The sequence below is a fragment of the Lygodium microphyllum genome, chromosome 18, assembly GCF_053477565.2.
Source record: "Lygodium microphyllum isolate KBCC chromosome 18, Lygodium_microphyllum_v1.1.10, whole genome shotgun sequence".
NCBI classification, from domain to species: domain Eukaryota; kingdom Viridiplantae; phylum Streptophyta; class Polypodiopsida; order Schizaeales; family Lygodiaceae; genus Lygodium; species Lygodium microphyllum.
In genome coordinates, this window is record NC_141152.1 from 7,582,594 (window position 1) to 7,654,682 (window position 72,089).

The following is a 72,089-nucleotide window of genomic DNA, read 5'->3' on the forward strand; positions in this document are numbered from 1 at the left end:
TAATTTGAGCATTGGATTCCACCAACTTGTCAATAGAAGCCTTTGTTTGAGTCGTTGAATCTACTAACTTCTCAATGGAAGACTTCGTTTGATCAGTAGACAAAACCATTTGCTCCATTCTTGATAGTAGAGCCTCATGAGACGTTCTCTATGCCTTTGTTCATGTACACACAAAGTATCATTGAGTATGCTGATTTCCCCTTGTTGTTGAGACTCTTTAGGACTCTCTTAAGGTACATTATCCAACATAGAATCTCTGATTTGCTAAGCATAATCATCTTGGACCTTATTTTTACCCTTATACCCTGCCATAATAGTGCAGTCCTGTAGTACCCCCCCTCAGAAAAATGGCTATAACTTTTACTAGGGAACTCCGATTTCAAAACTTTTTAGTTCAAATCGAAGCCAAGAATCCCCTCTTCGAGATGAGCTATAGCACGCTATAACAGATTTAGGACAGAAAATTCTGCAACTCAATCTCTAAGTCTGAACTGTCCAGGCCTGCACCCTGTTTTGACCTGTGACTGCCCTGTTTTGACCCTGTAAGGTAAAATAATAACCCCAAATGGTTACCAAACCGTATAGAAGGCTGAGTAGGACCTGTGGGTACCCTATAGTACTTGCACATGTACTTCAGTAATGAAGGGTGTACCTGTAATAAACTGTAAATGCTCTATAGTACCCTCTAAAATCCCTGTTTCATCTTGTTTTGATCCTAAAGATACTTGAGCCTTTGGAAACTCTTCAATCTTTAATTCTCCACCCGCTATACCTGTGTGAGGGATAAAACGACATGACAGGCTCCCTACACGGGCTCTAAATCACAGCGAGGTGGGCAAAGTCTCCCTCGGGTTGGTTGGTTGGTTGCACCCCTTCGGGATCTTTGATAGTGAGGGAGGGTCACCTCTCTTTTGTCCCACTATCTCCCCCGGCATCCACCTTTTTTCTCGGCGGGTATATCAACATGGCAATGGCATTCTATTCTAATCAACCAATATGAAATGCATTGCTGAAATATTCATTCAACCCCTTTCATGAGATACAATTGAATGAAATCTAAAAAATTTGGATAATGAATAGGTCTTACCAATGCAATTCAGTGACTCACTAATTGCTTTAGTACTTACCCTTTTACAATATTTCAGCTTGGGCAAAAAAATTGAACCAAACAAGTCAAGATTATGCATCAAACTTGGGAAATGATACCTATAATGAGGTTATGATTGAATCAATACTGAAATTCAATAGAATAGGCTGAAATTAATGAAAATTATACTAATCTCTGATCTAAAAAAATTCAACCAAACAAGTCAAGGTTATGCATCAAACTTGGGAAATGATACCTATAATGAGGTTATGATTGAATCAATACTGAAATTCAATAGAATAGGCTGAAATTAATGAAAATTATACTAATCTCTGATCTATTGATCAATTTAGAGAATTAATTGATCAATAATCTCTGATCAACAAGTGAAAAAGCATTAGCAAGTGGATTATTGAGAGATTTCAGAGATTAAGCAAGAGAAATACCTTGATTAAGCTTGAAAAAAATGATAGATATCTATTCCGATCCCATTGATGGAAGAATTCTTCAAAATCTACCATAAATCCACCATGAAGCTTGAAATATACACTAAATCAGTCCATATGAGCTCCAACATGCTCAAATCCGTGAAGAATCAATGCCCCAGGCTTGCTTGAATACTTAAATACCAAAGATTCAAGCCTCTTGAAGAAAAGCCCCAAAATAAACCTTCAATATGAGCTCCAATATCCTCCACGGGCTGAAATCTCTACAGTGTCTTCAATCTTGAAGTCTATCCGACTTGTACATGATACTAGAGAAGCCTTGGAGGTCGTAGAAGTCCAAAATTTGAAGAAATTTTAGCTTCCACGTTTGTGGCTATGGTTGCTCTGCTGTATTTTAGGGTTTTGAACAAAGGAGATGAATATTAGAGTTCTCCTCTTGCTGGAAGTTAATGAATAAATGCCGGATGAAGTGCTTCAAAGCATGCAACCAATAAGTAGGAGATGTAGAGCAGATCAAGAAGAGGATTAGAGTAGAGAATTCAGCACATTTTTCGGCGCAAATTTCGGGCTGTTAGCTGCTCCATCTGCTGCATCAATTACCTGACCAGGGTACTCAATCTGAAACACAAGAGATGAACGATCTTTGCCCCATGGTTTGATTGTGAAAATTGATCAGTAAAGAGGGAACTTCAAGGATTTCTTGGCAGAGCCACCATTGAAGCTTTAGCCAAAAGCTTGAAAGAGAGAGAAGAGAAGCTCCCTTTTGAAAAGTAACTAGAGTTTAACCCCAAACTAAGCCTGGTTAACTCTCCTTTACCCTAGTTATCTCTAGTTTTGCATAAAATTTTATGACGACCTGCTACTTTAGCCTCCTGCTGCCATATCCAACCTTGAAGATCTCCAGATGTAGTCTTTTACTAACTGTAGATGGTTTGCAACCCTCCACTAGTAACTGTCTTTACCAAGTACTTGTCTGAAATTGATTTTTGATGGAGAAAATAGGACTGAAAATAGAAGGAAAAATGGATCAAAGACCAATGCTCTAATACCACTTGTCAGAGAGAAAACTAGAGAGAGAGAAAGAGGAGAGAGAAGACTGTAGAAGAGAGAGAAAGACTGCATAAAGAGAGAGAAAGAGAGTGACGAGGAGAGAGAAAGACTAGAATTGGAGAGAGAGAGACAAGAAAGAGAAAGAAGCCATAGAAGCTATGAGCAAGATAGGAGAGAATGATAGTAATTGTATTAATGTGCCAAAAAGATATGAAAAATTACATGTCCTCTCCTTTTATACCAATGTCAGTGTGACATGGCATTACATCAATATTATTTTTATACTAAATCCTTATTCTTCCCAACTTCTTACAGTATCCCACATCATGCACATGCGGTTGCGGTTGGGGCAAGCTAAGGGGAATCAAAACCATGCCTATCGCTCCCATAGCATCCTTGAGCAAAGGCCAATAGACTATGCGCCATCATTCAACTTCTCAACCCATACCGGGCATTCCTATTGAAGCAACTATTGGAAGTCCGCCAACAATCTCCAAGCCACTACATGCACCATGCATCTATCAAAGAACAGTGGAGCTCTAGTCAAAAGATCATCCCGAACACTCAATTTGAGCATTATCTTATAGAAGCCTCATGGGCCAACAAAGATTTCATCTATAAAATCTTCCTACAAAATGGAGTTTAACCATTGGCAAACCCATAAGAGCACCGGAATCCTACTAGTAAAAAAAGGATGACCCCTCTTTCATTGAATGCTGAAGAAGAACACAGTACAATCTTCATATTCACGGTAGCATCCAAAACATCCTCTTTGCGCTAGTCAAGAAAGGATCCCCGGTTGTGTTGAACATATTCATCCAACAGCATATTGGCGAATTCCAAGAGATGTTCCTGGTCCGAGTCCTAGGAATCCTCAACAGCCAAGGTCACCTACGCATAAGAATGTTCACAATGCTTGGATAGTGGAGGGGCTTGAGAATCTTCCATAACATCATCAGGGGTATGCTCACTGCATTCCATCACTGCATCGAAGACATGTTTACTGCGTTTAATTCACCTGCTGGAATCCAGCAGCATGCTGAGCTATCTATCATTCACCTTAGAAAATGTCCAGAGACAGTGCACTTGTTCATTGATCCACCAGAAAGCAGAGCCCAATGTTGATAATGCCTCTCTCTCTCTCTCTCTCTCTCTCTCTCTCTCTCTCTCTCTCTCACAGAGATCCCAAAAACCTAGCAATTCTACATATTGCAATTGGACACTGCTGAGAGTTTGAATGGTAATTGACCTTGATTACATTATACAACTGCAATCTGATTTACCTGACATTGCCTACAATATGCAAGTGGGATGTTTGGGGTTTTACCTCTACCCACCATCTTCCTTCACTGCTGCTCTACCATATTTCTTTTTCTACCTTTTCTTTTTTCTCTTCAAAATTACCAAGAGTGGCCACCTGACTTCTGTACTTTTTCCCCCTTCTCTTTACTAACCTCTTTTTGTTCTCTATACGCTCTTGTAGTGAGGATCCTCTGCTTGCCTTTACATTATCAGCAAGCGAACAAGTAACACCAATGGTCTTTCCAATCGCCACGGTTTTAGAGGTTGGCATGCTCGCAGTTAGCTCAGGACTACCTTCCAAGCATGTATCTTTTTGCCAGTCAATATGTGAGCTCCTGCAAACCAAACTTCTGAGAAAGTATGTTAAAGATATCAAATAGGCATACAGGCACAGAACAGCATACCTTCGGTGTTTCTCTTCTTCACATGCAAGTACAGTTCCAGATTCTGTTTTGACTTCACCAAGGAGCTTTGAATTGTCACATGCTGTCCCCCAATAGGCAGCCACTGCAGTTCCTGACTCACTCTTGCGCTTGGCTGCTGGTTCTAGCTTTGCAACTTCTTGCTCCAGGCTACCTAACCTTATGCCAGCATTTCTTGTTCTGAGCATCAAAACCACTTTTTGCAAGAGACCCACTACAGATGACTTCACATCATCGTCAAGCGTCCGCTCAGCTGCTACAGCACAACATATCAGCAACATAACATCCTCCAATTCCACTTCATCATGAGAGTGGTTGGCCACAACACCATTTCGATCAGAGATCTGGAAATTGAAGCACAAAAAAGCCTAAGATGAGAAAAAAAAAGGTTATGATCTCCAAAGCTAGCAGCTATCATTAGTGAAATCCTCATTAACACTCACATTTGGTTGATTCTGAAGATATCTCTGTAGTTTCCTTTGTAATATAGCTGCTTGGTGGTCATCAGTCAGATTCTTCCCATGCGCAAGCCTTTCTAAATCCTCTGGTGACAAGAACCTGCAAGTACCAGTATGTCTATTTAGGCCTGCTCTCAATGGATTTCATAAGATACTCAGATTTTACATCAGCACATTATCAACATGCTTCACAACACTATTGTAGCCTGCTCCCCAAAAAACAACTTTCTGAGACTCATTCAGTTTGCAACTTCAATAAGGTACTATAAAAGTAAATTTTTCTTTGCTGAGCTTGAAAATCACAGAGAACTGCCCTGCACTGCCCTCCACACTGCACCTGCTCAAGCTCACACCCCCTCCCCCTCTACTCTGCAGACTGCCCTGCACCTGCCACATTGACCTGCTGCCTGCCCTACCCCAGACCTGTCTGCTGGTCCCCCCCCTCCCCCGGCGGGCGCCTTCCCCTTCCACTGAATAACAGCTGCTCTCTCTCCCTCCTCTATAGCAGCATTCACCGTCGGCAACCAGCAGCTCACTCAAGTGGGTGTTGGGTATGGAGCTTGACTAGTAGGCTATGGCAGATGGAATTCCATGGAGGAAAAAGAAAGAGAGAAAACTCTTAAAAGTACACACAAACTGAAAGAAACTGATATGATAGTTGTGATGAGTGTACAAGTGATAGGGCCTAAATGTATAGGCTAAGCTATATAGCTAACCCTTTGACCCTTATTTAATGCTGAGTGGTGTAAAAGGTGTGCACACCTAAACAGGCACTTTTACACACGATAATACATGTTCACACATGAGCATAAATAATACTAACAAGCCCCCCTTTGGTTCATTGGTGATTGAACCCATGACATGAAACATACGAAAAAGGAAAAGGGAAGGTCTTATCTTGAAGAGGCAATGTCTAACCTTGTACAATGATTCTAGAAAAGGAGATACATAAATGAGAGAGCTACGAGCTCCATGGAGAGAGAGAGAGAGAGAGAGAGAGAGAACTCTCTTCCTATTACAAAAAAAAGGAGAGAGAATCATTGCAAATACACAAACTGAAAAAAATATATTGATAATGATAGTTGTGATGAAAGTACAAGTGATAGGGCCTAAATATATACGCTAAGCTATATAGCTAACCCTTTGACTAGAAGTTAATGCTAAGTGGTGTAAAAGGTGTTCACATCTAAACATGCACTTTTTCATAGACAAGGATAAATAAATCTAACAAACCCCCTTCGCACCATGGGTGACTAAACCCGTGACACGAAACATATGAAAAAGGAAAAGGTTTTACCTCAAAGAGGCACTATCTAAACCCATACAATGATTCTAGAAAAGGAGATATATAAATGAGAGAGATGCAACATGAGGATAGTCATGACATATTCTACCGAGAAGCTCAGGAACCCAAGGTAAGGCATGGTGCAAAGGTATGTGTGCATGGCTCAAAGGCTGATCAAAAGCCAACATGGCTCATGGGCACTGGGCCCATGACCGAAGGCCGAATACATGGGTATAGTTTTTGGGATCGACTCAAAGGTCATGTGTAAAGAAAGAACTTCTAATACAATCATAAAAGGAAAGTACAAACCTTTTTGGATAGAAATCCAGACATAGTATCCCACACAATAAATAGATATGTTTGGAAAGGCCTTAACACATGCACTAGCAAGTCAGTGTCTAATTCAAAACATATTATTTATTTATGTATTTGCTTATTTATTTATGATTTAATTCAAAACACAATGATAGGGTCCAGTGCCAAGAAACAATGACTAAATAGATACATGAAGGGCCTTGTCAAAAGTGATAGGTGGCTCGTCAAGGTCACTATCAAATAAGGTATTACCAGTGGCATATTGGGCGTGTTGCTTGTTTTTCTTCTTGTAGCATCAGTCAACAATGTGACCGATATGCTTGCAACATCAACACTTGGGCGATTGTTTCTCATTGAATTGTGATTCTTTCATCAAGCTATCAAAAAGTACAACCTTTTTATCGTCGTCATCCAAACAACTATTGAGACTCGTTAATTGTTGGTAAAGAAGACTTAATGATTGAGATGTTATATAAGATTCTTGAAAGGATTATAGGAGATAGTAAATAATTGCATCTTCAAAAATAATTTAAAATTATTAATATCTACTCCAAAAAATGTGACTTGAAGGCTGTCCCATATCACTTTTGTCGTTTTTGTGAGATCAAGGTGATAAAGAAGGTTGTTAAAGAGGCCAAGCCCCATGATGGTGAGTGCGCTCTCATTCTTCTTGAGCCATTTCTGATGAAGTTATGAGTTGACCCGAAAGTGCTCTAGCTCATTAGTGGATACAACTCTCCATGCACCTTCTCATATAAGTATGAACCAGATCTTTGTTTTTCAAATGAAGAACCCGACACCTGAAAATTTTTCATTTGTGATGCCATATGTTGATATCCCGATGGTAGATGCCATGGAGAGGACTCAATTGAAAAAGTCCCAAATTTGGTGATAAAATTTTGAGAAATTTTAAGGGGAAAAGAAATTGGGAATAAGGTTTGGGTAAATTCAAGGGATTTGTAGTGAGATTTGATGACTAGTGTAAAAAGCCCAATTTTTATTGACAAAATTTATAAAATTTTGACCAAATTTTTGAAATCCCCAATTTCATGTGAATATCTCTTAAGAAGCATAGGTTTGAACTCAAATTAATCAAGGTTTAATGTTCAAAACCTTATCTGAAAAAGCACAACTTCAAGACTAGCTTCATTCCACCTTGCACATTGGCACCTCAAAGAGAGTGGAGACAATGCTGATGAAACAAGGCATCTTTATGCTTTGACTCTCCTCAACAGATACAATGCAAGAGCTTATCGAGAATTTCCTAGTCATATCCTACAAGGGAGTCAAATACATGGTTTTATGGTACAATGGCTTTAAGGTTGTGGTCTCCATGCTTCATAACAATTTTCCTCAATATCCCATTACCCTTTTCTTCCTCAGTCTTGCGATTGAAGGCCGCTAGCTAATGGATAATTTTGGGAACCTATTTGGCACTATCCTTCCTTCCTCATTTGTTGATGCAGCGATGTACACGAGTACCCAAGGTACAAGTGGTAAGAATAGACACCAAGAAAATCCCTAAGTTCTTGGAGATTGAGGCAAGAAGATATGAGTTCAGACAACACATCACAATGAGAGGCCGACCAAGGCAATGGCCTTTGTTGCAAATATTTTGGGCACTGAGTCTCTAAGTGTACTCGCTTCGAGGTTATGGCCACACAACAAGTGACTACACAAGCAAAGGATGATGGTTTCACTAGAGTCCATCAATGTCACGATAGGAGTCAATCAATGCTACCAATAGCTTGTACAACCTTAGTAGCCACAACCCCAACTACCTCAACTGAGGGCGGGTGGTTGTGCTAATACCCCGATTGCCTTAGTCGAGGGCGGGTTATCATGCTAGTACCCCCCCACAAACAAGGCCCCTTGTAAAGCAACAACCCCCTCACCACAAGAGCAATTTCCTTCCACTAATAGCTTCACTAGAATCCAACAATATTAGGGCAAGAGGCAACCAAGGCTACCAACAGCCTAAACCACCACAAACCCAACCACCTAAACAGAGGATGGGTGGTCGTTCTTGTACCTCCCGCGAGCAAGGCCCCCTTCCCCCCCAAGTAGCAACCCACCCACCACAAGAGCAACTTTCTATTGCTCCACTCCAACCCCAACCCCCACTCCTATAGCTTGACTCATCACACCACCATCCACCCCCCACCCCTACCCTGACAAGTCTAACCTATGCTCTAGCTGTTCACGGCTGTTTTAACTTGTTTGTTGCTATCTTGACAACCCCGACAGATTTGACATCTTGTATTGTTGTTGCTATCTTGACAGCCTTGTTTCATCAGTGGGCAACTCCCATTTGCCCTGTGCACCACAAACAAGCCTATTGCCTCTACCTAACAGCCTGCCCAACAATCCTGCCCCCTAGCCTGCCTAACGCCCTACTCAACACACTCCACTAACCAGCCCCGACAGCTATGCCACGCCTATCTGCTTCCATTCATGTCGCCGACAACTGCATGCCAGCTGCGCCACATCACAACTGCCCTGACATCCTACCACTGATTTGTTGCGCACATGGTCTCATTTCTGCCCCGACATTATTTTAGATTAAAATAGTCAACTCCCAAGCCTTAATGAACATCAAGCCACTTAAAATTGCTCTTGTTCGCACACAATGCCCCTAATAAGCACATAATTTGGGGACTTTACAGCAAACACAAGTTTCCCCCAAATTTCTTCAAGAATTTCACGGCTTTCACCTAAAATTTTCAAATCTCTAAAATATTTTGGGGATTTTGCACTCAATGCTTGATTTTGCGCCAAAATTTGGGGCTTTTTACATTCAAGCTCAAATTTCACCAAATTTTACCAATTAAATTTGGGCTTTTATGAAAATTTCCCAAATTCCTCAACACCATTGAGACCAATTACACCTTCTACATGGACATTTGCACACATCAGAGCCTTTCAACTACAAATTCTTCATCAATGCCACCAAGCTTTCAAAAAATTGTGAGTTTTTGGTCTTTGTTTTGCTTTCTTTTTGTGTTACACCTGCATTTGTACTTTGGACAGCAGTTGGTTACAAAAAACCAAGAATTTCAATAAGCAATGGCAGGGCAAAATGATTTTCTCAACATGTTTGGGGACTTGGATCGCAGTAATTATCCCATGTGGGCATACATGATGAAGCATGTACTTGTTGCCAAGCAACTTTGGGGTTATGTATGTGGTTTAGAAGTTAGGCTTGCAGGCTCGGCTACACAGAATGTCACAGGTTCTTCTAGCTCATTCACTATCACCAATGGATCTTCCGCTTCGGCTCCTCCTGCACCTCCCACAACAAATCAGTTGAGATGGGATGGGCATGATGGTCAAGCTCATGCTTTGATTGCACTTTTGTACAAGAGACAAGTCATCCCGCACATTCAATTGTGCACAACGGCCAAGGAGATAGCAACTATGCAATCACAGATAAACTCTGTTGATAAAAATGACACATGAGAGTTATATGACTTGCTTGCTGGAAAGCATGCTATAGGTACTAAGTGGATTTACAAATTAAAACACAATTTTAATTGTAGCACTGATCGCTATAAGGCAAATCTTGTTGCCAAAGGGTATGCCCAACAGCATGGGATTGACTATGATGAAATGTTTGCATCTACTTCACATATGATCACCATTCAAGTGTCATTGCATTGGCTGCTCATTATTGATTGGCATGCACATCAATTGGATGTGAAAAATACTTTTTTGAATGGTAATCTTCATGAGAAGATATATGTCACTCCACCTCCTGGCTTTATTAGAAGGGTCAAAAAGCAAAGTTGTTGTTTGCATAAGGCCCTCTATGGTTTAAAGTAGGCACCTAGGGCATGGTATAAGAAGATACATGCATACTTGATTGCTCTTGGCTTTAGTAATTCACACACTAAAAGCACACTTCATGTCCGCAAAGATAGGGATAGCCTATTGATTCACATTCTTTATGTGGATGACATGTTGTTAACTAGACCTCATGAGACACATATTTCAGCCTTAAAAGCTGAATTGTAGCATGCATTTTATGTGACAGATGTTGGCCACTTGCACTACTATTTTAGCATACAATTTACTACAGTTAAGGGAAGCATTACAATAGTCCAAGTACATTGGGCAACGTCTTGAGCGTTTTTAAATGCAAGACTACAAGCCATCTCTACTCCCATTGAGACAAGCCACAGGTTTACACTTGAGGATGTAGTAGAATCATTTGATGCTTCTCTTTATTAGCAAGCTATTGGTTGTCTATTGTATTTGTGTAACACACCGTCGGACATAGTTTGGGGTCTCTCAATCAACACACTTTATGCACAGCCCTAGTATTACACATCGGTGAGCAGTTAAACGTGTCTTTTGTTATCTCAAAGGCTCTCAAACATTGAGCCTTTTTTATCCTAAAGGCACTACTCTTTGCTTGCATGCATTTACAAACTGTGAGTGGGCTGGTTGTTTTGACACGAGGGTATCCACTAGTGATAATTGTTTCATGCTTGGCAATTCATGCATTGCTTGGTTGAGCAAGAAGTACTCAACAATAGCCACATCCAGATGTGAAATTGAATACAAGGTAGCATTTACAGCTACATTGAAATGTGTATAGCTCAGATACCTTTTGGTCAATCTTAGTGTGGGATAGCAATCACCCATTCCTATCTTAATAGTCAAAGTGCCATGGCAGTTGCGAGAAATCCAATTTTTCATGCTCATACTGAGCACATTGAGGTGCATTATCATTATCTCACAGAGAGGCTCCATGCAAAGAAGATTGACTTGGTTTGTCCCTACACACAACAACTTAGCAGATGTGTTTACGAAAGCTCTCTCTAGAGAGAAGTTTGAAGCCTTCTGCAAGGCTCTAAGCTTGATATCATTTGGGAATTGATCTACCTCTTCCCTATTTGTGTTCACATCATTCACTCAAGGGGGGTTTGTTACACATTGTGTTTCTTCTAAGTTCTAGTGTAACCGCTCCCTTATCCACAACACTTTTTTGCCTTCCAGCCAGAGAAGGGTTTTTTCCATGTGTGAACACCTATCAGTGGGTATGCTACTTAGAACCTAGGGATTATACTTTCATATCCATTCTCACATAGTGGATGTGACCTTGCACTCTCTTCTCTCTTGTTGTTCACTAGTTCACTATGAGTGTGTGTGAGTATACGTGTGTTGCTAAACCCTAACTTGACATTGACAAGCTACAACATCCATCATCTTGGAGAGATTTTAGCATATCTTTCATCTCCAACAACTCCTAAGGAATACATTTCACTCCCTCTATTGTTGTTCTTCATCTTCCAATGTCTACTCTAGCATTCCACTGTTCCAAGGATTGTGTTGCACTCCCTCCGTAGAGCAACCCTTTTCCTTGTCATCAACACCTCTGCCTCAAGGACTACATTTTGCTCCCTTCACAATGCAGATTCCTTCTAGATGTTCCCACCTAATCAGCTAGGACAATGCAATTATCTCCAAGCTCCACTCAATTGTATCAACATGATTCATTCTCACAGTGTTTACCGTACACTTTGTGTTTCTCCCCACAAACCCTACCATCTTTTGACATGGTATCAGAGCATACATTCTATCTTTCGACATGGTATCAAAACAAAGATAATCAAAGCTAAAGATCCTCTTTGTTATAGAAGGCGAAGAAAGGTTGCCGGATTGGCAACCCTTTTAGATTCCAGATTATTTCTACTACATGATCTAGGAGATTCCATTATCTTCTTCTCTCTCCCACCCTCCCTTAACAAGTTTGTCACACCGATGCTATGGCTTCTCCAAAGACATAGCACGGATGACAAGGTGCTACTATTGTGGCAAGGCCAATCACTCTCACAACAACTATCATCATCAACCTTTGCTCCCTACCACACCAAAGTACGTGCATCTACCTCCTAGCACTCTTTGTGCCACCTCACCGTTCTGGGTGACAAAGATCATTCTAAATCGACTATAAGAGTATGTGCATCTACCTCCTAGTACTCCTTGTACCACCTCACCATTATGGGCGACATAATTAGAGTTTTATCCTCAAGGCAATAAGACACATACAATGTGCACTAAGCCCTTGCAAGCAAAAGAAGGCCCTAAGACCTCACAACGTGATGAGCCCTTCTAGAGACCACCCTAGTGTGATAAGGAGGTTTCCTCCACCTACTTTCGAGTCCAGTGGCTTACACGACCCACAGCCCTATAGTTTACTCCATCGAGAGACAAAGGCTATTGGATATTGCCTTTTCAACAGCCTACTCCATTGAGAGACATAGGCTATTTGACTTCTTCAGCTCTACAATTTGCTCCATTGAGACAAAGGCCATTGCCCACCTGTGGCTCCATAGGAGCTGCCCATTTCTCCTCCGTTGTTTGGCTCCATAAACATTGACCCTAACAAGGGCATTGAGAAGATTATCTATGATACCCCTACCTCTTATCCCTCTCCTACTATGTTTCAAGCGGCCACCTTTGAGACCTGTTTGGCCTCCATTCCCTTGCAACCTTAAGATACCTTTCTTGGCACCACCGATAGTCTTTCCTCTATCATCTGACACTCTCGAGGTCGTGATCCACAAGTGTTTAGATTCCCTCTATATGTGTGAGGGGACTACAAAGAGGGACCCTATTTCTCCATCTTTAGAGAGGGATCTTTTTCCTCCAATTTTAGAGGGGGTCACTACTCATTGTGTGGACCTTCACACATCTTGGCGAAAAGCCTTTGCATTCTTCATCTTCCCTTGCATGGGATAGTCAACATTGAGCTACCATCTCACCTATTGATACCCAGAATCTAAAGATTCTACCTAGGTTGGGACCTTGGATGTTTCAGTCATGACTTGTTGGCTATGCCTTCACATTCTTACCAACATGGAGACATAAAGCTCGTGGCTTCTCTCTCAAAGTCAAAGTTTCCATCACCATCAACACACCATATCCATTGTTCTTTCTTGTAGGTGTCCTTTCAGGTGTAATACTTGGATTACAAGGTGAAGAATGTCTCTCACACTCCTCTTAGGGTACCTTTGTGTGCTTAAGAGGGGATATTGAGATAAAGTCATTAGGTGTATTATATTCCATTAATTCCTATTTTGGTTCATTTTTACAGCCCCCAAAAAGTTTTAATTGTCTCATTTATTAGCGTCTTAGCACCACCCAAGAGAGTCAACGTGCCACCCTAGATAGTTCAATGACTCGTATCTATGAATATAGTATGGGCGTTCATCCATCATCACTCCATACTTACTCTTTCATTCATTCTTCATTATTTCCCCATCAAATCTTCAACCTCAGATCTCTACCACAACTGTTGTCACCGGGACGTGAAATTTTGAGATGCTTTAATCTTGCTAGTAACATTTGATTAAGTTATTAATCAAATGTGCAAGATTGTTTAGCACATGTGATGCACATGGCAGTTATTTCATGGGAACGGGCCAAGGACCCCGAGGATGCAGTAGGTATGAAAGGCAAAAGTTGTGTTAAGTTATGCCAACTGGGTTTTGGTGGTTAGTTGGTGCCAGGTTGGACCTGAACAATTGTTTGGCCATTACGTGTCAATGGTGACACTAGGGACTAGCATTAATTAATTAATTAATGCTAGTCTAAGGGTCAACAGAGGTTGGGAACCACTCCAAGTTGCAAATGGCCTAGCCAATTTCATTACAGATGGGCATGTTTAATTTTGGGCAGGGTCAAAAGGGCTGAAATTAATTAATTCTGAAAAATTAATTTAATGGCTGAAAATGCATTAGAAAGGCTGCCACTTGGCAAACCTTTCCCATGCAACTAGGGAGAAGGCTGTTGGAGGGTGGTGGAAGCTGAATTGCAGCCATTCTGAGCTTGGTGGAGAGAGAAGAGGTGATCAGAATTTGCTCTGAGAGGCGACGACGACTGATGGCACGCCGGGACAGGAGAGGGGGCAACAGGTTTTCTCTTCTGCCTCAAGAGAGGCGGCCGTAGAAAAGGAGGGCTCGCTAGCCGAGCTGATGTTTTATCCCCCTTTTGAAGCTGTTGGTGCCATCAGATTTGTCATCACAACTACGAATCAAAAGATATATTTCAGCTGATTTTCTCTCTCTCTACAGCATTCTCTCATCTCCTCCAGTCTATGCTCAAGCATTCTCAGTAATTCTCAGCCATTGGTAGCAGAGTACAGCCAAATTTGGTGGACAACAGAGAGTTTACTGCTGTAAACCCTAAATTACAGCAATAATGAGGGTTTAGCAACCACCTTGGGACCCATGTCATCAATCAAAGGCATTGTATACTGAAATCAGCACCGGAAATTCGTAAAATTGTGAGGATTTCAGATGTCAACCCAACTATTGTGAATTTGGGGCAGCATTTGACCAGTTGGGGTTCCATTAGAGCAAGTCCTGGGTGAAAATCAAGGGGCAATTTGCCCAAATGCTTTGCTGATTATTGGAACAACAAGGGGCTTTTGAATCAGCCAAGGAGATCGTGAAATCTCGGCTTGTGATTTATCCATTAGCAATTGAAATTAAAGAAATACCGAAAGGGGCGCCAGTTTTGGAGCCAACAAGGTGTCCACTATCCAAGTTTATGAAGGTAAAGTGAGCATTTCAGTTTATGTTCATTTACTGATTGCTGTAATTAAGTGCTTAATCAGGTTAAACCACCCTATCCGAGAAGATAGGCTAGTTCCATGGTTCCATTGCCGGGATAATCACTCAATCTCTTGATTTGGTGAGGCCGAGGCACCTGATTGCAAGCCAAAGCTTTGTGCTAGTGCTGATTTTTGTGCTCAGCAATTACAGCAACGTGTCTTCATATAGTGAGATGGAATCAAGCAGTGATGATACCTCTCAGTATGGACATTCTCATGGGAATGAAGGAAATGCAATGCCTAATCTTGGATAAGGCTCTCATGATGGACAACAAGCTGAAAATGTTGCTATTGGGCAAGATGCAGGGCCTTCAAGCCGTCACCAGGTAGATGACCAGTAAAGTGAAGAGGAATTTGATGACCGGTTCAAGAATCGGATGAGGACAGCAGCAAATCTCTTTGCTGAATTGGCAAAGGATCCTCAATTCACCCCATTTTTTAATACTCCGAAGAAGGACAACAAGGGCAAGAAGAAGAAGTCAACTTCTACACCTTCGGGACAGCAAGGTGCACCGAAGGTAGTGCCAAATCCTTCACTTGAAGGTCCTAAAGAGGCCAATGAAGCTAAACAGTTGGTACCTATGGGGCAAGGAATGCAAATGCAAGGCCATTATGAAAGTGCCAATCCAATGGATTTTGGACAGCTGGGCATGCATGCTATGATGGGGCAGCCAGGATACTTTGGTGGTAGCACAATTTTTCATGCAATGGTTGGCCAAGGGCCGCATACGGAAATGCATGGCACAAATCCCTATGATATAAAGCAGCCAATGCATGGTGTGCAAGGCCCATTGTATTCGGGTATGGCTGGAAATGTGCAAAACCCTATATATGGTAGTATTGGCTTGATGCCTGGGGCACAAAGTGAAATGTTTAGCAATGCATCTGCACCCCCGAATGCTTATGGGGCTCAAGAAATGACTGTTGGTCATCCAAATGCTTCATTTGGGCTTGGTCATGATATAAATACAGCAAATGCACCCTTTTTGCAGCAGCCAGTGTATGAGAACTTGACTCCCAAAGGGGAAGCAAAAGACTATGATGAGGGTGGAAAAGCAATGAAGTTTGAGTCCTTCAGTGGTACACAAGATAGGCTGAAAGCTTTGATCTTCATTTAGCAGTTTGATACAGCCTATTCAGGGGGAAACTTCACCGAATCCTCTAAGATTCGAAAGGCAGCCACTTTCTTGAAGAGGAATGCATTGCAGTGGTGGTCCACCCTCTTGATGCAAGGTAGAGCACCGTCAACATGGGTACAATTCAAGCAAATGTTTGCATCAAATTGGTTAACTAGTACCTTTGAGGTGGACATCATGACAACTTGGAACAAGCTTGATACAAAGGAATGCAAGAATTTAGAGCAATACAATAAGAAGTTTTGGGATGCATTGCTGCCTGTCACTTCTTATCGTGCCGTACCCCTTCATGAGCAAGTGGAAAAATATGTATGTGGGCTGCCCAAAGGAATCAAGGATTTTTGCATAAAATCCACCGTGTCTAACATGTCTCAGCTCATAGAGACTGCTGCTACAACCGATGCTTTGCTACATGGAAAGGATTCGGGCTTCCAAGAGAGTGGGGAGAAGCCGAATAAAAAGTTGCTTAAGGATGAGAAAAGGGGCATATCTGAAAAACCAGCCTAAAAAGAGGCCAAAACAGCAAAGAAAGGGCTCAAAAACATTGGCACAACGTAGGGAATTGATGGCTGCAAATAAATGCTTTATTTGTGAACAGAAGGTTCATATTGCAAAGAACTGTCCCAATAGGCAGCAAGCTGCAAAATCAGAAAATCAGGGAGATCCTAAGGGTAAAAGGCCCAAAACATCAGTGGGATTGGTGCCCGATGTTGTTAATGATCAGCCCAATGATGATGCTACTGAGTTGTGCAAAGCATGGGGCAAAATTAGGGATCAGCATGTGCTGATCTTCTTTGATAATGGTCCATGAGCCAACTTCATCTCTACTGACATGGCAGCCCGACTAGGCATCAAAGAGGATGAGATGGAAGCCATGGAAGTTGGAATGGCATGTAAGGGTCATGCGGAACCTGTCACACCACTCATTGGAAAGCTTCGGTTGCACATACAGGGATATGTGGACAGTGAAGAGTTTTACATTGCTCCACTTGAGGGTTGTGATGTATTGCTTGGTATGCCATGGTGCCACCGTATGCATGCAGTGATTGATTCATATGCAAAAGAGATCACTATTCAACATAAGGGAAAGACACTCACACTTGATGTAAAGTTGAAAGGGGAATCTGTCCCTATTATATCTGCAGCTGCTATTTCTAAAGTAATGAAAAATCATCTTTCAGCGTATTTAGTTTTTGCTAAGGATAAGGATGATAGTGAGAATGTTGGAAATATGTCTAAATTAGAGAAGGATCGCATGTCATTTCTGAAAATGTATACTGATTGCTTCTCTCAGTCACTTCCAGGGCAGCCACCACCTGAAAGACTCGAAGATCATGACATAGACCTTATCCCTGGAAGTAGCCCTCCTAATAAACCACCCTATAGAGTTAGTGCAGCCCAACAGGAGGAGATTATGAGTCAGGTAAATGAGCTGTTAGAAAAAGGGTTGATTCAGCCCAGCTCATCTCCTTTCTCTTCTCCAGTGCTTTTGGTGCAGAAAAAGGATAGTTCATGGCGTATGTGCATTGACTATCGTGCTCTGAGCAAGATCGCGATAAAGAACCGCTTTCCGATCCCTCGGATCGATGTTGTTATAGATAGATTGCAAGGGGCAGCAATATTCAGCCGTATAGATTTGAAAAGTGGGTATCATCACATACGCATTAGACCGGAGGATGTGCCTAAGACAGCTCTCAGGACATCTTTTGGGTTATATGAATTTCTTGTCATGCCTTTTGGACTTACGAATGCTCCTACCACTTTTAATCGGATGATAGATCGCATCTTTCGGCCACATAAAGCATTTGTGGGTACTTTCTTTGATGACATGATTGTCTATTCAAAGAATGAGACGGAGTATAGAAAGCACTTGGACATTGTTTTCAATGAGCTACGTAAGCATAGACTAGTTATCAATGACAAGAAGAGTGAATTCTTTTTACATGAAATCCACTTCTTGGGACATATTGTATCGGCTGATGGTATTTGTATGGACCCTACTAAGGTTGAAGCAATACGTTCATGGCCAGCTTTGAAGAATATTCATGAGATCCGCAGCTTCTTGGGTTTATATTCTTACTATAGGAAGTATGTACGAGGGTTTGCTGAAATTGCATCTCCATTGCATGCTTTGCAAAAGAAAGATGTGCCATTTAGATGGACGGCAATGGAAATTTCAGCATTTGAAAAGTTGAAGGAAAAGATGACTTCAGATCCTATGCTTGTGTTGTCTGATCTAAGGAAGTCATTTGTGGTTCAGTGTGATGCATGTGGTAACAGCATTGGGGCTGTCCTTATGCAAGATGGCCGAGTTGTGGCTTATGAGAGCCAAATTCTCCACGGTACAGAGAGGAATTTACAAGTTTATGAGAAAGAGTTCTTGGCTGTAATTCATGCACTGTCTACGTGGAAACATTATTTGTTAGGGGCTGATTTTACAGTGCAAACAAGCCATCAGACTTTGAGGTACTTTCTGACACAAACAAAGTTGTCAGAGAAGCATATGAGATGGGCAAATTTTCTCTCTATGTTTCATTTTTAGATTGTACATATTGATGGTAAAAAGAATGTTGTGGCTGATGCACTATCACGTAAGCCACAAATTTCAGCCGTTACTATGGTTTATCACATCGAGTTGGATGCCATGAAAGAGCAATATGCTGCTTATTCGGACTTTGCTAATGTTTATGATCAGCTTTGCAATGGCCAAAGATATGAGCATTTTATGCTAAGAGATGGATTTCTGATGATGCATGGACGACTGTGTGTCACAAAGTAGTTGAGGCCTAGAGTGATCGTTGAAAGTCATGCTCCTCTGTATATAGGACACAGAGGTATTGATGCCACAATCAAGGCAGTGGAGCATTTCTTTTATTGGCCAGCTTTGAGGCATGATGTAGAGTAGTATGTTAGGGAATGTATCATATGTCAAAAGGTAAAGCATGATAGGCAAAAGATGCTAGGCTTGTTGCAACCCTTGCCTATTCCAGATAGGCCTTGGCAGAGCATTGCTATGGACTTTATCTTTGAGCTTCCTGGGACACCTACAGGGAATGATGGGATATAAACTATTATTTGCACGTTTAGCAAACAAGCCCATTTCATTCCGGTGAGGAAGAAGATAAAGGCTAATCATATTGCATGATTATTTATGCAACACATTTTCAAATATCATGGTATGCCTAAGTCGATCATTAGTGATCGAGACCCTCGGATGACCAGTCTATTCTGAAAGGGGTTGTTTGAGAATATGGGTACCACGCTGAAATTCTCATCATCCTTTCATCCGCAGACAGATGGTCAATCTGAGGAAGCAAATTCCACAGTGTTGGATCTTTTGAGGTGCTATGACTATGGGCCCTTTCAAGTGTTGAAAAAGATCAGCGATGTTGCATATCGACTGAAATTACCTCCACATTGGCAGATACACAATGCCTTTCATGTTAGTTTGTTGAGACCTTTTCATGGTGATGTGCCAGAAGATGTATCTGCTGAAATTCAGTCAGAGGTTGAGGAACTAGATGAGATCTTGGTACTCGAGCAGATTTTGGCACATAAGGAAAGGAAGGTCAAAGTTTCTAGAAGATATTTGGTGAAGTTTCAAAACTATTCACCAATGGATGCAAAATGGATGGAAGAGGATGACTTGGTAGTGTTGGGATGTGATAGCCAGAGTGCTGTGTATCTGGCTAAAAATGCCATGTATCATTCACGCACAAAGCATATTGATGTGCGATATCACTTTATCAGACAGATTCTGGAGGATGGTCTAATCACATTGACCAAGATCAAAACACAAGACAACCCTGCAGTTGTTCTCACCAAAAGTCTAGGCAAGGCTCAGCATGAGCATTGCATACGACTAGTGGGAGTTGGTTAAAGGTTCACTCCGGACCTTTAAGTGGGAGGTTGTTGGGATGTAAAGGTCCTTTATTCACCTCCGTGTATTTTACACGTGTATTATGTTGTACATGTGAATGCACCCTTACGGGCCCTAAGTATAAATACATTTTATTCTTTGTGTACCAACACATTGTTGGTACACCCAAATCAGCTCGTACTCTCTCTGACTCTCACTCTCACTCACCTGCTCATTTCCTCTGCTACAAATCTTCACGCTTCCGCTACCCGCGCACTCCAAATCAGCTCGTACTCTCTCTGACTCACACTCTCACTCACCTGCTCATTTCCTCTGCTGCAAATCTTCACGCTTCCACTACCCGCGCTCCAACAGGCAGACCATCCTCAGTTGTTGTAACTTTATCTCGATGCCTTTCAGTTAGAGCCGACTTTGGATCGAGCTTACTCAGGTTCAGCAGAGCGGGGATCCGAAGCATTGCCTGATGCTCAAGGGGGAGGTAGCACTTCCACTCCACCGGTTTTGGACAGCTCTCGTATGTAGTGGATCTCGGATGTATTCAGCATGCATCCAAGGTACTATGCTGACAGTATGTCTACCATGAGGTTACTACTCGGTGTATTAATCACTGTGAGATATATGTATATGAGTATGATTGTCACCGCGGCTCTGAGACTATACTTACGCATGAATTTTTGAACCAGTTTGGCATGAGTTTTTGCCTCAGTTTTGAGATCAATTTCTGATTAGTTTCAGCTCAGTTTTTGATCAGTTTGAGAACCATTTATGATCACTTTGGGATCAGTTTTGCATCAGTTTTTGCATCTGTTTCTGATTAGTTTTTTTACCATCAGCTTGTGATCAGTTTGGAGTCACATTTGCAGCCATTTGTGATCAGTTCACATATCAGTCCATGATCAGTTTATGATCAGGTCATGCTCAGTTTTTAATGGTTTACAGCTGATTCCATGGACAACCGCATGTAAACGAATGTCATTGACAATTTCAGCCATGGTTTATGCTGAGAATATGTTTTACTGTGGTTTTGAAGTCAGAACGGTTGAGAAACATGAGTTATGGATGCATCCAATGGTTTCTAGCGACAGTTTTGGACTTTTTCAGTTTTCTATTATGTTTTGCTAGCTCGAAATTTTCAAGAAGTTTTGCGCATATGCAACGGTTTGACAACAGTGGCCAATGTTGTGGTGACTGTCATGCCAAATTGAAATTCCAGTGCTATATACTTTTGCTTTGGCCCAATGCAGTGCAATCGAGGACCATTGCAAGGTTTTCAAGGAAAAGGCCTGTCACAGGGACATGAAATTTTGAGATGCTTTAATCTTGATAGTAACATTTGATTAAGTTATTAATCAAATGTGCAAGGTTGTTTAGCACATATGATGCACATGGCAGTTATTTCATGGGAACAAAGACCCCGAGGATGTAGTGGGTGTTAAAGGAAAAAGTTGTGTTAAGTTATGCCAACTGGGTTTTGGTGGTCAGTTGGTGCTAGGTTGGACCCTAGGACAATTGTTTGGCCATTAAGTGTCAATGGTGACACTAGGGACTAGCATTAATTAATTAATTAATGCTAGTCTAAGAGTCAACAGAGGTTGGGAACCACTCCAAGTTGCAAACGGCCTAGCCAATTTCATTACAAATGGGCATGTTTAATTTTGGGCAGGGTCAAAAGGGCTGAAATTAATTTTCAGAATTAATTAATTCTGAAAATTTAATTTAATGGCTGAAAATGCATAGGATGGTTGCCACTTGGCAAAACTTTCCCATGCAACTAGGGAGAAGGTTGTTGGAGGGTGGTGGAAGCTGAATTGCAGCCATTCTGAGCTTGGAGGGAGAGGAGGTGATCAAATTTGGCTCTGAGAGGCGGCGATGACTGATCACACGCCGCGACAGGACGGGGGCAGCAAGTTTTCTCTTCCGCCTCAAGAGAGGCGACGGTAGAAGAGTAGGGTTCGCCAACCGAGCTAATGTTTTACCCTCCTTTTGAAGCTGTTGGTGCCATTAGATTTGTCATCAAAGCTACGAATCAAAAGATGCATTTTAGCTGATTTTCTCTCTCTCTACAACATTCTCTCATCTCCTCCAATCTATGCTCAAGCATTTTTAGTAATTCTCAGCCATTGGTAGTAGAGTATAGCCAAATTTGGTGGACAACAGAGAGTTTACTGCTGTAAACCCTAAATTACAGCAGTAATTAGGGTTTAGCAGCCACCTTGGGACCCGTGTCATCAATCAAAGGCATTGTACACTGAAATCAACACCGGAAATTCGTAAAATTGTGAGGATTTCAAATACCAGCCCAACTATTGTAAATTTGGGGCAGCATTTGACCAGTTGGGGTTCCATTAGAGCAAGTCCTAGGTGAAAATCAAGGGGCAATTTGCCCGAATGCTTTGATGATTATTGGAACAGCAAGGGACTTTTGAACCAGCCAAGGAGATCGTGAAATCTCGGCTTGTAATTTATCCATTAGTAATTGAAATTAAAGAAATACCGAAAGGGGCGCCAATTTTGGGGCCAACAAGGTATCCACTGTCCAAGTTTATGAAGGTAAAGTGAGCATTTCAGTGTATGTTCATTTGCTGATTGTTGCTGTAATTAAGTACTTAATCAGGTTAAACCACCCTATCCGAGAAGATAGGCTGGTTCCAACTGTCCATACCTCTATCCACCTTGCTATCTTAGATATTATTTAATATTTAGTGATAAACATAATCAATTATATTTCCTATTTATTGCACATAAGTAACTTCAATAGTAATATTGTTTGGGAGTGTCGAAGGCCTTGCCTCTTATTGATTTTTCTGAGATATTGTAGATATTTCTCGTGGAAAACCATGAACATTGAATTTTGGCATTTTTTAACTTTCTCAAAAACATAAAATGAAGTGGTAGAATCATAGAGTCATCACCATGATCGCAAAGGTTCAAACAGATCCAATTTTGGAGTTCCAAATCAAAAGTTATGGCTATTTTTTGTTCTATCCATGTACTGGAATTTTTATACACAAGCTGCATGTGAGTGCAAAAGGGCCACGTGTTCACTTTTTTGGGACTTCTAAATTCGTGAAACCTCATATTAAGTAAAATCCCTCAAAATTAGGTAGCTTTTGCATTAATCATCGATTATGTGAGCTGCAAATGCTAAAAGCAATCCTCTGTCTTCCCCTTTCCCCAACTAGTATATAAAGGGGAGGAGAGTACCACATAGGGACACAACTCTCCAAAAAGAGACACCACTCTGCAAGTGTGAGTGAAGCTGGAGGAAAGATCTCTCTCTTAGTTTTTTCTCTGATGGCGGACTTGCTAGGATCGAGACAAAGTACATTGTACAGGACAGACTGAGTGCAGAGTTCAAAGTAGGAAGAGTGAGTTGAAGGAGTGAAAGCACGACAAAATCAGTATTTGATACAATGACGGGGTGTACCACTTTAGGTTTAGATAATATATAAAGTACAAGAGTATAGGGATGCGTTCACACCCGAACACCGTCAAAAGCACAGTGACACTTTATTCCCAGCAACCTCCCACCTAAAGGCAACATGTCTGAAGACAGAGAAAAGAATCAACTAAGTCTATGTATGTACAAAGCTGAAATACGCATATACTATCCAACCCCCATCATTTGGCAACAATGAGCAAACCGCTCTACTGGAAGACCCTTCGTGAGAAGGTCTGCAGGGTTATCATCTGTATGTACCTTGACAAGCTCAATGCTCTTGCTATCAAGTACATCCCTAATAAAATGATACTTCACATGTATGTGCTTTGTCTTTGCGTGAAAGACAAGATTCCGTGCTAGCATGATGGCACTCTAACTATCACAATGGAGAATAGGAACCTCTATAGTACCAAGCTCTCCCACCAGACGTGAAAATCATAAAGCCTCTTTGCATGACTCAGTGGCAGCCACATACTCCGCCTTTGTAGTAGACAATGCAGCACACTTTTGCAGCTTGGATATCCAAGAGATTGCTCCACTTTTGAACGTAAATACATATCCTCAAATAGACTTCCTGCAATTAGGATGACCAATATAGTCTGCATCCATAAAGCCAACAATAGATGACTTCTACTTACCAAAACAGATACATAAATCCTTTGTGCCCTTAACGTATCTCATGATACATTTCACTACTTCCCAATGCTTTTTGCCAGGATATACCATGTATCTGCTAACCACTCCCGCCGCAAATGCAATGTCAGGATATGTAGCAACCATAGCGTACATCAAGCTACCAATAGCTGAAGCATAAGTTATCTTGGCCATTTCACTCTTTCCATCATCAGATGTAGAGCTGTCATCTGCACTAAGTTTCACATATGGAGACAATGGTACACCAATGGCTTTCCCCCCTCCATATTAAAACGCTACAAAAACTTAGTGACATACTCCTGCTGTGACAGATAAAGAAGGCCCTTCAATCTATCCCTGAGTATTCACATGCCAAGAATGCGATTGGCCTCACCAAGATCCTTCATATCAAAGCTATTGTGTAAACTCTGCTTCAAGGAGACCAAGGCATGAACATCCCTGTCTGCAATCAGTATGTTATCCAATACAGAACCAAGAGAATAAGGCTGTCATCTGCTGCCTTCTTGGTGTATAAGCAGTGATCAACTTGAGAGCAATGGAATCCCTAAGATTGCATAAATGTATCAAATTTATGATACCATTCGCATGGTGCTTGTTTTAGCCGATACAAACTCTTGTTGAGTTTCCATACCATGTGCTCTTTCCCCTTTGCAACAAAAACCCTCAGACTGTTGCATACAGATCTCTTCATGCAGATCACCATGTACGAAAGTTGTTTTTACATCCATCTGTATGAGTTCCATATCTTCAGATGCAACCAAGCCCAAGATGATTCACAAAGTAGTCATTTTGACTATAGGAAAAAAGATTTCATTAAAATCAATTCCATGTTCTTGCTTGTACCCTTTAGCAACCAGTTGTGCCTTGTACTTTGGCAAAGAACCAAAAGTGATTTTCATTTTGTAAACCCATTTGCAAGGTAGCACTTTCTGCCCTTCAGGCAAATGCACCAAATCCCAAGTGCCATTTTTCATGAGAGATTACATCTCTGGCAGCATTGCCTTATGCCATTTCTTGCTATCTTTTCTGCCCATTGCTTCTTGAAAGCATGACAGCTTACCACAATCTATCAGCATGACATAATCAGCCACATGATTGACACCCTATTTGGCTGTCTATGCACTCTCGTCGACCTACAGACCCAATGGTCAAGATTTGCTGGCTATTCAGCCTGCAAATCTGCAATAACAGCTTGCTGTTCTGCACGTTCAGCATGTTGTATAGCTAGTTTTAGTTGTTCCAAAGGCATCAATTCTTGCTGAAATTGTGGTACACTATGGGCAAGATCTTGCTGATCATTTTCAGTATTATTCCCTACATTTTCAAGGACATTTACAATAGGCATTTGCTACTATCCTATCGGGTATATCCTCCCGGAATACAACCCTTCTGACCTCCTCTGTCTTTCCGGACTGTTTGTGCATGCAATCTTCCTGAAAAATAACATCATTGCTGCATACTACTTTTCTTTTCCCGAGATCCCATAATCGATACCCCATCTCACCCTCATCACCATATCCTAGGAAAATACATTTACAAGACTTTGGCTCAAGTTTGTTGTGTTCTTCCTTGTGAATGTGCACAAATGCCTCGTAGCCAAACACTTTCAAGTGAGCATACAAAGGTGGCTTGCCCAACCACGCTTCTTGAGGGACTTGGACTTCCCTCCCCCCCCCCCCCCCCCCCCCAAAGACCTGTTTGGTGATCGATTAATCAAGTGTACGGCTGTCATAACAACCTCTACCCGAAATCCATGAGGTAAAGCAACATGTGACAACATTATGCGGACTTTGTCTTGAATGGTCCTGTTCATACATTCTACAACACCATTTTGGGGTGGATTATGAGGGGCGGTGAGCTCCCTTTTAATCCCTTTGGTATCACAAAAGTCCTAAAAGGCTTTGGACACATATTCCCCACCATTGTTAGAGCGAAGACACTTTAATATCTTGCACGTTTGATTTTCAGCAAGTGCCAGGAATTTTTTAAATTATCCAAGGCCTTGTCTTTGCGACGGATTGGATAAACCCATACTTTGCATGTGGCATCATCAATAAAGGCAATGAAATACTTCTTTTCCCCTAATGATAACCCTAGCATTTGACATACATCTGAATGTACCAACTCTAAGGATGAAAACTTTAGAGAAAGAGATTTCTTATGTGACGTTTGAGCATGCTTACCATAAATACAATGATCACACTGTTCAAAATCAACATATCTCAAAGACGGCAAATAACCCAAGCGAGAAAGCACTTTTATTCTAGTTTGACTCATGTGTCCTAACTGGCTATGCCACAAAGAAACACTTGGCTGCTCGGTTATGGCGACTACATAGTCACGCACGCTAGATACATGCAAAGGATACAAAGTATCACTTTTGGATCCCTTGGCAACAACGCAAGAGCCCTTACAAATTTTCCATTTGCTATCCCCAAAGGTAATGTGATAGCCTTGATTATCTACCTGCCCTCTGCTTATCAAGCTCTTCTTGAGCTAAGATACATGCCTCACATTATGTAAAACAAATACGGAGCCATGCTGAAATTCCAGTTTCACACTGCCAATGCTTGCGATTTTATATGCATAGTTATCCCCCAAGTGGACAACGCCACGTGCCCCACCATTGTAGTCAAAAAACGACTCATGGTGTGGTGTAACATGAAAAGATGCACTTGAAGTATCCAAGTGTGCATGTAATCCTTAGAATCTGCAATCAATATATGTGCACTTAAAGAAGCAAGAAATACATCACCATCACTGCCGTTCTCATGAGTGACTACATGTACCTCTTCTATCTTCACACTGCTCTTCTTTGCAGGTTGGCTGTCCTTTTTCTCAGCCTTGTGGTCTTCAATGTTTTTGTTTTTGTCTTTCTCTTTCTTGAATTGAAAACACTCCCGTTTGTAGTGCCCTTTCTTGCCACAATGATGGCACTCCACATTTTTACCACAAGACTTGCTTTGTGCTTTATTTTCAAAACTGCCCGCCTCTAGTATGCAATGCATTAGAAGACTTGTTTGCTGAATTATTTTGCATGTTGAGTTCTTCCATTAACAAAGAAGTCTCCACATCAGAATATAACAGTTGAGCATTTGAGTTACTCAAAGCTTTCCTGAAAGTATCCCAACTTTTAAGCAAAGTGCGTAGCAAGAAAGTAGCCTTGAACTTATCATCAATATGGAAATCCAAAGCAATCAGCTGACTGAAATTTGAGTTGAACTCATTCAAATGTACAAACATGGCTGTACCTTCCTTTATGCGAAGGTCCATTAACTTTTTCAGCCAATAAACCTTACTGGCTGCACTTTTCTGAGTATACAATTCTTCAAGTCTTTGCTACATTGCATATGCTGAATTCAACTTCTCAATGTTAAAGAGCATGTTGTCTGACACTAATGTTGGAAAAGAGGAAGAGAGACAATGGAGCGAAAGATGAGCCTCAGCTCATTGTTGTTCTTCTTCCATTATTCTTCCATCATACTAACTGAAAGAGACTTACACACAGGTATGACTAACCAAGACTAACTGTGATTAAGTCACTGACTACACCGACTTATTGAATGTCACATACATGTACAGTTGTGTCTAGCTAATGTTGGTCACACACATAAAGATGACTGAAGAGTAACGCAAGCTTGATATTCTAATACTCCTTCTCAAGCTCCAACCATCTGATAAAACTCCAAGTAGTTGTCTGAAATATATGAACTTTTCTTTACCAAGTGACTCGGTAAATATATTTGCTGCCTGGTCTTCAATCTTCACATGAATCAAGTCAATTTGCCTTGTAAGAACCATTTCTCTGATGAAATGATAGTGAACCTCAATATGTTTGGACCTAGCATGGTAGACAGGATTGCTAGCCAACATAACACTGCCGAGATTATCACAATGCAATCTCACTCTACTTTCCAAGTATATTCCCAAGTCTTTTAGCAATTTCATTAGCCAAACTGCTTCGCAAGCTGCTAAGGCAGCTCCTCTGTACTCTGCTTCTGTACTCGACAATGCAACAGCGCGCTGTTTCTTACTTTACCAACTAATCATACTGTTGCCCAATCCAAATGCATAACCACTGGTTGACCTCCTGTCATAGGCACAACCAGCCCAATCAACATCAGTAAACCCTGTCAAGTCAAGAGATTTTCTATATGCATAAAACAGCCCATAATCTGTAGTACCCTTAACATATCTCATGATCCTCCTGACTGCATCTAAATGTGGTTAGCAAGGCTTCTGCATGAACTGACTAATCAGCCCCACTGCATAACATAAGTCAGGACATGTAATAGTCAAGTATATCAAGTTGCCCACCATCTGTCGATACATGGTCACATTCTCTATGTCATTCCCAACATCAATCTACAGCTTGACATTCTGATCAAGAGGTGTCTCCATAGGCTTGCATTCAGCCATACCATACTTCTGGAACATGTCATGAGCATACTGCTTCTGTAGTAGCCATATACCTTGAGACATAGATACTACCTCAATTCCAAGAAAATACTTCAGCTCACCAAGGTCTTTGACTTTGAATTCAGCCTGTAAACATGATTTAATTTCAGTAATGCCCTCTTCATCATCTCCAGTGAGGATAAGATCATCTACATAAACCACTAGAAACACATATCTATGATCTGTCTTCTTCGTGAACAGACTGTGATCTACATCACCCAATCTAAATCCATGTTGCTGTAAATAACTGTTGATCAGAGCATTCCATGCTCTAGGTACCTGTTTCAGTCCATATAAAGCCTTTTTCAGCTTACATACATGTGTAGGAAAGTCCGGGTGAACATAGCTTTCAGGCTGCTCCATATATACTTCCTCAACCAAATCACCGTTCAAGAAAGCATTCTTGACGTCCGTTTGCCATAATTTCCAGCCTTCACATGCTGCCAAAGCAATGACAGTTCTGACTGTTGCCATTTTAGCCACCGGACTGAAAGTCTCTTCATAGTCAAGGCCATATTGTTCTGCATACCCTTTTGCAACCAACCTGGCCTTATAGTGTTCTAACGAACCATCTGACTTGCACTTAACCTTGTATACCCATTTGCAACCAATGGGGACTTTGCCTTCAGGCAACTCAACCAATTCCCGTATCTCATTTTCAGCCAAGGCTGCATACTCCTTATCCATAGCAGCACATCGATTATCATATGTAACTGCATAATTAAACTTTGTAGGTTCTTTGTAACCTGTCACACTAGCCATATATGCATAATGGCGGGCTGAATAACTAGTGTATGTAAACCTGTCAACTGGTTTTCTGACTCTCTCAGATCTTCGTAACTGTGGCTCACTTTGAGCTTGCCTCTCATGAGGTGGTACATAACGACTCTGCCTTGCTCCAAGCGTCATAATAGACGGAATGCCCAACTCACTATCCAAACTATCGTTGTTAGATGACTCATAACTTGCTATAAGTGGACCCGTTACATCCTCAAGCATCTTTTCTTTTCCCTTATCCAATCTCCCCCTCACTGACATATCCGTGTCAGTAGACATAGGAGTATGACTCCGCAAGCGTCCTGACCAAGGACTTACTCTAGGTGACCCATCATCTGCAGAACCACTCATAGATATACTCACTGTAGGTGTATTTTCAACATTACTAGTGCTAGCTGATCCATCAATAGCCACTGCAACAAGATTACCATACCACGATGCCAGCTCATCAAAAACATCTCTGCTAATCAATGTCCCATGTGCAGACGGTACATAACACTTATAAGCTTTCCAGTCTTGTGCATAGCCAAGGAACACACTCCTGACAGCTTTAGGATCCAATTTCTTCCTCTTTTCATCAGGAACATGTACATATGCAATGCTGTCAAATACCTTCAAGTGTGAAATGTCAGGTTTATGACCATACAACCTCTCATATGGAGTTACATCATGAATCCCTGTTGTAGGGGTTCTGTTCATCACATAGACAGCAGTCACTACTGCTTCATTCAGCATAGCTCTTGCCAATTCCATCAATACCCTATTTTTCCTTTCTACTACACTATTTTGCTACGGTGTATAGCTACAAGTTAACTATCTTCTGATCCCATATTTAGCAAGGTACCTATCAAAGTAATTTGAGACATATTCTCCACCTCCATCTGATCTAAGACATGAAATTTTACAACTCAACTCATTTTCAATATGCTTCTTGAAATCCTTGAATGCATCAAACACATCATCCTTATGTTTCAATATGTAAAGCCAAGTATACCTGCTGAAATCATCAATGAAGGATACATAGTAACGAGCACCACCAAACGAAACATTATGAGACAGACCCCATACATCCGAATGTACCAACTGCAAGGGTCGTAGCTATTCCGTACATGTCTCATAAATGGAAACCGTACTTGCTTTCCAAACTGACATGCATCACATACATGTCCAAAGCCATGATACTTAAACTTAGTCAATCCAAGCACAATCTCCTTCTGTTGCATAGATTTTAGCTTTTGTACATTCACATGGCTAATCCACTTATGCCATATCTCAATATCCCGTATAGCACCATCATCATGTGCAAACATGACTGCTTTCAATTCTAGAATTGACGCATCAAGAGTAAACATTCTGCCATCTCTTCGGTCTCTAGCAATTGCAGCCATTATCATATTCTTCAACAAAGCATCCATCTCTATTAAATCTCACCTGCAAATTCTGTTCTGCCATCTATCCAACTAATAAAAGATTCTTGGTTATTGTAGGTACATGTAGTACATCATGCAGGCTCTTTTTCTTGCCATCAGGCATCAACAATGGAACGATTTATGTATGCTAAATGTCATGTTGGGTGTCATCCCCAGTACAAACATATCCATGTGAACCTGCAACCAGGAATGTCCAGTTCTAACACAAATAAGCATAGATTTTAAAGTAGCATGCATGAGAAGCTTGTTTGAGACCATAAAGAGCCTCATGCAACTTGCAAACCATGTGCTCTTTTCCCTTTACCACAAACCCTAGAGGTTATGAAAGATAAACATCCTCATATAGATCCCCATTCAAAAGTGTTGTCTTTATATCCAACTAATATACTTTCCAGCTATAATTTGCAGCCATAGCAATGACAGATCTCATTATACTCATACAAGATGTAGGAGCAAAGATTGTCTATGCCTTTCTTCTATGCCTTGTACCTATCAGTAGTACCATCAGCCTTACATTTGAGTTTCCCATTTTGTGCCAATAGCCTTTTTATGAGGTGGTAAATCCACAAGATCTCATGTAGAGTTAGTGGCAATAGAGTCTAACTCATCTTGCATGGCCTACATCCAATGTACATCTTGTTGAGCTTTATCCAAGGAAGTAAGCTCGTCATCATCTAACATTGAGCTCATAACCACATGCTCATCACAAACATCATCTACTTCCATTAAATCAACTAAATGTGCCCCTGCTGCATTATGTGCTACATGTCTAGTAGCTCTTCTAGTGCATTGAGGTAAGGAAGCATCCATTCTACTCTCCTTAAGAATGTGTAATAGCCATCATGGGACTGTTTTAGTAGCCTTTACAGCAGTTCTTTCATACTGTATTGCATCTTCCACTCCATGAGGCAATCCAATATCAAGTGTCTGCTATTTGGGAGCATGTGGTGCAACAACTTGCTGTAATATGTTTATCTAGCCATTTATAGTAGGTGCAAACTCCATAGAAAGTGGTAGAAGTCCCTCAAAGACATCACCTATGTCAAGGATGGTTGACATCTCAAACTAATCATGTGAAAATGCTGCATTTTCAGCAAAGATAACATCTCAATTGAAAAATACTTTCTTTATGCATCGATCATACAAACGATAGCCCTTGCTCTCTGAACTATAGCCAATAAAAATACATTTTATAGCTTTGTCATCCACGGAGCTCTTTCGGAACGTGTGCATAGGCTATGTATCCAAACACCTAAAAGTAATCAACCTTGGGTTTCTTGCTATGCCAAGCTTCAAATGGTGTGATTGTCCTTAGTAGGTGCACGATTTAATACATGAATTGCGCACTGAAGGCCCTCAAGCAAAAAAACTTGTGCTGCAGCCGTTTGCTCATAAGCATACAACAAGTCATCTCCATCAAGTGTCCGATTTTTCCTTTCAGCTACACCATTTTGCTCAGGTGTCATTCTAACAGTGGCCTGGTACATGATACCATTTTTAAGTAAAAATGTCTCAAAAGCATGACATGTTGTTCCCCCCTCTATTTGTGCGAACTATTTGCACCTTCAAGCCAGTTTTAGTTTCAAGCTTTGCAACAAGATGTTTAAAATACATAAACAAATCAAATTTGGCTTTTAGCCCATACGCCCATGTATACCATGAGTCATCATCATAAAAAAGAAAATAAAGATGGCCCCCAAGTGCATGTGTCCTCATGGGACCACAAACATCGAAGTGTATTAACTGTATTTTCTGGACAGCACACATGGTACCATACTCCTTGAAAGCAAACCTACGCATTTTGCCCAAAATACATCCTTCACATGCATGGGAAGGTGGGATCTCCACTGAAGGCAATGAATCTACCCTACCATCTAACACCGCTAAAGGGTCATTAGACTGCCAAAACTCATATGCCTATAGTGGGCATACCAAAGCTCCGCATTCTGCATTGCGGGCGAAAGAGTACTAACCGCCAGAGTATCATGAAACCGTTGTCATACATATCCAACAAAAAGAGACCCTTATATAGAGTGCCAGATAACCTGAGGGTATAATCCATCTCTGTCCCTAACTCTCTAACAATGCATTTGCCATCTTCAAAGATAACCTAAAAGCCATGCTTATTTAAAGCAAATATAGACAAAAGATTCTTTGTGATACCAGGCACAAATAAAACATCCAGAAGCATGAAATCTAAACCATCGGTCCATCTGCAACAATAATCATGACTAAACCAATGCCACATACATCATAATTGTTGTTGTTCGCACATGTAACGCGCTTTGCTATAGGGACTGAATGCAAAGATGTAAAGAGACAGTTCTTGGAAGTGTTATCCTTGGACACCCCACTGTCAAAATACCATGTATATTGTGTTTCAGCAGCATTAAATGTTGAATCAGCCATTGAAGAATCAAAACTACATACTGAAAAAGCATAATCCTCAGCCTGCAATTTACAATGATGCGCTACTGTACCACACTCGCCTCAAAATGTGTGCCAAAAGAGACAATTTACAGCAATTTAATGATGAATCTCCCCAATTTTTACTGAAAATCCCCAAAATTCACTACCAAATCTGACTAACACAGCAAGATAATGCCGTTGTAACACTTGTTGTATGCCTTGGAATGCATGTTTGGCAAAAGCCCCAAATTTATTCTCAAATTTTTTAAGAATTTGACTTTTTACCTTGTAATATGAAATTCTATCAAAATGTTGCATTGGGACACATGCTGACAATAACCAGCAGCTATAATGCGCATCATGATGTGTGCAAGAGCCAATAGACTGAAAAGCCCCAAATTTCTTGCACAAAATTCCGAGAAATTGTGCAATGTCAGTAATTTGGGTGTTGAGCCACGCATAGGGCACCGATTCAGTCAAAAGCCCCAATTTCAGACTAATAACTCCTCCTCGGAATGTGTGTCACTGCACAGTAGTGCAGAACACTAGAGGCACCAATGGCTGACAGGCAAAGCTCGGAGCTCTAGTGCAAGAGGCACAGCAGGACAAGGCTAGGAAAGGCAGCAACTGCAAACCAGGGTGGCGGCGCCTTCAGGGGCTATGCGCAAGTGGAGCTAGTGGAGGCAACAGACGGCACAGTTTGGCAGGGCAGAGGCAATATAGAATAGGTGTCAAGGACTAGGCACAGGAGGTGCAGGAGAGGCAATAGCACTGTGCCTGGCAGGTAGCATGCAGGTGGACAGTGGGTGCAGTTGGAAGCACAGGAAAGCAGGGCAAGTGCTGATGTCAGATGGTGCAGGTGGCAAATGTCTAGTGGCTAGCAGCACATGCAAGAGGCGGACAAGATAGGACTGTTGGCAATGTTGGCGCAACAGCAGGAGCAACAAACACATCGGCGGGCGGAGTTGGCGACCAGCTGCCCAGTTTTCAGCAACTCGTCCTCTTCCTTGCACAAATAGAGCCAATGGCAATAGGATCATGAGCGGCATAGGCCAATGGTGTGCACAAAAGCTGCTCTGATACCAAATGTGAGAAATGGCACCAGCTATGGACGAGAGAAACGACTCAACGAGAGATAGTGACAATGTGATCTGGAGCAAGAGAGTAAAGTGTACTTGCTGAACTGAAAGATCGAGTGAAAGTACAACTCCTGTTTAGGTCAAGGGTTGACCTAACTAGCCTTCCTCCAACTAACTAGAGTTAGGTTTATTTACTCTAGAGCGGAGTGTCACTACTTTAATGTTCTAAGACACTAGGTATACACACACTACATTGACGTTTTAATAAGTGTCCCCAGCAGACGAATTAAGTTGGGCACTGCCCTGAATTTACAAATTCTAACAATACCTAGTGTCTTGACTTTAGCCTAGAACTTTTAATTGGCCATAAGTGTCAGTGGTAACACTTGAAAATTAATTTAATTCAATGTCAGTTCCGAGGCTAATGAGTGCTCCAGATTACTTGGATGATAAATTGGCCTAGACAATTTAATTGTTGGCCACTTAGATTAATTTTTTGAGCAATAAATGATAATTGAATTAATTTTCAAAATTAACATTCTGAAAATTCATTTAATAAAACTGAAAAATGCTAGAAAATGAATTAGGAAGGCTGCCACTGGGCAAAACTTGTCCATGCAAAGTGGGGAGAAGGCTGTGAAAACTTGGAAGTTGAGAGAGGGTCATTATAGCCTTGTGCTAACTGTGAGACACATGGGGGGGGGGGGGGGGGGGGGGGGGGGGGGGGGGGTTGCATTGCTGCTGCAACAGTTGATAGGCCATTTCTGGCCAGCTAGTGACCTGCACAAAAGAGGGCAGCTAGCGACAACATCTTGGGCAGGAGAGAGCCTATTCTAGGCTCCCAAGACAGCAGACAACAACATCAAATGGCCTTTTGAAACAGGGCAGCAACTAATTTGAATTGATTAATTAATGCCACTGTAGAGGCTAATAAATGCTCACAATTGCTTGGATGATAAATTAGCCTAGCCAATTTAATTGTTGGCTGGTATAACTACTTTTCTAAGCAAGAAATAATAATTAATTGGGCTGAAAAATGCAATTAGAAGACTGCCACTTGGCAAAGCTTTCCATGCAAGTGAAGGGAAGGCTATTAGAAGCTAGTGGAGCCTCGTTCCAGTATTATGGAGGTTGGGAGAGGAAGAGAAAGAGCTGCTATTGCCATTTTCTAGCCATTGGAGACTGTCAGAGAGCTACTGGTAGTTGACCAAGAGGCCATTGGAGGCAGGTGACAAACCCTGCAAGCTGTCTAGAGACAGATGACAACAATTTTGGGGCTCACAAGAATAGGCAATTGCATGTGGGGTTCCTATTGATGGTGGGCTGCAGTCAATCAGCCATTCACGACAAGGCAACATTAAATTTCAGCCAACTTTAGCTATGAAACTTTGAAATTTCACTCTCTCCGACTTCTTCTCCATTCTCTCAGCCAATTCACAACTCCCCTCAGGATATCGCACGCTAAATTCAGTCCCAAGAGGGTGCGATTGAAGAATTTCTGGTGCTACACCCTAATCTATAGCAGAAATTAGGGTTTACTAGCTACCCGAGGGAGAGGGCCCAAAATTTGGGGCCTAGTACTTCAATTTGCAGTTTTAGTTATGTGAATTTTGTGATTGCAGTAATTAGTACTTAATCAGGTTATTCACCACCCTATCTAAGAAGGAAGGCTAGTTTCAAACGGCTTGCCCCCATTGTCACAAGTATTGCTTCAAGGCTCCCAACACCTTCACGTTTTGTTTTTCCTTATCCTTTGGGGCTCCCAAGACCACATGGTTTTCAATTATCCACATACTTTGAACCTATTGGTGTCAACAATACTACTCCCTTGGGGTTCACTAGAGCTTCTAGTTCCAATATCCCTCCTTCAAGACCCATCTAACACGATGAAATCACAGTACCTCAAACATTTACACAATAAATGCAAGACTTAAAACTCAAACTCAAAATGCAAAAACACAAACACAAATAGAGAGAGAAGAGAACTCTAAAATCAATGAATCAATGTTGTAGATAAATGGAAGAGTGTACAGAATGCTCAAGGGCAGAGCAATGAATGATGTCGAAGGGTGACATCCACTGAAGATGAATCTTGAGTACTATAACCACCAACTGGAGCTGAAAGAGTGTTGAATGTGGAAGAGCAGCAAATTGGTCACCAAAACACAGCAATTTAGAGGCTGAAATTTGGTAAACACAGCAGTGTACCACCTGAACAAGATGAGAACTAATCACTCAAGACAGAGAACTGTCAAGCAACAGCCGAAGAGCTATGTGCTGATATAGGCGGCCTACTAGACAGCAAAAACACATGTATTGCAACAATCGCCTGGTAGGAGAAATAGCATCAGCCTATTGCTTGGCACCAAATGCTAAAACACAAGTAGATCATGGATATGATGACACAACACATGCAGATCTCCAAAAGCAAGGAGATGGCTGAAAATTGGCTGCCAGGGGCTAGATGGTGATGGGATGGAGTTGGTAATGACTAGACAGCACATAGTAGGTGGTTGAAATCTGCATGATAGAGTGAGAAACCTATACATAAGGATAGACTGAATGGTAGGCACTCTATCTATTTATAAGATGCAAAAGGACCCTCCCAAATTAGCGTTTTGTTTATGGGATAAAAACTGTCTAGAACTACGCACCATTTAATAAAACTTTTGGTACATTACATGCTTTGGGATTGTTTTAAAGAGCTAATCAATTTGTAATGCTTTTGAGTTCAACACCCCCTCTCAAGCCCAAAACTAGTACCAAGAAAGGACTAGAAGAAAAGCTCAAGCCCATTTTTAGCCCAAGGTGTTGTCAAGTGCTTTCGCGTAAACTAAAAAACCCCTAGAAAAACTTTAGGTAGGTAGGATTTTTGTAGCTTAGTTATTGTGTGGTTGTTTGATTTATTGTTTTGTAGTTGGATTTTTTGTATTTGTCTGGATCATGAATACTTTTTGTCATTTTATTTGGATTTTTTTAGCATGAAAACTTCATAGTCTTAGTCGAGATTGGTGTTTTTCTAGACAAATTTGAGCAAGACTTTGAAGGTATTTGCATGTCATCTTGAAACAAGTATATTTTCTTGCCAATATCTTTTGCATATCACAAGGATTGTGGGTTCACGAGCACTTCACATTGTACTTATCCAATGCACTGCACTCCAGGTTGTCTCCTAATTTTATCAATTACTTCCATGTCATGGATTGGGTTGATGCATGCTTTGATTCATCGTTGAGCACTAGCGCAACATGATGCCCACTGCAGCTATATGCAATAAATCTTAGATGCATGCGCACTTGAGAGAGCACCTTTCATTGTACACGCAGTTCTTTGCACGCACGAGAATGAAATATTCATCACAAAGATAGGAATTGCTGGTTGAGTGGGAAAGGTGGTTGGGTGAATTTAAGGGTCGTGTAGGACGCCTTCAGTTATGAGATAGGTTTTTTTCTTGGTTAATATCATGATAACCATATTTTTTTTAGTGATTGTGAGATTTTTGGATGGTTGAAGTGGAGTACAAATTTTCTTATTTGTTAAGTGATGAGAGGTGAGGTTAAGGATCTGAAGTAATCAAGAAATTGTGTTTGCATCTTACATGACACATGGGCCACATGTCGATAGGCTAGAAAGTTTCGAGTGTAGCATTGCTTATATGATTGCATAGCATGGATCTCATTTTGCATTTCCTCTCAAATCATGTGTGGTGGAACACAAAGGTCATCTTCAACAACATATTTTTACTAGGACACTGAAACCAACATTCCTCCTCAAATAGGGTGGTAAATAACCTGATTAAGCACTATTTACAGCAATTAACAAATTCACAAAACTAAAATGCACACTTTACCATATAATCTTGGACATTGGACACCCTATTGGCCCCAAAACTCATGCTCCTTTTGGTATTTATTTAACATAATTGAAGAAGAAGTTAACGTACAATGGGATTCTCCCAATCCTTTTCTGTATTCCAACTCCCCTTGCTATCCAAAATGACCAACAAGTCTTCAATCTAATTTGCCCCAAGCAGTCAATTGGCCTTCACCCGTTTTGATGGAGATGGAAAATGCCCCAAATTCATTGATTTGGTGGTCCCTCCACTTGAATTTAACTAAAAACAGCTTCAACCTTGTTGAATCAAAGTCTTGGAGCTTCCAATTTTTAGCACCCTTCCGAAGGCTGCTACTAAACTCTAATTTCTGCTATGTAAATTAGGGTTTATAGCACAAAAATCTGAAATTTATTAGCCTCTAGTGATCTCAATGTTGTAATCTTCGGAGCAAGGCTGTAGAAAGGCTAGGAGATGAGAGAGAATGCTGAGGAGAGAGAAAATTCAGACTTTCTTCTTGAAAGACTGAAGAAAATCTGTCATTTACTACTACTGCCCTACCTCTGTTAGAGTTCATAGCCTGTTTTTTAGGCAGCAGCACAGCTGGTCCAGCAGTTGGACCAGCTGCACAGTCGGACTGTGCAGTCGGACTGCCACGTGGCAGTCCGACTGCCTGCAGCCATTTTATTCCAGGCTGCGCCCCATTTTTGAGCCCCGTTCTAGGTGATTTTTCGCCTATTTATTGCTGACGTTTTCAGCAGTCTGGCCACTATTCTCTGTCGCAGATTACAGACCGGTGCCATGCAGATTTCTGTCTCTGTTCACAGATTTCAGACAGCAGACAGTGCAGACTGCAGCAGACTTCGAGGTGGACAGCAGGTCGCATCGTCGAGGTGGAGACACGCAGTCCAGCGCACTGCGCCCGTGTATATCTTTGTATTCAGCATTCTTTATACAGCAGATCTTCATTGTACACTGTCTCTTTCTCTCCCTTCTCTCTCTGCGTTCTCTCTCTCTAAGTCCTACGCTTCCGCACCGCTGCACTCTGACATGGTATCAGAGCAATGTTTGAGGGCTGACTGAGCGCAGAATCAACCTGAAAAGGAGTTTCCATCGCGACACAAATTTGCGTTTTTTGCGTTTAAGGGCAGACAGGAGGGCTACGCCTTGGAACAAGGCTGAAACGAGTGTGGGCGCACAGGAAAGGAGTACAGGTGGTGGATTTGCTGCTGTTTACTGCTGTTTTGCGCGGAGAAAGTTTGAGTTTTCAACCTAAAAGTGCAGGTTTTGCTTTTTCATCGCCTCCGGCGGGTGAAGAAGCTTCGGGACGCGGAAGAGCCTTAGCAGGCTGAGTTTACCCAGTCAGAGGGGGCTGCTTTTGCGTTTGAGAAGGCATTGCAGGTGAAGATGTCTACAGAGATGGACTTGGAGTTCCAGGCGATTATGGACCGGAAGGTGCCTGTCCTACCGGCTCTTCCTACAGATCAGAAGCTCGACGGCGACAACTACCGCATTTGGCGCGTTATGATGTTGGCCATTCTGGAGTCCTATGACTTGGCGGAGTTGGTACAGGAAGATATTGACCGGCCTTCGGTAAGAGATGAGTCCAAACTCTCTTCCGATGCTCGTGCGGAGTTGGCCAGGGCCCAGTCTCATTGGGACAACCTGAATGCCAGGATTCGATCCTTTCTCTTTCTATCATGCACTACAGCCGTGATCGCTCACATCGAGCACTTGACGGTGGCTCGTGAGATATGGCTGGAGCTTGATCAAATGTACAATCGGATGACCCTGATGAAGAGGGTTTCTTTGGAGGTACAGATGCGGACCTTGTCCGTCAATAAGTCTTCTTCGCTAAGGGAACACATTAACAAGCTAAGGCAGCTACAGATGCAGGTTCAGAATGCGGGGAAGCCAATTTCCTCCGAAGACATGGCGATTACACTCTTGTCCCAATTGCCGCCACGATTCGGTACATTCTACTCTGCCCTTATTGCTTCGGGGCGAGAGTCTACTCTTCGGTGGGAAGAGTCGGTTCCTATGGTCTTGGACCAAGAGGAACAGTTAAAGGGACAGAATGCTTCCAAGACAAAGGCGTTGACAGGTCAAGCCTCTCAGAAGAAGGGGAAGGACCAAAAGAAGAAGAAGGGGGATAACAAGTCCAAGAAGGACAAGGAGAAGGACAAGGACAAAGACTCCACATGCCATATTTGTGGAAAGACTGGCCATTGGAAGAAGGATTGCCCTGACAAAGACTCAAAGGACACCAAGAAGAAGGAAACCAAGGATTCTGGAGCGGTGGCTGCACCCTCATCAACTGCATTTCTACATTTAGTTGTCATTGAGGACGCTTCACCGAATGCTTCTGATGCTGCGATGGCGGCTCCCCAATCTCGAGAGTGGATTATTGATAGTGGTGCCTCACGGCACATGACTCCTTCATCAGATGGTGTTGCCCAGCTGCGACCTTCGCGTGGGCAGGTTCTCATTGGAGACAGCTCTTCAGTTTCTATTGCAGGTCGGGGTAAGATGCAGCTTATTCCGGATGGACGAGGTGGCACCCATACCTCAGAGGTTTTGCATGTACCAGGATTGGGGTACCATCTCCTTTCAGTTCATAAGATTTGCTCCCTTGGTCTTTTGGTGGAATTTGACAGTTCTACTGTGCGAGTCCTTGATCGTGAATCGAGGAAGGTTCTATCATCTGGATATGAGGAGAACGGCATTTACAAACTGAAGTCTTCCACTGCCCTCTCTTCTCTTCTTCTTACCTCACAGTCACAGTCTGAGTTATGGCATGCTCGGTTTGATCACCTGAACTATGACTATCTTCGGAAGGCGTCACGTGGACAGCTTGTTCGAGGGTTGCCGGATATAGTGGTGAGCCAGCAGCCATGTGTCTCCTGCATACGGGGGAAGCAGCATCGGGATGCCATTCCCCACACAGCTTCGCGGCGGTCTACTTCACCGATGGAGCTAGTATCTACGGATCTATGTGGCCCTATGAGGAATGAGTCCTTGCGTGGGAGCTCGTACTTCATGCTGATCGTGGATGACTACAGCAGGATGACATGGGCCTATTTTTTGGCACTAAAGTCAGAAGCTTTCTCGCACTTCAAGGATTGGCTTCTCTTTGAGGAGAACCGATCAGGCCGGAAGTTGAAGACCTTGCGATCCGACAAGGGAGGTGAATTTGTGTCTAATGAATTTGCTCGGTTTTGTGCAGATAGAGGAATTCACCAGGAGTTTGCCAATATTAATACTCCTCAAGAAAATGGTATTCTAGAACGGAAGAACCGCAATGTGATCAAGATGGCGCGCACCATGATGGAGCACCGACAAACCCCTCAGGTTCTGTGGGCCGAGGCTGTGGCTACTGCAGTCCACATCCTTAATCGATCCCCTACTTCGGCCGTGGAAGGGATGACTCCATTTGAGGCTTATTTTGGGACGAAGCCAGATGTTTCTTACTTTCGGGTCTTTGGGTGTGATGCCTATGTTCACATTCCCAAGGCTCACCGTGACAAATTTGAAGCGGCTTCCCGAAAACAGGTATTTGTTGGCTACAGCTCCCAGTCCCAAGGCTACCGACTGTATGATCCCGTCAAGCGGGATGTATATACTAGCCGTGATGTGCGGTTTGTGGAGGTTCGGGCTTCTTCAACGGGTGAGGAGCATCCCGTTCTTGGAGATCCAGGGGAGAGTTTGGCTCCTTCTACAGTTCCACTGGAGCCTGTGCCGTTTGATTATGATTCTATTTCTGACACAGAGTCTACTGTTCCACCGGATCCTTCTGAGGAGTTACCACCGGTGGACATTCCAGAGTCTTCTACTGATGGAGAACGACGAGGGGAGGTTCGGCCTCCTCCTCGCTGGGCCCGTGACACACTCCGTGATTCAAGGATCGAGGGGGTTCCTGAGGAGTGGGGACCGCAGGATGGTCCGCGGCGGTCACGGAGGCACCAGGCGCATTCTTCGGAGCTTGTTTGCTTCAATTATTGTTTGATGTCCCGAGTTATGCAGGATCAAGAGCCCACCTCCGTGAAGGAGGCTTTACAGTCCGCCCCATGGAAGAAAGCTATGGAAGCTGAGTTGGAGGCTATTGAGAGGAATGGCACTTGGTCACTTGTGCCACGCCCCCCGAAGAAGAAGGTGATTGGAGTCAAGTGGGTCTTCAAGACCAAATATCTCAGTGATGGTACTTTGGATAAGCACAAGGCTCGCCTTGTTGCTAAGGGTTTTGCCCAGCGCCCAGGGATTGATTGTCATGACACCTTTGCCCCTACAGCTCGTATGGCAACCATTAGAGCTGTTCTTGCTTTGGCTGGCCATAGGAGATGGCCTGTTTATCAATTGGATGTGAAGTCGGCCTTCCTGAATAGTGATTTGAAGGAGGAGATCTACGTTGAGCAGCCTCCTGGCTTTGGTTCTTCGGATGGGAAAGTCTACAGGTTGAAGAAGGCCCTGTATGGTCTCAAGCAGGCCCCGCGAGCTTGGAACGAGAAGATTGATTCGTTCCTCTAGACTCAATTGGGATATCGGCGGTCCAAGGCCGATCCGCAGCTGTCCAGGAGACAAAGTCAGCTTTACATCGGACGTTCGAGATGACGGATTTGGGGCTACTCCATTTCTTTTTAGGCCATGAGATTTATCAGTCTCAGAGGGGGATCTTTCTCTCCCAACAGAGATATGTACAGGAGCTCTTGGTGACTTTTGAGATGGAAGATTGTCGGGCCCTCTCTACTCCTATGGATCCGAACTGGAAGGCCACTTCCCACTCCGCTTTTCCTTTGGCGGATGCTTCCCGCTATCGACAGTTGATAGGGTCCTTGATTTGGCTTCTCAACACGAGGGTTGATCTATGTTTTGCTGTTGGGCTCTTGGCAGGGTTCATGAGTGAACCTAAGACGGTGCATTGGCAGGCTGCTCAGAGGATACTTCGGTATCTGAGGGGGACGTCTGATTTGGGGATTCATTACCCCGCAGGGACAGATGGGTCAGATCTTGTACTTGCAGGTTGGAGCGACTCGGATTGGGCCGGTGACGTGGACCACAGGCGGTCTACAACAGGTTACTGCTTTACTTTGGGTGCAGGTGTTATTTCATGGAGTAGCAAGAAGCAGCCCACGGTAGCCCTTTCGTCTACTGAGGCGGAGTATCGGGCCGCATCTTCCACCACCTGCAAGGTTGTGTGGCTTCGGAGATTGTTGGAGGAGCTTGGGTGCCCCCAGACTCGTCCTACATTGCTGCGATGTGACAATGAGAGTTGCATTGCCTTGGCAAGGAACCCTGTTTTTCATGCCCGGACGAAGCACATTGAGATTCAGTACCACTTCATTCGAGAAAAGCTTCTGGATGAGACCATCACTGTGGAGTATTGCAAGACGGAGGATAATCTTGCGGATTTGTTTACGAAGGCGCTTCCTCAGGCTCTACTTCGGCAACATTCCAGATCCCTCAGGCTTCTGCCCTGTCCAGGCTCTGAGAGGGGGTGTTAGAGTTCATAGCATGTTTTTTAGGCAGCAGCACAGCTGGTCCAGCAGTCGGACCAGCTGCACAGTCGGACTGCCACGTGGCAGTCCGACTGCCTGCAGCCATTTTATTCCAGGCTGCGCCCCATTTTTTAGCCCCGTTCTAGGTGATTTTTCGCCTATTTATTGCTGACGTTTTCAGCAGTCTGGCCACTATTCTCTATCGCAGATTACAGACCGGTGCCGTGCAGATTTCTGTCTCTGTTCACAGATTTCAGATAGCAGACAGTGCAGACTGCAGCAGACTTCGAGGTGGACAGCAGGTCGCATCGTCGAGGTGGAGACACGCAGTCCAGCGCACTGTGCCCGTGTATATCTTTGTATTCAGCATTCTTTATACAGCAGATCTTCATTGTACACTGTCTCTTTCTCTCCCTTTTCTCTCTGCGTTCTCTCTCTCTCAGTCTTACGCTTCCGCACCGCTGCACTCTGACAACCTCAACAACTTGTAGTTACAAAGAACTAAAGAAAATTAGTCATTTACAACTGCTACCCTATCTCAATAGCCTGTAGATGCTATCACTTGTTGATTGATATTCTCTTAATTGGGGTTCCATTCCTTTATTATGATCCTTGCAAAAATCTGGACTTCCACAAAGCCATCTTAGTCATTACAAGGACTTTTGATGCATCAAGGTCATTCCATCTCATGACTAGAATTTGAGGTTATTCATCCCTAATCAACGACAAGGGTCATGAAGCTCTACATCCCTATCATAGGCCGTCAGGGGATTTATTGGCTTAGAGCATCTCTAAGCTCCTTTGCCTAAGGTGATATGGCAACAATGCGCTTGGCCTTTTTCATCACTTAGTTCTCGGCCTTGTATACCAAGCAATACCCTTTTAGATTTATCTGAATCATTTTGGCATTCCCGTAGGACCTTGGGGCGAGTCTAACTAGTGATGACTTCATTTGTTCCATGGATCTGCACTCTCTTTATTCTTTATTAGGTGATTGGCCAGCCTATTTTGTAGTAGGATAACTCCTTTAAATTTGTATATAAAAGGAGGGAGTATGGCCACAATCCATTATCCATTCATGTACTTGCAAATTCTTGGTGTGGAGAGAGGGAGCTTATGGAGTGTGTGAGCTAGTGCTCAACCATTGTACTCTTGTCATAGTGGATTCCTATTCTCGATTACATATTCTGCATTGCCTCTTTCATCGATCTTGTGTCTTTCATTATTCTATTGCATGTTTTGCTCTTCTAACATGGTATCCACGACATTTCAGTTTATTAAAGGAGTTATGCTAATGATCTCATACTTTCTCACCTCGATTTGACTAGTCAAAAGCCCTTTGGCCTGGTCACCATTGCATTTTCACGAACCCCAGCTTTGACATCACCTACCTTATTGTGTTTGATGGAACGTGTCTTTGCTTTGCTTGCTACACTATAACGAGGGGCATCATGGTCTGCTGATCAATATTGCTAACGTGGCTGATTCCAAATTGCCAATGGTTTATTGTGTTTGATGGAACGTGTCTTTGCTTTGCTTGCTACACTATAATGAGGGGCATCATGGTCTGCTGATCAATATTGCTAATGTGGCCGATTCCAAATTGCCAGTGGTGATTTGCGTTGACATACTAGGCATTGACTACCTCTGCGTGTGACTCTGCTAGTTCTGGTTATGATCGCTTGCAGCTGTTTCGGCAAGACCTATGGCTCTGGTGGCAGCAACTAATAATCTATCACATAGATCCTTAACTCTTGTTCAAGGGTGCAAGAGCTAATATTCTACGAGCCATTGTTGGTGCTAGTGTGTTAACTTTATGATGCGACATACTGCTACGTAACTATAGTCATCCTGTCGCATCAGCTGCTACAAGACACCTCATGCAGCTCTGACCGGCAGTTCTGCAACTGCTGTGGCTGCCATTTGTCCTCATCTAACAGACTACTCCCCATGGGTGACATTGCTGCTGACGTATAGCTGCCTATGTCCTCCAAAATTTTGAGATAAAGGTTTTTGTATTTGCTACCAAAAATGGCTTTAATGAACATTGGTTTCAGCTTTCACATTGAAAATAACACTAGTAGATCATTTGGTGTAACCAAATTTGCTTCCCAGTTGAGGATGGATACTACACCAAGAATCATACCAGTTGTAACTAGCTATGTGGCAGTTATCCAAGATCATGGATAGTTCCACTCTAAAGAACATGGCATGTAGTTAAAGAGATATCTCCCTTGTAGCAGTGCTTGACATTGAATCTCAGCACCTAAGTATAATGCACAGAACTACGAATCATGGATTGGCTACTTGAACATGGACAATGGATATTTAGATTGGATTTATGTAACCTAGAGAGGCTATGATAGACACATCCCTATGTGTGTGGAATGACCGTCCTCCTATGCAAAAGAGTATGCAAAGAGCATGTCAATGATTGGATTTTACACGAACAACTGATATAAATGATTGGAGCAAATATGAGAAATAATCGGGTCCAATATAAGAAAGACCATACTACTATCTGACAGCATATGAAGTTGATCCTAAAGAACCTCGGTGTCTATTTTCAGTATTTGGCCCTGAGCATTTGATAGCTGGCATTTGGTCCTACATATAGAACGTTTGTTCATTCAAGCTAAATGTGGGGAACATGGGTTCAGGGATTGATCCTAAACCATTAGACAATCAAGATGTTGAGTGGGAAATTCTCAAGTAGATTGTACATTCTTAAGAATATGTAGCCAGTGTAATCAATTATGCATCAAAACAATAAGGCATTGCTTGTACAAAACTCCAAAAGATGTATACAATAAGGCATACTTGAATATACATTTGTGAGTCTGAGAAAACTCATGGAGTGCCCGTTCAAGGCAAGCATGGTAATCACGCTTGCAGTCTTTAGAAGCTCTCATATCTTCCTCTGTAAGATAATCAAAGCCTCTCAGCTGCTCCACAAATAATTTCCAAACCAACCTGACTGGAGACTCAACATCCTTCCCCATCACCACGTTCTCCTTATTACAATATAAGAAGCTCATTCCCTCGAGGACTGATTGTAATAAGATTCGCTGTTCCAGAAATTGTACCCTCACCTTCTCAAGCAACTGCTTCTGCTCTTCCAAAAGCTTCTTCACTGAGTCGCTGTCATTACATTGAGAACTGAAGGTCCTGGATCCTCTTTCTCTTTCGGGTGTCGAACAGAAAGGAATACCCCCTTCGTATACACTGTCGCACCTGACTTTAAGTGCTTGTTCACTATGTAAATTATGAAACCCTAGAGCAGGCTCCTCCTTACGATGTTGCAAGAGCTCACATGATTGTGGTGGTTCTTCACTTTCCACCATCCGCTTATTCTCACGACCTGTAGATGAATTTTGCTTATCCTTCATCACAATGCCTGCTTTGAATGTATGCGAACGGTTTTCAGTACCATGTACTACACTTTCAATGGGGGTTGAATTCTTGTGCAGTACCATCCATGTATCAGGTGCTAAGCATTGCATTGCCACATTCTCTACAGAAACATGGTCTACTGAGGGCACTGTACCCTTGCCATCATCTGTTGCTGCTTCCTCGGCCAACATCGTCTGTGTACTGGATAATCGGATTGTTTGCTGCAATGACACATGATGGACGTACTGGAAAGGTTCGTGTGGTGCTGCTCCTGCCCCTCCTCCCCTAACAAAAATCAACGTCTGGGTAGGAGCGAACAATCGGTGTGAGTGACGACAGAAGAGGAGAGCAGCTCTGGCGAGCATATGCGCAGACTGGGATGCGAGGGTACCTCACAGCCGAGACAGACTTAAAACACTACCCGAATGAAAAGGTTAAGAAGTTTGAAGCGCGACCGCCATCTTTACTATTAGGGGAGGTTGGGGGCGGGTGCCACGTGGCAGTCCCCAACCTCCCCACAAAGAAACGCGCCCGCGAGTTTGGGCGCTGAGCGTCTAGTAGGCTATTAAGCAAAGGGCAAAAGAAATCCCATCCGAGTATCTATTATCTATTAGGTTGGTTACACACCAAGTGATGGACGGCCAATCCCCGCTTAGAATGTGGGTATCCACTTTTTGAAACTGGGCACGATCATGGGTACAATATCTTTACATACCAAATGGATACTCCCTATTCAAATGTGGACAGGGATCACCAATTTAGTAGGTAAACAGCAGGTCATGTCCTCTCTAGCGTTATGTAAAGGACTGCTGACACCCAACCTTTAAATAAGTGTTTTGATTGGTTAAAGTTTACAAAGTGGGAGTCCATCATTTGGTGTGTAATCAGCATTACATACACTATGCCCACAAGTTCCTCTAGAGCATCTCATGAGGAATCTCATTGGTTTTGTCAACTCATCCAAGTAAGGTTATGAAGGAACTTATTCTCGCAACACTCCTTAAGCCCCGTCCTTCCAAGCACACACCATATTGGTTGGTTTGTGAATAAAAAGTAGTTTATAACTAAGTTTGTTTCTCGTCTTCATGTGTGTGTATTGTATGTAATGCATAGATTAATTTTTTTAAACCCATTATTAATCACTCATATGACACATACGTCATGTGTGATATACCATGATTGTTTTGGTCGTAACTTTGTTAATAACTAAAGCACTAGAATATTTTGAGTCTAGCCAAAGCTTTCGAGTTTAATTTCAAATTTATTCCCAAAATCACACATTTTAATGGTCGATAATCTTCAAAGCACTGTTTTGTCGAGGGGAAACCATTTTCCTCTCTCTCTTAAGGTGGTGAGCACATGAATGCCATCAACTAGGGTAGCAACAAAGAAAACATATGTGTGCTAACAGGGCGGAGTTTATTGCCTATCATGCAACCAAGATCCTGCTATTGAAACCCACCATGTGGTTGCACTAATCAGTGTTGCTTTTTGTGCTAGAACAAGTAGTAAAGATGCATATGCTCTAGCGAGCATATGCACAGACTGGGATGCTTTAATACCAAGGATATCAATATAAAATAAAGCTCGACTTTATTTACCAGAGCTCTGTGCTTGTAGCAATCTCAAAGTGCCTGTGAATTCTCTGTTGTGCTTCACTGTTGACTATGCATAGGCAACCCATGTGCTAAGGCTATCTCTCCCTCCCTCCTTCCCATCTCTTTTTCCCATAATACAATAGGGCAATGAGCTCACACACACACACACACACACATTGGGTATACGTTGTTGTGACACTTAGACGGCAAGGACTCTCTCTCTCTCTCTCTCTCTCTCTCTCTCTCTCTCTCTCTCTCTCTCTCTCTCTCTCTCTCTCTCTCTCTCTCATAAAGTAGGGTCAGTTAGGTCAACTAGTGGGGTAGCAATGCACCAAGTAGGTGGCAACTATGGAGGACAAGTGGTCAAGAACAATGATGATTAGACATGCGGTGGTGGAAGGCAAGTGGAAGTAGTGGGTTTTTTTTTTTTTTGGGGGGGGTGGGGGGGGAACATGGGGAACACAAGGAAACCAAACTCCAGTGTGTGGGGAGGAAGTGAGGAAAATATCGCATGGCAACTTTGCTTCCCTTACAAAACTACTTCATGGCAATGTCAAAGCTATTGCAAAGTGGTTGAGTGTTCCTTGTACATAAAGCACACAAGGAATACTAGTATAGCTTAATAAAAGCAACATGCCATCAAACATTATAAAGGCAGCCTTGTGATTTTGTGAATTAGTAAGCGTTTGAATGTATCTTGCTAGATTTGAGGGATATTAGAATTTACATGCTCCCAAATCTCTCTCTCTCTCTCTCTCTCTCTCTCTCTCTCTCTCTCTCTCTCTCTCTCTCTCTCTCTCTCTCTCTCTCTCTCTCTCTCTCTCTCTCTCTCTCTCTCTCTCTCTCTCTCTCTCTCTCTCTGTATGTATCTTTGTGTGTGTGTAGCCCTACTTTTATTGCCTACTTACCAACTCTCACTTAATGTTGACAACTCACAACCTTTGTTGCCCATTCCACCTGTTCATGCTAATTGGTGCATACTGCCACCCTCTTCCACTTAGCTAGTTTAGGCCACCAATTGTTACCTTATTGATTCCTTCCATGAAGCTATCAAGCTGTGAAGTCCCCCTAGCAATAGCCCATGTAGAGTGAGAGTTGTGTCTGATGCATAGAAACAACTCTGTGTGTGTGTGTGTGTGTGTGTGTGTGTGTGTGTGTGTGTGTGTGTGTGTGTGTGTGTGTGTGTGTGTGTGTGTGTGTGTGTGTGTGTGTGTGTGTGTGTGTGTGTGTGTGTGTGTGTGTGTGTGTGTGTGTGTGTGTGTGTGTGTGTGTGTGTGTGTGTGTGTGTGTGTGTGTGTGTGTGTGTGTGCGTGCGCAAGAGATTGAAATTGAGATAAAGTAGTTGGCTTCTAGGCCGCTTCAAGGATGTCATCATGCACTACCATGAAGTGGCTTTGTGAGGGAATCTCTCTCTCTCTCTCTCTCTCTCTCTCTCTCTCTCTCTCTCTCTCTCTCTCTCTCTCTCTCTCTCTCTCTCTCTCTCTCTCTCTCTCTCATCATGCCAAGGTTTTGCTTAGGGAGTTCAAGGCACATATATATGTGAGTAAAAACATGTATGCTTGTATATGTAGCATAGCTACTAGTACGAACTCACCTTATTTTAAGATGTCATTTTATATGTGAGAGTAACACTCAGATTGACTTAGCTAGCATAGGATCAAATATGGGTTTCAAACATGCATAAGTGATGCAATCACTTGTGGTCCTCCTCCATGTCAATGAGAGAGTGCTAATGAAGTCTAAGTACAATGTTGCTATCATTAAATGAACACTATAGTGTTAACCTTGGCACACACACATTAATGTATAAGTACACATTAGGGGGGGAGGGCGGGAGAGAGAGAGAGAGAGAGAGAACTAAGGCCATTTGAAACAAATTTGTGTGTAGAGTTCACCATGTGACACTATTCATTTTACTTAGCCACCATTAAAAGTTACATGTTCTAAGCCTTCTTTGTCATTTTCTAGAGTCTTGAGGATTGTAAGGGGCATTGTTGAGAGGCAAACATTACTACAAAAGAGGCTCAAAATGCAAGCTTTGAAAAATGATGCTAGACCTTAATGGGTTTCTTGATTTTGATTAACATTGTATAAATATCCCATAGTGTGACACCACATTTACAACGTATACCTTACTTCGTTCATAATTTGTTGTGTCCCTAAACCTTATTAACATTTATAGAACACATTCAATTATACTTATGCATACAAAATGAAAATGAAGTTATTATATACCATGAGGTAAATCCTAACTCCTACTATGTAAGAGTGTCTATCCCTATGAGTGCCTTAACATGGTAGTTGTAAAGTTATGTACACATAAAGTTTCTCTCGCTATCAATCTAGCTTGATGTATAGAATCCAAAATGAAAATTGACAGAAGCTAAGATGGAGGAGAGAGAGAAATAGATTGCAAGAGAGAGAAGGAAGTAAGAGAATGATAGAATAGGAGAGAGAAAGAGAAAGAAGCCATGAAAGCTAGCAAGAAGTTTAGTGTGGCAGATGGAGAGATTGATTTATATTAATGCTATGATAAAAATGAGACGAAGTCTCTTACATCTTGATATACCTAGGTTAGTGTGACTCCAAGTATATATGAACGATTCTCAAAAATATATGTTTATTTTCCCATTCATTGCAATATATCCCCACCTAGATGTTTTTGTGGTGGAGATGATGAGGGTACTCTACTTTGTCATGACAAAGAATCTTATAATCTCCAAAGAATTATCAAATCTAGAACGAAAGACTAATCATCATGTGTCTACATCCATGTTGAATCATAAAGGTGAGAACTTGGTTCAAATTTCTTCAAATATAAGCTCTTTCAATGTGTAGTCAATGTGTTGCCAGAACAAACCCTAATGTATAAAATCTACTATAACTTTTAATACACTAGTCAGAATGAGGTATGTTATAGCTCCAAAGAAAGCTTATTTAGACATTTCAATCTACGTAAGTCACATTTCTCTAAATTTAATTGATAATACAAACTAGCTTAAAACAAAGAGTTGTCTAGATGTAGTTTGCAATGAAACAAAGCCCATAATTCACTCATTTTTTTAGCCAAAATATCATTTTTGAGATGAGAGGACTCATCAATAATAGTAGTTAGGCTCCATGAAGCTTCATCTAGTGGTAAACCTCACTATCTGATTAAATACTCCCAAATAGAGAATGACATGGGCTCCTTTTTCCACTACCCAATTATACCCTCAAGTACGTGCTCAAATATGACACTCGTCATCTATTGGTGGCAGTTGTTAGCGGTTAAAGGTTACATGTGCCTAGCCACCTACATTTACTTGTACTTACTACCCACACACCTATACACTACTATTGGTGATTGCTCGGTCACTATCACTTTATTCTTTATTCTTTCTATGACAATAGAATAAAGGAAGGCAAGTAACACATTGTGATTGTCGGAGTTCTCACACATCGTCTTGTTTTCTTTTGATTGAATTCCCATAGCTCTTACTTTTCTCTTACTTCTGTTTCTGCTTCCACTCTTGCTCCACCTTTCAACTACTATTAGAGTGCGCATTCAAGGCACTTCACCGACATTCACTTTAGCCCAAGAAGAGATCTTCATGCACAACTTCCATGGTAGCTGCTCAATGAGGTATACATCAACTCCATTGCTTATTTGATCAACCCCACCCTTTCTAGCATTGTTCAATGCCTTCTCAACATTGATTTGAGTTGTAGAGCTAAGTGATGAATGAGCTTCAAGGTAGTAGTAGCAGGCCCTAGGATAGGCAATGTGATGTGCGCCTACTTTTTATGCTATCTTGGCTATCCCATCTCAGTCCTCTCTAGCTCCACATCAACTCAAGGCTTTGTTCAGGATTTTTGGACCTTGTCATTTACTTCTAAGAACTTGTGGCTGGTTCTTGAGCACTTCTTGGATAGTTTGAGGTCATCCATTGACCACAGCTTAGGACAAGTCTGTTGTTCATTGTTTGGACTGTTAGTATTTGCTTGTTTCATGCTCTATTGATGTTAGGGGTCGATTCTTATGCACGGATGAGGTATTGATGCTTTGGAAAGGTTTTTGGACCGATTAGATCTTGTTTAGCTCTATATTTGAAGGATTCTTTACTACTATATCATATAGACAAATATGTTCATTGTGAAAGCTTGTGTATTGAGTGCCTACATTTGCTTCAGGGATGTTATATTGATGTATTAATGTTTGGTATTGGTTATTATGCTTGGATATGCTTATGTTGAGCTCTAGGCTTTGGTTTTGAGCTCTGATAGTTGCATATTTGTAGTGGCTACTTGCTTTGAAGTTTTATTGGCTATAGGATTGAATAATTATTGTTGTGGGTACGTGCTCCCAGATATATTACTTTATGTCATTGGGCAATTGAATGCTATGCGACATACATATTGAGCTTTTCTTTGCTTTCAAACATTTTGATTTGCTTCCGTGGGAGTACATTGATCTTTTCTTTTCAAAGCTTGGACTCTTGAGTTAGTGAGAGACTCTTACTTGTTGTGTATTGCTTGGTTGGTATGGTCTATATTGTTCATGCAAATACTAATGATTGTGGGATGCTTTAGCTTTGGCTTTGTGCACCTAGTACTTCGTCCTACTAGAAGGGTTTGTCAACTTGGATGTTGTAGTTCATTGCAAATTGATGGAACTCTGTTGCTTTTGGAAGATCTCATATGCATAGTTGGCTTATATACATGCTACTCCTCTATTTGGGATTGCATCTACATCTCTGACATCTTTGGGTCTCTAATAATACTTGGTATCTTGGTGGTTCATGCGCTATATTTGCACTGCTAGTTACATTGTATATCCTTGTTCCTAACTGAGTATTATTGGTAATGGGAGCTTTGTCTTTTTCTTATTTTCCTATAGTGGTTCATTCATTTATAGGAGTTTTGTGACCACCCATGACAAAGTTTCAATTTTAACAATTCTTTGAGAGCATGTACTTGTTACAGGTACTCTATGGCATCTATTTTATGACTAGCCATGTTGAAATTTTAGTTATAGCAATTCTTTGAGAGGAAATATTTGTTACAGGCACTCTATGACATCTATTTTGTGGACAATTATATCTTACATCATACTCCACACCTCTTGCAATCAATTTTGGGCTGATTTTGGGGCTATTTTATTGTTATTATAATAGCCTATTTACTCTTTGCTTTGCAGTTATCATGGCATCTGCTACCTACCATCTGAATGGCACTAGCTTTAATTATGAAAGACTCAAATTTGGTAAGTATTGGTGCAAAAGAAGCAAGTCTTATATTTGAAATGTAAAGGTATAAAGCCTAAGGAGTTTGATGTAGAGGCATGGGCTTATTTGGATAGGCTATGCAAGTCCACCATTACCTTTTCATTGTTCAAGTAGGTTTATTTTCATGTTATTGAGACAAAAGGAGGTGCTTATGATTTATGGCAAAGATATATGATCTGTATGATAAGCATAGTCATGCATCGCTATTGTATTGGTTAAAGATGGACCATTGCATCAAGGAGGGCACTTATATGTCCACTCTTTTGAATGAGTTCCACTCCATTATCAGTCAACTCATCTCATAGGGCATTAATTTTGAGAATACCATAAAATTTTTGTTCTTACTTGTTACACTAATATTTTCTTACAAAAGAGGTGAATAGGAAGAACATTGATGCATCCTATACTTCTCATCCACTTACAATTAGAGGCAAACATGATGGGAAAGGGAATAATAGCCATGGTAGAAACTACTAGCCCAATAGGGGCAAGTCTAAGTCTCATGGGCAATCAAGTAGTACATCCCATGGTCTTAAGTCCTCTCTTACTTGTCATTATTGTGGGAAGAGGGTCACAATAAGGGTGCAATGCTATAAGATGTGCAATGATAGGCATGAAAAAGGTAAAGCAAAAGCACAAGATAATGCTAATCTTTTAATGATCCCACCATTGTTCTTAAGTCAAGTGTTAAGGTAGAAGAAATAAATGTCTTGGAGTAGAGCTCAGATGATTATATACTTGCTACTTCTTCATTCCATGCTACTTAGTTGGTCAATATTCATTCTATTTACTCTTAGTGTTGGCTTCCTGAGTCACGGGGTTTCTTCCATGTTACCCTACATCATCAACCTACTACATTGTTATAGGATAAGTCAGATTGGGCAATGCTCATGCATGTGACATTATTATAAGCAATGTGAGATTGCAATTTGTTGATACCGGTGCTCCATTTGTGTTGCATGATGTATGCCATGCCTGACTTTGATTAAAAGCCTTATCTCAGCTGGATAGTTGGATAATGACAGGCATCATGTATCTTTTGATGATTCTACATGGAAGATTACACGTGGCAACCTCATTTTTGCTGAGGTGCCAATGTTGATAGTCTGTATCCCTTGCTCATATCTAGTTCTGCTAATCATATATTGGTCATGATGACTGATCTTCAATGTATATCTCTTTGGCATCGTCATCTTGGGTATATATCCCTTAAAGGAATGAAAGTCCTTACTCTTTTATAGTACTTATACCTCTTGACTACTCATGTTTTGATTCATGCGATCATTATTTGTATCATAGGCAGACTCATAACTTGCATAAAAGGTGTGATTCTATGCGCATAAGTGAGCCATTGGCCCTTGTGCATTCACATATTTGTGGTCCCATGCCTTATTAGTCATTACGTGATGTGAAGTATTTTGGTATATTTATTGATGACTATTCAAACAAGGTCTAGGCCTATCCCATAAAGTAGAAGTTCGAGGTTTTGTCTACATTTTAATGCTTCCTTGCTATGGTTGAGAACTAGTTTGGGCATATGCTGAAATGGCTATGATGTGACAATGCGAGTAAATATGTCTCTAAATAATTTGAATAGTTTTATGATAAGTGAGGTATTAAGCATCAGTTTACTACCCCTCACACCCCACCCTAGAATGGTATTGTAAAGCATATGAATAGGACTATTTAGGAAAAAGTCTACATTATGCTTGGTTAGGCAGGCTTACCACAGTACTTTTGGGTTGAGGCATTATTGCTATTGTCCATTTGATTATTAGATCCTCATGCACTGCTCTTGTTGGGAGAGTTGCAAAGGAGGTATGGTTTGGTAAACCTCCCTCATATATGCACTTGTGAGTCTTCAGATGTGGGGCTTTCTATCATATTCCCAAAGACAAACACAACAAGTTGGATCCGAAGTTTGTTAAAAGCATCTTTCTTGGATATGCTAATGTAGGTGAGATGGACTATTGTGTTTGGGATTCGTAAGCTCGGAAGGTTATAGCCATGATGTTGTGTTCTATGAGGATGTAGTAAAGCATATTTAGCCCTAGCTCTAGAAATTAGGGTTAGGTATAAAAGATTGGAAATTTGGAAATTAGTCTTGAGCACATCTTTTTGGAATTATTCATTTGTAACTTCTCCAATCTTGGATTTTGGGGGTTTCCACCCTCCCACCTCACATGGAGGTGCACAGCCATGTCTACCTTGCACGGAGGTGTATATCCATGTCCACCATGGCATAAATGTGAGTTTCTTGCCCCACCTTAGCATGAGGTGAGTTCCATGGTGTAGCTCATCATTGATTCTCAGCAAGTCTATGGCTTCCTTTTTCATGTATTCATGGTTTCTTGTACATTTTCTTTATATATGTGATAATGAAGGCTATGGCTTCTAGCATGCCATGTATTTCATGTGTATTTTGATCCAACCAGGATGCCATTATCAAGCTTTTGTGTGGTTTTGTGCATGAAAGATTAGTTACAATGGTTAAGGATCTAGTCTTTGTCTGGTCATTCCCTATAACAGTTAAGTAGGCAAGTTTTACTATAGCAAATTGTGATTATTTTGGAGGTTATTGACAAGATTATGAAAGAAATGGCAGTAAAGAAGCTATTTTAATAGGTCATAATCAAATTTTGGCTTATTTTGAAGGACATTTGATAAAAGGAGAGCTATAGGAGACTAAAGGGAACTAAAATGACAGAAATAAGGTTTTGTCTTTTTCTTTCTTCAAGCTTGAAGCTTCATTGTGAGCTTGCATGGTGGATTTAACCCAATTTATTCTTCTAGTGCTTCTATGGCATGAAAGCTTTCTCTTCCTTAATACTTCTTACTGTTTGAAACCTAGCCATAACCATTTACAATGGTGAAGACACACAATTGAACTATTGATATTCAACACAATTTGTGATGCCTGTAAATCAGATTCCAACTCCAAATCTATGGTGGAAATCATCCATATCTTTCAATATATATTACCAATACCTCAAAGTCTTCTTCAATGAGCTTCTTGGTTGGGTTAGCCTTTGTGCAAAGGAGGTTGGTGGGGTGAGAGAGGCTCTTCAAAGAGAAGAAGTGATGAGAATTCATAAAAGTGTGACGAGAGAAGCAAAAGGTTGAGGGAACATGAATCACAAAGATCATAGAAGTATGATAGAAGCAACAATGATCGATAAGTCTTAGGATTATGGAAGAATGAGCACCGTAACAATAGCTTGTGAGAGTGCACATCACCTCTGTCTGACAAGCCAAAGCTGTTGTGTTGCATTTAGGCAGGCACCATCAAGAGTTTTTAGAGAGGAGCTCCTAGCTTCGAAGTTTGGAAAGGCATGTTCCTTCACCATTGCCACACACAAGATACATCATAGAACTTGAAGCAAGCGCCTTGACAGCCTCATTATGGCCATTGCTTCTTCCTTCACCCTGATCAAAGAGGAAACAATTGCTCTACCCCTGGATTATTATCATATACTTGGGGCAGATACACAATTTTTGGTTGATGCAATTGTAAGAGTATACGATCAACTTGTGAATGATTTGGTTAGCCAAAATGCTCTAGTGGCTCATCAAGTAATTTTAAGAGGAACTTGTGAGATGCTAGCAGATCCAGATTTGCATGGAGAATAAATGTGAGTCTTGTTGAGGATGAAATTGGAATAGTCACGGTGGATGTCCCTTTTAGCAAGGTTCCTAAAGCACTATGTTTGCTTCAAGAAGTTGGTGAAATGGAAGTGGTTTTGCAAGTTGGCCAAACTCTTTTGCAAGAACCACTATCCAATTCCTTTCACTATGATATTGTGTTGGCTATGGATTTGTCATATGTAGAGCTCTCTCGAGAAGTAGTGGTTGAATCACCACTCGCAATTTTGCAGAGTTGTGATATGTTAGAACATGCTGTGAAGATGCTTTAAGGGGATGGTGCTAGTAGTTTAGCTCTAGCATTGTAGCACCATTTGACAAGGGATCTTCTTGCTCTTCCATTAGACAAGGGACACTAAGGAAAGCGTGAGGAAGGTTTGTAGGGAATTAGAAGTATTTTGTGGGCAATTGGTGAAGAGGGGGCATTTTCACATATTCCTAGTTTTATAAGGGAGGAAGGTTCTAAAGAATCTTGCTATGACTACTTGAGGATTGGCCAGATTCAATGTATTATTTGCTTTCACACCGAGGGGACCAAAATGACCTCAACAAAGTGAAGGGAGTTTTAAAATTCATTGCATTTTTTTTTCTAGTGACCTTGATGACATTCATATTCCATAGCTATTGTAGATATTTTTCCCTTCATTGTATACTATTGTTTCCTTACCCCAGATCTTTGATTCATCTACGAGGTGTCAAGCTCTTGTAATACTGTGTGGTTGTATATCTACTCTTGGTGTCATGATGGGGGTTTACCAAGCTAAGAAAAAGGCCTTAATTTTGCCAATGTTGAAGGCTTGGATGGATGAGTTTGCCTTCTTGTTGTCCTCCCCTTGTGTCTCGAAAAAATCTAGATGATTGGAGCCTTTGGATGGAAGCATTAAACATATTGATGCAATTGGTTCAAAATTTCCCAAAGCTTGTTCTAATAGAATTTTCTGCGATACTATCCCCAATATGGCAAAGTTATGTATTGTCTAAAGGTGTATGAGTTGGCATGCATTCAAGAAACTTAGGATTTATACTCTAAACTAGTAGACTCAAATGGAAGTGAAAAAAGCTTGGAGGCTTTTGGTATATAGCTACTAGATTTTTTGCTAACACTTGTGTATCAACCTTGGTACAAGAAAGTCATAGAGAAGCATCTAGTTGACTTGGTGTACCACACAATTGGTTACATGCAAATGACAAGTGCTAGAGTTGTGGTCTTCATACTCAAACAAGTTTGTGGCTCATGAGAATGATATGATGTGCAATTTTTGTGTTTCAAGGATATTATTATTAAAGGAATTGGTAGCAACATATGACAATGTGGGGATATAGTCCATTGTGTAATTAGTTGAGAAGCATGTTTATGAGGTAGTAGAGCAAAGGTGTAATGGGAAACAAGACTAGTGAAAGATATGAGAATTTGCTATCTTAGTTGTGGGCACAATCTTTGAGTCACTTATTAAGGCACAGTCACAGTAGAGAAATGTTGGATTCACTTTTAGCACGAAAGGGTTTCTTGACAATATGCTGAGTGAGGATCTTGGTCCAGCTAGAAAGGAGTATCCATTTTTGTATGGGCATTCCTTGAGTGTAGTCACCAAGTTCTCTTCTTTCTTATAAATTATGAGCTAGAAAAAGCCATCTGTAAAAGAGAGAGAAAGTTTTGAAGAACCAAATGTTGCTAGAATATCTTATTAAATTGCTTGATTTTCCTTTGAAGAGCCTACTTGCTAGCCATCCTCCTATCTTGACTCTTTTGCATGGCTTTTGCATGAAGAATAATGAATCTCTGAACAAGACAACTTGCTATATTAAATTTTTGTAGTAAAATTAATTGGCTTAACCTAGTCAAAATGAAACTTTTATGGATGGACAAGCTTGTACTTGGTGTCTATTTTCTAGTGATATGTCATTTAATAAATTTGTACATGTCTATACCAAGTTATGGCAATTACCTATTGCTTACCCTGTTTGGACAGTTTCATCAGTTGCACCTATTTCACTTTCTTCAGCATTATGTTTCATATGGGATCTTCTTTGGCTTATGGATTTTCTCTATTTGCATGGATCTACTTCCTCAAAAGCTCTTTGTAAATCATTTGTAAGTTTCATTGCAAGCTTTGAGGACAAAGCTTCTTTAGGTCAAGTAGGCTCGTAATAAAGCATAGGACTTAGTGTGAGAGAGGGGGGGAGGGTATATATAGTTGTGGTAATTATTATTGAGTAATATGTAATCACACTCCTATGATAACCTCTTTGTATGGAGGAGTAAGGCAAGGAACATGCAACAGCCCTAGAAGAGCTGTCATATCCCATAGGCATAGTGAGGAAATGTGGTACCATCCTGCAACTATTAAAGAATGTACTTGACAATAATTTGAATGCAATGCTATTGTACTTTGTACTTTCAATCTATGTCTCTGTCTACTTAGATTGTGTTTATGAGTCCAAGATAATCTATCTTGGAACCTAATTTACTCAAGTAATACTCTCAGTCATCATGCTTCTAGTCTATGAGTTCCAACCACCATAGCTAAACCATTGCTCAAGATCCATGTTTTTAACATGGTATCAGATCCATGGTGAGCTTGGTTTAGCTCAACTCATTGTTCTTCTAGCTCTCCTCTCATCTTAGCTCCACAAGAACTCTTCATTCTCCAACTCCATCTCCACTCTACCTCTTGACCTCCATATCTAGCCAGCACCCTACTCACTTCGAGCAACTAGATCTCCTCATCTAGGCCATATCTCAAAAAGTTATCTTCTATGGGAATCTTTCCTGCTCTAGGTGCTTCATCTTTTTGCATCAAACCTTGACATTGGCCATTCTCATGCCTAGCATTGCATGTTCCTCCCTCACCATCAAAACATCACGTACATCCTATCATATAATTGGTACAGTGCAAACAAACCATGATCCATCGTGTGGCCAGAGGTCATTTGGAGCATTGTATCTAAGCTCTCTCCTCACTAAATATTAGCCCCAATTGTGCACTCCTCGAGCTGCTAGAATAAAAAAACTAGTCGACCTTCAAAACCATGAGCATGGCAACCATAGCCACTTGACCTAAAGCTCATTTTTCACTTTATTTTCTTACTCCTCTTAACTCAAACAACTAATTGCCACTTTGATCTACTGCCACCCTCAGTTTTCAGCAAGATTACCACATCAAATCAGCAAGGAGAGGAGGATTCAACATCAATCATCAAAGCTCAACAATAAGCTCGATAGGCATAGTATCTTTTGATACTCATTTAGTCCTTCTTGGCACTATTGCTCTTGTGTCTCTTAACACAATTGGGCTCAACTCTTGTGCCAATCTACTTTCAAAGATTTGTTGTTACTTTTGCCATCTAGAATGGGCAAAGATTCACCCTCATGCCACTTCAAAGGTGTTGGCTTCCACATATGGCAAACAAGGATCAAGCTAATCCTCATGAAGAAGGACTTGTGGTCTATCACAAGTGGATAGGAGAAGAAGCCTAGAGATTCTACTCTTGTAGTAGTATGGCAAAAGAGTGCTAACAAAACCCAAGCAATCATCAAGAGCTTGATGATGTAGACACGTGCAATACATGTCATGCTACTTGGCAAAACGGTTGGACACATTGTTTGGTGCCCAATCTAAATCTTCAAAATATGAATTGTTGATTGATTTTTTCAAGTTGGATATGAAGACTAATACATTCACTTTAATTATATGAAAAGTTTTCTAACTTAACTTATAGGGATTAACTTAAAAATGGAAAAGACATGCGTTGGAGTCTTGCTCAAGCGTCTTCCTCCTGAATTTGGTAATGTCTCCACCATATTAATTAACATGCTAGATCCCAAGCTAGTAGACATCAAAGCACTACTCCTTAAAGAAGAGGAAATGCTCAAAGGTAAAGAGGAAGCAAGCACTTCAAAGAAAGAATAGGTGCTCTATGTTAACAACATTGTCATGCTAGGAAGAGATCACAGAAGGCCTACCAACTGCCAAAGAAGAAGAAGACCATGAAGAAGAAGATACTCAAGAGTAGAAGCACAAGCCTCATCAATCCTTCTACTTCCACTATTCAGATTGACTTTTTGAAGCTTTCTATGTGTTGAGACTTCAAGCTCAAGCTACATGTATGCCCGACATGACATCTATGTGTCTAGCTCTCTTTAGCATGCGTGTGTCATTGAATAAGTTAGGTCATGAATTAATTGTAGTTAGTAGATCAATATGGTTTGATCACTTAGACCTAGATGTATTAGGTTACTAAGGCTGAGTGTGCCTACTTGAATAATGATGAAGAAAATGAGAGCCGTTAGTTGTGTGTGGCCTCATCTCTCTCTCCCATTCTCTTAACATGGTATCAGAGCATGGTCTTACTGAGCATAAGCATAACTGGGAGCTGAATGTGGATTGCAGTCAATGTCAATCTTGAGTAAGAGGTATGTAGTTGATATGTCTTTTGATTAGGGCCTATTTGAGGCATTCAAGGGAGTCCATTAGCTCTTCTCTGATACATATGGAGCAGTGTTGAGTGTTAACTATTGGAACTTCAACCAACAACAAACACGTGTGTTTTTTACTAGTGTGGACAACCTTGAAATTTTTTTAGATGGTAGCATGGATAGCATTTGAGCTTTGATAAGTGTTGCCATACTTGATTGCATTACTACAAGGTATTACTCCTATGGCTAGTGTGATTGGATCTCATTGAGGCCTTCTGAACAGGAGTCAATGGCATATGATATAGCACTCGGGGTGTGCCTATTGAGTTCAGGGTCAAGCAAGGACAAATTTGCATTTTTAAGGTATTGGCGCTTGGTTTAGAGGTAGTTTATACATGCAAATCACTACTTGTCTGATGCTTGGTGAGTAACAAAGGTACAATTCTTGTTAAGCAAAGAATGCTCAAGTGATATGCCACTTGCAATGGCCAATGGTCATGGACTAAAATGCATAGGTGTTAGAGATGAATCTATGTTGGAGTTCAACGTGGCATTAGATATGCAAATTAGCAAGCTCAAGCAATCATGAATGGTAGTATGCCTTGGGAGCATAAAGCACAAAGTTTATGGATCTCTTGTACATGGGATTGAGAGCCCGTACTTTATTGAAATACTAAGTTTGTAATCAGCCTATGAGCTGCAACAACATGCATCTGTAAACAACGTGAAAGGGCAGCATACACCAAAATCAAATCAAGCATAAAAACAATCATGGTTGTACAATGCTTTCTGGGTATAAAGCATAGACATGAGGCTTATGAAGTACATGATACTTGCTTGATGTTTGTGAATCATTTTGAGGACTAAATACTATTTGAGAATACTCTATTTGCATCTTGGAGGTTGTACTTGTGTTGTCTCCAATGTATGGGCAACAAACCTGTTAACAAGTCAAGCTTCATCTTGGTCTACATTCGGTAGATGTGTCATTGGTCAGTTGGCATCATTGTATGCTTGTTAGAGCTTGATGGCTACAACTTAGTAGAGTGACATGATCAGAATTTGCTCTTATGTATGACTAAAAGGACCAACCATATTCAGTGATTAGTGCAAAAAGAATAGAACTTGGACATTTAGTAAAATGTTTGGCATTGAACTTGTCATGCAACTTATGTGTATGAATACTTGGGCAAACAAATTCTAGGAGTAGTTGCATGTCATATGCTATAAGGAAGTCTGGACAGGTTGTTTTCTATTGCCAATAGATCATTGAAGCATGAGTTGATGCTCATGCATGCCTAGGTGTTGCTAAATGATTATGTCATGCTATTTGAGTTGTTATGAGCACAAATTGTGAGCTAAGGTTGTACGGAACACTGCAACTCTGTGCAATTTTTGACTGTTGGAAGTTTTTCTTACATGAATACAAGAAGCTTGTGTTACTATTGTGACTATAATGTTTATGTGTTGATGCTCAAGTGGAAGTATACATGTTTGAACATGTTTGGACAAGTTTGGAAGCTGAGATGTTGTGCATATATTGTAGTGAATTTATTGCTGAAAACTAAAGGATTGAAACTGTCTCGAATATACAGTGAATAGAAGATATTGTTCTGAGCAAAGTGTATCTTAGTTTGTAGGGTGTCAGGAAGTGATAGTTTATTACTGCATTGAATATATAGAGCTGTTAAGATGGCAAATGTAGAGAGAACATATAATATAACTTAGATAGTGGGCGACAAACTTGATAACAACAATTATGCTATTTGGAAGTTTTGGATGGAGAACATTTTGATTAGAAAGGGTTATTGGGATTTAGTCATGGGTGTTGAAGCTGAACTCGAGCTTCTAGACAAAAATCCTACAACTGAACAGAGACGAGCACATCGAGCATGGATGGAAAGATCTCGATGAGTGTTGCATTGGTTGTCTTTGTGCATCTCTAATGCAATGGTCATGCATATAATGAACTGCAAGTCACCAGAGGATGCTTGGAATATTTTGATGCGGTATTATGGCATGACCACTAGTGCTCGTAAAATCCAACTCAAGCAAAAGTTTAACGATATGGATAGGAAAGGTCGATGTTGCAGACAAGACTATGTGACCGAAGTTAAGACCATTGCAAATTGGCTAGCGTTAGTTGGAGTTGATGTTGATGATGAGAATTCAATGGCTATTACTCTAAATGGTTTGGGACCCGAGTACAAATCTTTTGACATCTCTATATTCGTGCGGGCTGAAATGCCAGACTTCAATGAGCTTGTGTCATTAATTGATTCATGAAGAAGTCAAATTGGGGTTAGCTACATGATCAAGTAGCTTTAAAAGCAAATATGTTGTGTTCTATTCTAATCAACGAGGTCGTGGTAGTTGAGGAAGAGGGTTTGGTCATGGATGAGGAACATAGCAACATGCATCTCATAGTAGTGCAGGGTTAGAATATGCAAGAGGTAGTGGACATTTTAGAGTGAGGGGGAGATCTAGCCCTAGGGGTAGAGGATCCTAGCAGTCACATCATACTCATGACAATCCGAATAAAGATAAGGATTTTCATTACTGTGGCAAGTATAGCCACATTGCCAAAGAGTGCTGGAAAAAGCAGGCAAACCAAAAAGGCAAACAATAGGTACAATATGCATCATCACGTTATATAAAGGATGCTTCCATTGACAGATTGTTTGCCACAATGTATGTTTGAAACCGTGCAGCCAAGGATACTAAAATAGATGATGTGTGGTACATTGATTCTGGAGCTTAGGAGTTAAAATAGTCCCCATAGAAGAGAACAAAGTCTTCCAAAAGTTTCCCATAAATTTAGTGTCATGATCAGACACAATCTTCATTTGCATCCCATGAAGTTTGTTTCTATAAATTGATTAGCCACTTGCTTTGCTATAAATTGAACCTCTATTGGGATGAAATGGGTTGATTTAGTCAACCGATCTACAACCACATAAATATTATTCCACCCATGCTTTGTTGTAGGTAGTCTTGTAATAAAATCCATGCTAATGTCGATCCACTTTCCATGAGGAATAGGTAGTGGCTAAAGTAATCTGCAAGGTAGAAGCATGGAATTCTTGTTTTGCTGACACAAAAGACATCTCATGATATAACCTTTAGCATCTCTCCAAAGTCCTTTCCAATAAAAGCTCTTATGGATATTATCAAATATCTTGAACAAACCATGATGGCTTGCTAAAGGTGAAGAGTGTATTTCTCGCAAAATATGGTCTTTGAAAGATGAATGAGGAGTTAAATGGAACCATCCATGATACCAAAGAAGAATATTGTGAAATGAAGGTTGCCTCTTCAATGGAAATTTGTCACATGCCTACCTAACAATTCCATGGCGGCACTGAATGGCTTCGCCCAGCACTCGCGAGAATGCATGGGATCTATTGTCTAGGTTTCCCAGAGTTCACTCAGTAACAGAAGGTACCGGCCATCCCCACGAGGATCAACGTGCAAGCTCGGGATCCTAATTTGATAGCTGAGGTCTTGATGCATCAACTAGCTCCATCGGAGGTGTCCCACAACGGCTTCTCATCCAACTGGAGCGATTCTAGTTACCCTTGGTTCATGGAGTGCAACACTTTTTTCCAGCAACTAGTTAGAATTCAGGGAACCTTAATGGAGTTCTGGCACAACTGCGCACCTTTCCCCTAAGATAATTACTGATCAAGGTTTTAAGACCTGACTCTAGGTAAGTCAATGCTTCGCTCTACCTAATTTTTCCTAATTAATGTTTCGTTCAATCTCTTGAGAGAAGCTCTCGACTTACCAAGACCACCCATCCATAAGATGGATCCGTCAAGGATCTCATCCACCTGACATATGAAAGCAGCTTCATTAATTAATCCGTAATCAAAGTCTCTTTCGCATAATTTTATGGCACAACACAAAGATAGAGAAAAACAGTCTCTTGGCAAAACATATTTATTTATTATTTCGCAAAGTTATTTACAATGACTTTTCCCTTTTGCCTACCCAGAAGATAAACCTTCGTTCATCGGAAAATCCCTTCTGTCTATGTAGAAGAAAATAAACCCTCTAAGATTTCCATCCCTTCACTAGTACCGGGGACTCCAAGATCCCATCCTGATTCGCATGAGGGTTAGGTAGTTCCTAGGAGTGATTGAGAGATTTATGGCCATAGCCCCGCTGGCATTCCTGCCTCCTCCTACCTAACAGATTCCTCACCAAGTGACCTCTCACCGTTGGGGCTGAGGTCCAAAGCTCCTCGACACAGTACAAAACAATCCCCCTTGGAGCAGGGTTCTGCATCTAGCCATGGGGGAGGCATAGCGCAATCTTTCCTCTTATTATCCTAATTATATATTTACAATCAGATCATCTAACTACTGCAAGCACAATCAATATTTTCTGTGCAACCATTAATGCATGCACAAATAAAAAATAAACATCAGCAAGTGTTTTTAGCATAGGAAGTAGTCCCGCCCAAATTTAGGGTTTCTCTTTTAAGGTCCAACCTTATTCTTTGGGTTTCACTTCCTACTTGTAACTCTTTTTTCAAGATCTGTAGTTTATTTTATGAATCTAAAGTTTATTTTATCCATATGAAAAGTTTGGTATTTCCACCCTAAAAGATAATATGGGCATTTATACCTATAGCACGAAATTCATGCATTGTCCTACCCTAACCCGCACTTAGCAGGATTTCAAATGCTTTTTCAAGTTTGTTTAGACTTTAGATATTGTATTGACAAATTCTTGTCAATGTCCAACAAGTCCTATATACTTTTGATATTTATTTAATTTCTTAATACTGATAGTTTTAGGGTTGTCGAGTATTTCATAGTTGTTTTTGCTTCAACATTCTCAATATTTTAGGTTAGGTTTTCTCGCTGATTCATATGTGGGTCAACTCATGATATTGACACTCTCACTAATATAATCATTAATATTAACATTGTGTGTGTTTTTAGTAAGAAAATAATTTTTATTTTATTCTACTCATATTCCATGGTTTAATTGACGATGTCCGACCATTTGTTGAACTTTCAACATTATCATAAGTGCGATTTTTCTTTCATCTTTTAGACATCGAATTATATTACTACGCACCTAATTTATGTGCATCTAGTATATATTTTCCTATACAATTTTCTGTTGATTTCAAGGAAAAACTATAAAATATTTCCTTTTCTAACACCATCTATCTTTTTTTTAATATTATAATCACATGTTATTAATTAAATAATAATAAATACCATAAAATAAACCATAATTAACATATTTTCTTAATGACATACATATAATCATTTTCCAAGTGAAAGAGTCTTTTCACTTAATAGCTAATTATTATATTACTTAGGCTATTTTCTTAAGCCGCAGTTCATATGTATTTTTTAAAGAATGTGTTTATAATCGTTTAAAGCCAAATATATCAATAACCTTATAAAAAATTATTTTTTTCCAAACCGATAAGAGGTTACCTCTATCAGGTTTGTAGTAATGGGAGTTTTGCCAATTTCTACTGCGCCATTTTCTCCATCGGCCACGTTTCTTGCTTCTCTTGCTTCAAATGGGCTTCTTGAAAATTTGCAACCTTGTGGAGCCATGGATGTTAGGCAAAATTGACGTGGTAGTTCAGGGAGAGTTCGTGGGTCGTCCAAAAAAAATTTGCTAGTGTTTTGCTTAGCGATATAGCTATATGGAAGGAAGGCATAATAGGGGATAGAGAAAATAAAAATGAGGTAGAAGGGTGGTATTTTCCTCTTTCAAGCTCAAAGCTTCAATGGATAAGAGAAGTAGATAAAATTTTCCATCATTAGGAGGTCTTCCTTCTTGCTTTCTTTGTGAAGAAGAGGGGGTGTATTTATAACCACGAGGGGGAGCATGCAGTCGACTCATTCTTTTGACTACTTGTCAAGAGCCAAGTGAGCTTTATTAAAAATACATTTTGATTGCCTACATGTTGGATGGTGGCATGGGGATGATTTTAAAATGCTTTCTCTCCCTCCAAGCGTAAAAAAGTCATGTTTTTTTGCCTATTTTTAAAAAAATCTATTTTTTTTCTTCAAAACGACTTTATCTGGTGGTTTTTGGCCAAGTTACCTTATGACTTATCTAGTTTATAAAGTCATGCTGATACTTAACTTAATATCATGCTCGTTCTTGCGCATTCTTTGTCTACCGATTAAGGCTTTTGCGATTTGTATTACGGTTACAAAATCAATGCGATCTTTGACACACTAAATGGAATCGAGAATGCTAAATCAAATATAATGCGAGAAAAATTATAATCAAGTCATCGTAATATTATTTACAAGGCATCTTTACTTCTTGTTGGCTGGGAACATTGAGGTGTCTTCTCGTGTTGGATTGCAGAATTGATTTAATGCAAGACTCGATATTAAAAAAATTAAGTGTGGTCACTTATCTGATAACTCAACGAGTAATTTTAAAAACATTTCAAGCTCGAATTTGTTTCTTGATATAAAGTGTTATGGCGGGAATATTACAAAATTATACAAAGACTAACAAGAAATGCTAAACAACAAGAAATATTGAGAACCATAGCTTGCTACTTCTTTATTCAAGATGTCTTATAGCCAAGAATTACAAGAGATGTTGAAGCCATGGTAGCTTGAGAATCAATTGATGACAACTGCTGTGTAAGGAAGTCATCCCTTACAATGGCGGGGAAGGAATTACCTTCAAGCTCCAAGAAGTGGAGATGTGAAAATGATTAATAAAAGATGATTTACATTGGGACCCTCTTGCCTTTTATACTTGAGTTTAAAATAGGCTAATTACCTAACTAAGGTAGCATGAAAAATTACTTTATTACAATCCATTCCTACCCAAAAGTTTTATCCTCAAAACTTTGAAGACTGAAAGGACAAGTGAATGGTAAATGTGAAGAAATGAGAGTCCAATGCTGAATATCCTTGTTGAAGTTGTTCATTGAAGAAGACAATCTTCCATTGAAAAGAATCTCCAAAATAAGCTCAAAACAGTGGAAATTTGGAATGCTGTCTTGAATAGGGCAATGATAGTAAAATCCATAACTTTGGATAGAAATGTCAGAATGATGCATATGAGATATAGAAATGAAGTATACTTCATAAGGTATCCATCCATATCATAAAAATCCAATTATTTTCATGACAGAAAATTATAACAGCAAGTTGACCACCATGCAATGAACTAATTATCTTCTTGAAGAAGCCATGGAAACTAATCTAAATATGAAGCATGTTGCTAAGATGATTCTTCCATATGCAATCCCTTCCACTTGACAAGATATTCCATAACAATACGGTTCCTTAGAACCTTCTCTCTCTTGCCAATAATCCTTTCGAGCTCATAGATGATTAAGCTATCTTCATTAAGAGGAGGTAGTTCTTCAAGAACTTGTATGTGAGGGCCAATGTATTTCTTGAGTTGAGACACATGAAAAACATTGTGAATGCATGTGGTTGAAGGCAAATCAAGTTGTAAGCAAGATCTCCAAATTTCCTTATGATTTGATATGAATCATAATAGTGATGAGCAAGCTTATTATATCCACCCTTGAGAGAAGCATAACGAGACTTATGTACTTTCAAAAACACCCATTCTCCTTCTTCAAAATCCACATGCCTTCTTTTATCATCTGGATATAATTTCATTGTCTCTTGTGCCTTCCTGATGTTTTCTTTGCACTGCTTCATTAAGGTTTCCATATTTTCCAACTCTTCTCGAGCAAGAGGATTCACTTCGTCATGAAACAATGCTGAAGGTAATTGGACTTTTTATCCATACATTGCCTCAAATGGTGACATACCAATACTCATGTGATGAGTATTATTGTAACAGAACTCCGCAAGATGAATCCAATGATCCCATGCATTCTATGCATCATGGCAAAAGTATCTGAGGTAAATTTCTAACCATTTATTGACCCTTCCAGTTTGGCCATCTGTTTGTGGATGGTAGGTAATACTTGGAGTTAGTTTGGTACCCATGGAAGTAAAAGGCTTTTCCAAAAATTCCCCATGAACTTGGAATCCTTGTCAAAAACAATCTTCATAGGTAATTTGAAGTCTGAAAATTTTTTCCATGAACTGATTTGCCACCTATTTGGCTGAATATTAGACTTTGGTAGGTAAGAAGTGGGCCGATTTTGAAAGACAATCAACCACAACAAAAATTCTATTCCAGCCCTGCTCAGTGGTAGGAAGTCCTGTGATAAAATCCATGTTGATATCAATCCATTTACCATGTGGGATAGGCAAAGGCTGAAGTAGATCACTAAGCAATAAATTTGAATCTTTATTCTACTGGCATAGTAAGCACTGCATCACATACTCCTTGACATCTTTCCAAAGTCCCTTTCAATAGAAACATTTATGGATCTTGTCAAAGGTTTTAAACAATCCAATATGTCCTGCCAAAGGAGAAGAATGCATCTCTTGTAAAATTTGAGACCTAAATGATGGATGAGGGGTCAAGTATACTCTCCCTTTAAATCAAAGAAGTCTATTTTTCCATTTGAAATTGGGAAATTCAAATCCATCATCTTGCTATAATTTCTTCATAATATTGGCAATGTGCTCATCTAAAAGATATTCTTCTTGAATGTCTTGGATCCAATCCTTATGTATGGTAGAGATGGTAGAAATGGAACATGCCCACATCTTGGATAAGGCATCAGCCACTACATTATCCTTGCCTGCCATATAAAAAATCTCAAAATCATATCCATGAAGTGTAGCTAATCATCGTCTTTATTTGGGAGAGAGATTTGATTGAGAGAGGAAATATTTTAGCACACGATGGTTGCTTTTCACCTTAAAATGGCTACCATAGATGTAGTAGTGCTGCATCTTGATTGCATGAAGAATAGCTAATATTTCCTGCTCATAGACATGGAGTTCTCTTTCTTTATCATCCAACTTCCTGCTGTCATAAGCAATAACACCATGGTCTTGGCATAAAATAGCCCCAATACCTCTGCCACTAGCATTAGCAAATATAGTGAACTCCTTGGAAAAGTTTGGGCACACTAACTAAGATAGGACCTGAGATGAGAAGACTTTTCAGCTCATTAAAACTCATAGTGGCTATAGTATCCCAAAAGAAAGCTTCCTTTTTCAATCTGTCAGTGAGAGAAGCTACTACATGGGCATAATTCTTGATGAATCTCCTATAGAAAGAAGATAATCCAAGAAATCCTTGTGCAATGAAGTAGGTTTCTATGGTATGGGCCAATCCTTGATGCACTGGACCTTCTTTGGATCAACCATAGTTCCTTTCTCACTAACTATATGACCCAAGTATTCTACCTCATCAGCCATAAAAGTACACTTGCTTTCCTTTGCAAAAAGCTTGTGTCGTCTCAAGGTAAGAAGGACTTCTTTGACATGCTTCAAATGTTCCTCTCTATTCTTGCTACAAATGAGAATATCATCAAAGAATACCAAGAGTGATTTATATAAGAATGGCTGCAAAATCTTGTTCATAAGAGCTTGGAAAGTTGCAATTGCATTTGAAAGTCCAAATGGCATAACTAGGAAGTGGTGGAGACCTCTTTTTGTCCTAAAAGATGTCTTGTACTCATCCCCTGCTTTCATCCTGATTTGATGATACCCTGACTTTAAGTCAATCTTAGTGAAAACTCTTGCATCCTTGAGTTCATCCAACAAATCATCAATGCGGGGGATTGGGTACTTGTTCTTTATGGTGCTCTTGTAGTCAATACACATCCTAAATGACCCATCTTTCTTCTTGACAAGAAGTACAGGAGAAGTAAAAGGTGACTAACTAGGCTGAATAAACCCCATTTCCAGCAAGTATTTAACCTATTTCTCTACTTCTTCTCTCTCATACTTGGATAACCTGTAAGGAGGTTTGTTGATGGGTTTAGTGTTAGGCATTAAATCAATAGGATGATCCACTTCTCGTTGAGGAGGCAATGATGTAGGTGGCTAGAATATGTCCTTAAACTATTCCCAAAGTTTACATAGACATGGATCTTGCTCCTTAGGTGAAGTATATTATTAATTTTCATCTGCCTTTGATAGAAGAAGTGTGAAAATTCAAGACATAGCATTAATTTCCTTCTTCATCTTCTTCTTGCTGATTATTTCCACTTGCTTTTCTCTTTATGCCATTAAGTTTTACTTGCTGCCCATTCCAAGTAAACTCCATGAACATCTGATTTAGATCCAAAGAAAAATTT

At 40.8% G+C, this 72,089-nt stretch overlaps 1 protein-coding gene and 1 pseudogene across 1 annotated transcript; one reads left to right on the forward strand and one right to left on the reverse strand.

The window, feature by feature from the left end:
• Positions 1–3,453: 3,453 nt before the first annotated feature.
• On the reverse strand, positions 3,454–47,495 carry LOC148020551 (uncharacterized). The gene is made up of 4 exons (XM_087699397.1): positions 46,398–47,495; positions 4,751–4,865; positions 4,290–4,651; positions 3,454–4,220 (listed from the first exon to the last, which is right to left on the reverse strand). The coding sequence occupies exons 1-4, from the start codon at positions 47,333–47,335 to the stop codon at positions 3,941–3,943; spliced, it is 1,695 nt and encodes a 564-aa protein (XP_087555523.1). The 5' UTR covers positions 47,336–47,495; the 3' UTR covers positions 3,454–3,940.
• A 9,742-nt stretch (positions 47,496–57,237) lies between these two features.
• Positions 57,238–59,088, forward strand: LOC148020552 (uncharacterized; annotated as a pseudogene).
• Positions 59,089–72,089: the final 13,001 nt, after the last annotated feature.

Excerpts from the sequence above, each read along its gene's own strand:
- LOC148020551 (XM_087699397.1), bottom strand. The coding sequence starts at position 47,335 with ATGCTCGCCAGAGCTGCTCTCCTCTTCTGTCGTCACTCACACCGATTG. Across the intron at positions 4,866-46,397 it reads ACTCACAAATGTATATTCAA|GTTCTTGTCACCAGAGGATT; the intron begins GTATGCCTTATT and ends TGGTACTTGCAG. Across the intron at positions 4,652-4,750 it reads ATCTTCAGAATCAACCAAAT|ATCTCTGATCGAAATGGTGT; the intron begins GTGAGTGTTAAT and ends TTCAATTTCCAG.